Source organism: Apium graveolens, chromosome 2, assembly GCF_009905375.1.
Source record: "Apium graveolens cultivar Ventura chromosome 2, ASM990537v1, whole genome shotgun sequence".
Classification (NCBI taxonomy): Eukaryota; Viridiplantae; Streptophyta; class Magnoliopsida; order Apiales; family Apiaceae; genus Apium; species Apium graveolens.
Genome location: NC_133648.1, coordinates 237,904,346 through 237,976,434, shown reverse-complemented (window position 1 = coordinate 237,976,434; position 72,089 = coordinate 237,904,346). Strand labels below are relative to the sequence as shown.

Sequence of the window (72,089 nt, the reverse complement as noted above, 5' to 3'; positions counted from 1 at the left end):
CTCAGTGTTAGTCAAATCTGTGACAGAGGTTATCATGTGGATTTCTTTAAAGAACACTGTGAAGTTGTAAGCAAATCTACAGGAAAAGTTGTTCTGAAAGGATACAGGCATGGTAACATTTATGAAGCTAAGCTTTCAACAAGTACTGATGGTTCTGCAATCTGTCTGTTGAGTAGAGCATCAATTGAAGAAAGCTGGAATTGGCACAAGAAACTCTCTCATTTAAATTTCAACAATATAAATGAACTAGTCAAGAAAGATCTTGTGAGAGGATTGCTAAAATCAGTATTTGCTCCTGATGGCCTTTGTGATTCATGTCAGAAGGCAAAACAAAGAAAATCTTCATTCAAAAGCAAGACTGGATCATCAATTTTAAAGCCTTATCACCTACTACATGTTGATCTATTTGGTCCAGTGATTGTCATGACTATTGCAAAGAAGAAATATGTTATGGTCATAGTGGATGAGTTCACCAGATACACATGGGTGTATTTCTTGCACACAAAAAGTGAAACTGTATCTATTTTAATTGATCATGTCAAGCAACTGGATAAATTGGTCAAAGATTCTGTGAAGATCATAAGAAGTGATAATGACACTGAGTTCAAGAATTTGATCATGGAAGAGTTCTGCAAAAACCATGGAATAAAGCAGGAATTTTCTGCTCCTGGAACTCCATAACAAAATGGAGTTGTTGAAAGAAAGAATAGAACTCTTATTGAAGCTGCACGAACTATGCTTGTTGAAGCAAAGCTACCAACCTATTTTTGTGCTGAAGCTATGCAAGCTGCTTATTTTACTCAGAATGCAACACTCATTAACAAATATGGAAAAACACCATATGAGATGGTGAATAAAAAGAAGCCAAATCTGAAGTATTTTCATGTATTTGGATGCAAGTGTTTTGTTCTTAAGACTCATCCTGAACAACTATCCAAATTTGATCTAAAAGCTGATGAAGGAATTTTTGTTGGATATCCACTTTCCACAAAAGCCTTCAGAGTCTACAATTTAAGAACAATGGTAGTCATGGAATCTATCAATGTCTCTTTTGATGATAAGAAGATTACTGGACTTGAAGATTTCAATGATCATGATCAGCTGAGATTTGAAAATGAAGTTTTAAATTCTGATACTGTAAATCCTGACAGTCTAAAGCAAAGGGAGCATACTGAAGATACAACCACATCTCAAGAAGCATCAGAACCTACAACTGGCTATTCAAGTTCTGATTCATCAAGTTCTGATGAGCCAAGTTCTGATAATTCTGGAAACTCAAATTCTGAAGGATCCAACTCAGAGAGCATAATTTCAGGGGGAGCATCAGAAAATGTTGATGAAGACAGCATGGATCATAGGGGAGCATCCAGTTCTAGAGAAAATCTTCCATCTGCAAGGAAGTGGACTAAATCACATACACCTGACTTAATTATTGGAAATCATGACGCAGGTGTCAAAACTAGAACAGCTACATCAAATGAATGTCTCTATAATTCTTTTCTTTCTCAGATTGAACCAAAGAAAGTGGAAGAAGCTCTTCAAGATGTTGATTGGGTGCAAGCAATGCAGGAAGAGTTAAATGAATTTGAAAGAAATAAAGTCTGGACCCTACTGCCAAGACCAAAGAACAGATCTGTTGTTGGTACAAAGTGGGTGTTCAGAAACAAAACTGATAGTGATGGCATAATTACAAGGAATAAAGCAAGGCTGGTTGCAAAAGGATATTCTCAACAGGAGGGAATTGATTATGATGAAACATTTGCATTAGTTGCTAGATTGGAAGCCATAAGGATATTTTTGGCTTATACTGCTCACAAAAAGTTTACAGTCTTTCAAATGGATGTGAAAAGTGCTTTTCTCAATGGAGAATTGGAAGAGGAAGTATATGTTGAACAACCTCCAGGCTTTGTAGATTCCAAACTTCCATATCATGTTTACAGGCTTGATAAAGCACTTTATGGCCTTAAGCAAGCTCCAAGAGCAGGGTATGAGACCTTAGCTCAGTTTCTTCTGGAAAGTGGATTTAACAGAGGAACTATTGATAAAACACTGTTCTACCTCAACCATGGAAAGGACTTACTTTTGGTTCAAATACATGTTGATGATATCATTTTTGGTTCTACAAATGACAGACTTTGTAAGAAGTTTGCCAAACTGATGCAGTCAAGATATCAAATGAGTATGATGGGGGAACTTAGCTATTTTCTGGGCCTTCAAGTCAAGCAGAATGAAGAAGGCACTTTTATTTGTCAATCCAAGTACACCAGAAATTTGCTGAAAAAATTTGGAATGCAAGATTGTTCAAGTGCATCCACTCCCATGGCCACTGCAACAAAATTGGATAAGGATACTGGTACATCAGTAGATATTACTGATTACAGAGATGCAGATTTTGCAGGATGCAAAATTGACAGGAAAGCACAAGTGAAAGCTGCCAATTTCTTGGAGGCAGATTGATTTCTTGGTTTAGCAAGAAACAGAAGTCAATTTCCACATCAACTACAGAAGCATAATACATTGTTGCAGGAAGCTGTTGTGCACAAATTCTTTGGATGAAGAATCAGTTATTGGATTATGGGTTAGAATTTTCTAAAATTCCTATTTACTGTGATAATCAAAGTGCTATTGCTATGACAGGTAATCCAGTTCAACACTTAATGACAAAGCACATCGGCATTAGGTACCACTTCATAAGGGAACATGTGGATGAAGGTACAGTGGAATTGTATTTTGTTCCAACAGATCAACAACTAGCAGATATCTTCACAAAACCACTGTGTGAAGCTACTTTTACAAGATTGGTAAATGAACTTGGAATGGTTTCAGGTTCTTTCTCTAAATCTGCTTACTTTATGTTCTGTTACATCAGACTCTATGATCAGTATTTACATATATTACTAACTTTGTGTATTCTGTGCTTAATTTGAAATTTGCTTAAGTGCTGATGTTGTCTGATGTGAATTTCTAAACTCTGATAGTGATATGCATGTTTCTGTGACTATTCAATCCGACGAGGATAATTGTGCTAGATGCTGAACTAGTAGTCTTTAATATACTAAAGATCCCATGTTTGAAGTAATTGTTTATGTGGAAATCTTTAACACAAGCAAATTCTGATATTGAGCTTAGTTAAAGTTTACTTTGTGCATCTTGTTACTAAGTCAAAAACTAGAATAGTGCTTCTTATCTGTTAAGTTCTGATGTTAGTAAATCTGGTGAATGTACTAAGTGCTGATAAACCTCACTTATCAAAAGAAATAGAAAAAGAAAAAGAAATAAAAATCAGGTACTCCTTTGAGATCTAGAGTAAAAATGTGGAAGGGAAGATCCAATTGCATTGCTGGTATTAAGTTATTTGCATTAGAAAAGCAAAATAAAATTTTCTTGATGACTTTTCACACTCTATGATTACTAGAGAAATACTCTGATTAATAGCATAAATTCTGATAAGCAGTCGTGACTCACTTACACTGAGAAGCCACTGTAAAATAGAATTTCAAAAAATGCATAAAATGAGCACAAAACAGTTGAGGTGGACTCATGCATGAACTCATTCTATAGTAGACTTCAAAATAATGACAGATTTTGAGCAAAGTTCTTAGTTATGCTTTATTTCTAAGATGTACTGAAGTGAATCAGACTTTAATCTTTATTTGATATTTAGCTTACTGCACACACATACCCTCCATATGAATAATGAAAATTACTGTGGTGATAAATGTTATTTTAGATGAACAGATTAAGTGTCAGTTGCATAAATTCTGAGGAGTAGTTATGATGGAAATTCTGATGATTAAGTTCTGAAGAAACGAAATCAGTATTTGTGTGAAGCATTATAGAAATAAACATTCACTTTTCGAGTTAAGGAGTCATTTTCTGATGACTGTTAAGTTCTGATATAAGTCTAAGTTCTGATATTAAATCCTGATTCTTTACTTGACTTATTTGTGTTTAATTCTGAAACAGTCATATTTAAATCAGAATATGTTTGGGTGAATTATAAATAGTCAACATAATTTGGGTTAGTGGTACTCGTATATGCACAGTAATTTTTTACTTGTTTCGTGTGCTCATTAACTCCTGTTTTAAGCTTCCAATGGCTGTCATTATTGCTCATCGGTCTAGGGAGACGAGGCTTTAATTCTTTTTCACATTCCATACATCCCTTGGTCTTTCCTTGTCTCTATATAACTGACCAAACATCCTTCAGTAAAAATCAATTCTTTCTTCTCTCAAACAATGGCTCAGTTTGGTTGGTTTTACAACTATGGCACCGAAACTGTGCATATTTTTCAAAATGGAATTCCGACTGCATATCCCATCAACAACATTCCGTCTAATCTCTGGGTTCAATTTCCAGAGATTATTAAAAATGACTTGTTGACTGTCCAACAAAATCTTCATCTCCGTTCTCTCCGTCAGCAAGAACGGATCATCCGTCTTGCAGTGCTCTTCGTCAGCAGCAGAAGGAGTTAGTCGTTAGTCTTCTTAGACTAGGACTAAAGTTGTTGATGTTAGGAATCGTAGATTAAGACTGTCTTGCAACTTTTACATGTAATTGCTAAATTTCATCGAATGTATTTGTTTAATATATTAATGAAATTTTACTTTATTGCAAGATTTTATCTCTGAGTCGTTTCATATTCTGATGACCTTTTAAATCCTGATAATAATCAAGTTTTGATGCTGACGTGGCAGTATTTATTTACTCGGTTTATTTTTTATCATTACCTCACTGGTCATATTTTTTTTAGAATATTGGTAAAGCAGTAATAATCATTTATTTAGTGGGAACAGTTTTTTTTAAGATAACAAAAACTGAACGTCCTTGATTAATGGGATTACTAGGTAAGTGGAACGGTTTTTCCCCTTGAAAACTGCATGTGATAAGTAATGATTACTGAATACCCGTGCCCATTAATTATCATTTACTGCTGCATGTTTGACAGGTGTCTCAACGGCTATTTTTTACCATGTATAAGTAAAAGAGAGAAAAGATTGTAAAATCTTTTATTCACTTTTATACTCTATCTCTCTCTTTTTACTCTTATACTCTCACTATTTTCTAACGCTTTATCATACAGACATTTTATCAAACACCTTACAGGCAACCTTATTTCTCACTTATTTCTCCTGGCACCCAAGGATTTGATTGTAAATGGAGCCAAGTTCGTACCAAACAACTATGCTGCAATCTTGAACAAGGCCGAAGCTCCATCTGATTTGCACTTTGTGCAAGATTTTTTAGCAAATAGTGAGATTGGGTATGCTTTGACCCAACCTCACACTATCTCAAGCCAACAAGTTCTGACGTTTTGGAGAACTGGGATTTTTGATGATGGTGGTGCTACTGGTACTCCAAGCATCGTATTTGAAGTCAATGATGTTGAGCATGTGGTTACTCCTGGAGCAGTTCACAAAGCTCTCCAATTACCAGAAGGCTGTACTTTTTTAACAGTGGAGGACCCTGTTCTACAGCAGCTCATGGCCAGTTTGGGCTATGAGAAAAGTTTGGGAAAGCTTGGACAGTTAAAAAGGGCAAATATCAGGAAGGAATGGAGCTTTTTCTTCGATTGTATCACTAAGGCATTCGCCAATAAGTGATCCAACTTTGATGCCATTCCCATTATGAGTCAGCAAATCGGGTATGCTCTTATTCATCAAACTCACTTTGATTTTGCAAGTGTTGTGCTAGGATTCATAGGGGATATGATGACAGAGGATAGGAATGTATTATACTTTGCTAGATTCTGTCAGCTTATATATAATTTTTGTTGTGCTGATGAACCCCAACCTACCACTGATTTAATTCCACCCTTTAAGCTTGCAAAAAGGGCTTTTAATGATTTATTAAATGCTGACATTAAGAAGAAAGTGGTTAGACCCTTATAGATATCTCAGTCTGTAAAACAGATTCTTGTAAATGCTGATCCTGAAACCTACACATATGTTTACCCTGATGTTCAACCCACCAGCACATCCCAGCCACCACACCAACCATCAGAACATACCACACCTACACCTCAAACTTCTCAACCTCAATCTGCTTAACCCTCCATCGGGACATATTTTAAACCATCACAGACATCTCAACCTTCACCATCAGCACATCCTGTGAGGCCTTCATCTTCCAAACCTAAGAGGACAAAGACTGTACCTTAGACATAACAGAAGAGAAGGAGGATTGTTCTGAGGGATGAGTCAGACAGTGAGGAACATGTTCCATTATCAGAACCTGTTGTTGTAGAAGCTGAGAAGGTCTCTTCTCAGAAGGATGCTGAAATTGGGACTTCTAGGCCCCTAAAAAGGCTTAGAAAGCTAAACTCTGATGAAGCTCCCAAAGTCTCTCCATCTGCAAAGAGACATAAAAAGCAAAGAGCTAGGAGGGCTGTTAGTGTATCATCACATTCTGAAGAAACTCTGGAAGAAGCAGCTAAGGAAGGGGGTCAGGAATCTCTGATCCCAACAGCACCAATTGTTGATTTACTTCCTTCAGCACAACCAGAAACTACTCAAGACAGACTGCCTACTCCTCCTGTGTCTCCTGTAAATGAACCAGTATATGTTGAAGACCCAGGCACAAGTACTGAGATTGATATTCACAACCTGATTGTGCCTGAGATTTTGTACTTGGAAGCTCCACCAGCTCAAATCACTCCACAAACAACCCCAATTCTGGATACTGATTTTAATGAAGATATTCCTACTACACCTATTCTGAATCTGGATGATGAAAATCAGGTTTTAGGTGGGCATCAAGATTTGGCTGTTGATCAGAACTTAGTTGGAGATCAGCACTTAGAGGATGATGTTGAAGCATCAATAGCCACTCATACTATTCTTTTATCAGAGAAAGGTGATGATGTTGATTCTATAAGTTCTGATGATGCTAATGATGAAGTTACTGGTGAAGCTGCTGCCAATTTAGATGTTGATACAGCTGGTCCATCAGGACATGTACCTCAACAAACTGTTCATAAAGCTGATTTAGTCAAGAAGTTTGTTACAGGGGAAGCACCAGTATCTTGGAGTGAAACTCCTAGAGGAAAGGAGTAGACTAAAGAATGGAACTCAGTTAGTTTTGTTCCTTCTGAAAAGATTCTTGCTGAGCATCTTGCAAAAGCTGATGAAATGCTGATACATGATGATTTCAAGACACAACTGAGAGTTACTGCATTGAGTCTAAGACACCTTCAAGGTCAACACTCAATAACTCATGACAAGGTGAATAAAATTCAATAAAACTTGATCCAGCAAGATATGAATTTGAAACATGAAAAGAACAGATTTTTCAAGCCTACCTTTGACAGAATTGCCTACATTGAGAAAACCCAAGAGAAGCAACAGTCTCAGATTGATGAAATTTTGAAGAATCAAGCTTCTCATCAAAATCAACTCAATGAGATCCAATCCTCAGTGGAATTGCTTGTCTCTCTTCTTTTACATACTGATGCCAAAAAGGGGGAGAAAGTAATTAAGTCCAAATGCAAACCTATCAAGACACTCAAGGGAAAGGATGATGAAAAAGATGACCAGGGAAACTCTGGAATGGGTGGAGGTCATGGTCAAGGTAAAGGTCTTTCATCAAGTAGAACTGGAACTACAAGTCAAAGAACAAGTTCTGATACTGGGAGAAGAATAACTTCTGATACTGGTAAAAGGATAAGTTCTGATGAACATCTGGAACTTGATGAGGAGATTTCAAGACAGTTATTTCTGAAAGAAAATCCAGGAATGGACTTTGAGAGTCTAAAGGAAGAAGAAGCTAGACTTAAGTTAGAAAAAGTCAACTCCAAATCTGAAGCTTCTGTTGTTGAAAAGAAACTTCCTAAGGCTAAAGACATTGTGATAAAAGAAAGGACAAATCCTGAGGCAACTAAGGCCAAATCACAAATGAAGATAGATCCAAGGTCCAAGGGCAAAGAAAAAGTTGGTGAACCTGTAAAGGTTTATGTGCCTGCTATGGATGAAGAAATATCTGATAAAGATGCTAATCTTACTCTGATTTCAAAGAAGATTTCTCAAACAACCTCTGACATGGCTCAAGTTGTTCAGAGTCAAGATATAGTAAGTTCTGATATGACACTAAAGCAAGCAACCTCTGACATAGCTCAAGTTGGCTTGATATCAGAAAATAAGGAAAAAGAAACATCTGACATTGTTCATGTTAAACCTTCAAAGTTACTCCTACCATGATTCACCAAAGCCAAACAAACTCAACCTTTGAAGACTGCAGCAAGTGGTTTTGAAGCAAGAGTTATTACAGGAAAGGAAGCAAGAGATAAATCTGGATTGGGTAGTGCTGATGAAAGAAGAGTACAAAACACAACCAATGATCCAACTTCATTGAGTGAACCAGGTGTTGGAGCAACTCCTGAAAGATTGAATCAACTTGAATCTGTACAGATGGTTTACCATACATTCTTGAAAGAACACATCTTGTTATATTTCATGACAGATGGAAGGGTATACCACATTAGGCAGAATGCTATACCACTGAAGTATTATGAGGAACTAGAACATGTTTTATTCTTACTTCAAGTGAAGAACAGATTAACAGATGGTGCTGCAAGTTATTTGAAGACTCAAATTCAGAGACAGAAGAAGCTTTATTCTGTAAAGTCTGACATCACATACTGTCCCAAGTACAGAGATCACAAAGGTGATATTGTCGAGATGAAGCCTAACTCTGCTAAGATTATAACTACTTTTCTGGGTTATAAGGTTGTGGAATTCAATCTTGAGTCTGACAAGGCATATTTGATCAGACTAGATCAGGACATAAGAAAAGCTAGAATAAATGATCTTAGGGCTGCTATCTTTCAAATTGGTGAAGATATAGTTGAATTGAAGAATGCTAAAAGGAGGATGATTGATGAACTTAAATATGCTGAGAGATGTTTGTTAAAGAACTATCTCAGAAGAACTCCTGATATCAAAGAGATCGGTAATTGAAGCCAAGTCAAAGATCTACAACTGCTTAAATTCTGACGTGTATACAGACTGAAGCTATTATCAGAAGTTAAAGATGGTAAAGCTTTAAGGACTGTAAGTTGTAGTTATCTAGTCAAATTCTCATGCATTTGTACTTAATATTTTTGACATCATCAAATATCTGTTAAACTTGTATATTATGCTAATTTACAAGTTGGGGGAGATTGTTAGATATATTTGATAATGTCATGTCTAATATGATTTGTGTTTAGTTTTCATATCTTACTTAAACAGGACAAATCAGTACTTAACTGGAAATCAACACTTATACTGAAGTCAGAACTTAAGTTGTCAGAACTTAAGTTATCAGGAGATATTTATCAGAAGATAATATCAGGACTTAAGGATACTTTCAGATAAGGAAGACGGCTGATTGAAAGGAAAGAAGATCAAGACAAATGCTAGAAGAGATATGCATGAAGAAGGAATTCTATGAAGAATAGAATACTTGGAAGAAAAGATAACTAATTGATATATTTTAGGAAGCAGAATTATATTCCATATCAATTAGAGATTATCTTGTAACTGTGTAGTATATAAATACAGACATAGGATTTACACTATATGTGTTATCATTATCGAGAATAATATTCATTGTAACCCTAGCAGCTCTCGTGATAATTTGTTCATCACTGAGAGAGGACAGTTTCATATTGTAACAGAGTTTAATAAAGTTTGTTTTCTGTTACTTGTGTTCTTTTAATTCGATTTGATTGTGATAAACACTGTATTCAACCCCCTTCTACAGTGTGTGTGACCTAACATAGTGTAAACCCTAAGCTGTGTTTATATAATACACAGTTACAAGATATATTCTAATTGATATGGAATATAATTCTGTCTCCTAAAATGTATCAATCAGATATCTTTTAAAAGTCTTCTAGTCCTCTAACTCTTCATGCATATCTTCTTTTGTCTTAGTCCAGATCTTCTCCTTTAAATCATCCGCATTCCTTATCTGAAAATCTTCCCGCACTTAAGTACTGATATGTATCTTCTGACACCTTAAGTTCTGATATTAAGTTCTGACTTCAGTAAGTTCAGATTTCAGTAAATCCTGATATGTCCTGTTGTTAAGTTCTGAAAACTAAACACAAATCATATTAGACATGACATCTCAAATATATCTAACAGATAGAACCAGCTGGTAGAGAGTGTAACCAGCTTTTAGCCTTGTCCCTCAGAGAGAATGGAAAAAGCCTCATCTTTATAGCATCTTTAGAAACATTGTTGAACTTGAAAGTGTCACATATCTCGATGAAATCTCTAATGTGCATATTTGGGTCTTCCGTTGGAGAACCCCCAAACTGGACTGAATTTTGTACCATCTGAATTATGTCAGGCTTGATCTCAAAGGTATTAACTGCGATCGCTGGCCTAGAAATGTTAGATTGAATGTCATTGATCTTGGGTTGAGAACAATCCATCAACGCTTGTTATTCCTAGTGGACTAACAATGAGATTTACAGAAGGGGGGTTGAATGTAAATCTCAAAACTTTTTCAAGTTTTGAGCAGTTTTAAAGGCTTTGTGTTCAAGATAAACAAGTGTGTGAATTGCTTTAAGCTAATACAGACAGATATATATTCAAGCACTAATGTAAAGAACACAACAGACCTTAAAAACTTTTCTGGTGGATTGTTGTTCCACCAGAGATGGTATTTCAGAAAATCTGTGATTCAAGATGTTGATCACAGCTGCATCCTAGTACAAACTAGATAATTTTTCTCTCAAGATTTTTCTAAACAGCACTGGAAAAATTCTTATCTAATTACTAGCTGCTACTTGGTTTATATATCACCAAGTGTACAAGTGAAGACAAAGATAAAAATACAACAATAAAATAAGTTCTCCACTTGTTTCTTCTCCATATCACTCAAGTACTTTGTTGACTATTGCCTCTTTGTACTAGAGTAGAACGGCTGCTTTTTTTGATGTTCCTGAAATTAGGCTTCCACATTTCAGTTATCTCTGTCAACCCATGTGCCTCTGTCTGCTGTTACAACTACCACTTATCAACTGCTATTTAACAGAACATCCGTTGAAACCTTCATCCGTTGATGGCTTTATCCGTTGATGTGTTAGCAGTTGAAGCTCTATCCGTTGAAGCTTTAGAGACATCCGTTGAAACTTTGTTTCTCATCCGTTGAAGGTCTTTAAAATATCCGTTGATACCACTTCATTTATACAAAATTACAAGGCATGAAATATTTACAATTGGCCTTCCTATTTGCATATCTTCTAGTAGTCAACATGACTTATATTTTCTCTCAACTTCTAAGAATTATATCTTAAATACAGAGACTGAAATGTGCTACAACACTAGACTTATTTCTAAGTAAAGCTGCACCATCAACGGATAGCCAAAGTGGTCTTATCCGTTGAGGCTACAAACACTAAACTTCTACTTAAGTGTTTTGTTAAATATATCATCAAACTAATGCACATATATTCCTAACAACGCTTTCGTTAGTGCTGCTGGATCTCCCATTGTAATGAGTACCTGAAACACAACAAGTAAACCGTGAAAGTAAAAGAATCCGAGTCAGTGAACTTTAACGACCACTGATGTCAAGCACATAAACTAAAAATTAACACCAAGTCCCCGGCAGCGGCGCCAAAAACTTGTTAGGGCGAAAACACGCGCTAAAATTACACGTAAGTATACGCGTTCGCAAGTAGTATAAGATATAAATCAGATTCGTTCCCACAGAGACTCATTTTAGTTAACTTAAGATTATGCACCTAAGTAACAATGGTATGGCTATCGTTCAATGCTAAGACAAATAACATATTGATTTTTGATTAACTAAAAGATTATACTAATTAACATTAACTAAGAATAAAAGTGATTAAATTAACTATATGAGACTAATATGGGTTCTAACTTTATTACTACTTCATTCAAAGTCATTGTTCTTAACCTTAGCATATGATGGTGATGACAACTAATCAGATAACACGAAACTAGTAAACGCCAACTTTCGTTGTACGAATACCCTACTACCAGACATCCACAAAAGAGATAGAAGCTGAATAGACACCAATTATGTTGAGACCCTATATGTCTATAAAATTTGACAACATAAAGGTTTAATGCGCAAATTATCTATTGTGATTACATTAGGCAAGTAAGATGGTTAAAATTACCTATAAATCATGCATAACAATTATACATGCACCTATGCTAGCATGACAAGTTCTAAATCTCTATATCCACTTTCACTCAATAGAGATTAACATGCTATCTTATATGTTAGCTACGCGCATAAGACGAATAAGCACAATCAATACTAGGATATCAATCAATCACCACACACCAAGATATTGAAACAAAATAACTATAGAAATCCATAAGTAAATCCGTTAATCCCACGATAACGATTAGTTCATAATCGAACTCATCGTCACCAAGGGTTCCAATAAAAGCATGATAATAAACAATATAAGAGTATTAAGGTTCAAAGACAAATTGAAACAAGCATCCAAGTATCAACTATATTAAAGAAAACAAAAGTCTTCTTTTCCGTAGTCATCTTGTGCTCTTCTAGGTCTTCGTATGGCTCTCCCTGGTCTCCTCGTTGTTAAAAACGTCTTTTTATTGATATATATACGCTCCAGGATGACCAAGACTCTCAAAATCTTCAATTTCGACTAAAATCAGGATTCTGGTGCAGAAACAGGGCGTGGGCGTGCTGTTTTCGGGTGCGGCTTTGCTGGAATAGTGTGCGGCCGCGCTGGCCTTCTGGAAATTTTCTGATAATTCTTCTTTTGGTTGTATCTTGAGTTCTGCTCGTCAGAATTAGGCGATTCAACTGCTCACGCGAAGCTAACGAGATTATCTACAACTTGAGAATGGCCTAGGCTTCCAATTCTGATCTATTTTCAGCATATTTCCTTGAAAAGCTCTTTTCTTCATTTAACTGATGCCTGAAATGCAATAACACAAAAACATATCACAAATACCAACAACTTGAGTCCAAAACACCAACTTAAGCTTGTAATGAAGCATTCCAAGTAGATATAAAATCCACTTATCAGAGAGAGAAAGAGAGAGAGAGAGAGAGAGAGAGAGAGAGAGAGAGAGAGAGAGAGAATGCGGCTTCTGATTCACGAGTGCTAGTACATGCTCATCCTTCGTTCGATCATTCGTGTGGATACCTTCAAGGCGTAGATCGTTTCGCGACGGGATACATGGTGACTGTTGAAAACTTGGACCTCCTTTAGATAACCGAAATCGTAAAACTTCTTAAGGTAAATATCTTAACCACGAATTAAATATTGTCTTTTATCATGGATCCTGTGATGAGTTTCGATTTTTCTGGTTTTTACAATTTTTTTAACATTATTTCCGCTGCCTTTTATGCCTCAACCCAACACATGTATACCCCTTGCTTTAAATTTTCATACTTTCCATCCCCTTTCATTGAACAATCTTTGTAGTTGGCATCAAGGACTCTTCACACTAATATATGACCCTAGAATTACTGAGGTCTTTATAATAACTTTGTCATATTTGAAAAGAGAGGCAAATATCAACATAGGTAGAGGTCACAAGATGATGTTATCTAGAGGTCACAAGATGGTGTTATCTATTCCAATGTAAAGAACTAAAATTATGGTCATGCCTATAATTTTTTTGGCTACCCTAATAAACAAACTAACGGTCCGTGTAAAATTGTCTGGATATACATCTTTTTATTGCGATAATCATAAATGAAACTGCATATCTATCACCAATGAAAAGCATAAACATTGTTTCCTACATCCCAGAATTGGACCTGTGCAATAAGTGTGGTTGACCAACCTCACAAAGAATATCAGATAAAACCAATTATTTGTTTACCTTATAACTACTACAAAGCATTTCATAGGATAAGTTTATATTGCTAGCACAATTTAGAGACATTCATTTACATAATAGCATCAAAGATAAAGTAGCTCGTGCCGATTTAACTCATTAAATCATCCCCGAACATGGCACCTCAGTTGAGCAAAAGTGCACAAAACAAAAGTTAAGAAATTCACATTTATCAAACAGCAGCAACAAACAAAAATCATCCAATTCGATCAATATCGACCCCAACATGGAATAAAAAATTATGTGACACCCGAAAGCCCTCTCCTTAGATTCTCCTCCCAAAATGAAGAATTTAATGGGTGGTGAGGAACCCCACTACTGGTCCCTAACTCACTATACCGGGAAAAACGTTTGGGTTACTTTAAAGTGACCAACAGATTGTCCCACAAACAGTGGTTGTAATAAAAAATGGTAATTTTGTAATTCTATGTTAACTAAGGATAAAATGGTATTTTTTCAAGCATTTTTTGGGCTAAATTTTGCTTTTGGTTCACGTGTAACACATAGACAGAATAAGTAAAAGAGGTAAGGAATTGGTTTAAATCCTGGTGAGCCTAATAAATTATATGTTATTTCTACAATTTCTACATTCCATGTTTCATTAGGTTGGCTGCATATATGGCTACGTATGTTTTGACTCCCACTTTCACATGAAGTTGGAATAATTAATTAATTATTACAGGCAATTGACATATAATGTAAGTATTTATATTGGAATTAAGCTAAACATGATACATATTTAGTTTCACTACATCTCATAATATTGGGTTATTGATCGGGTCCGATTGCAAATAATACTAAGTTTGAAATTGTATGGGCACCTAACCACATCGAAATACATACTCTTTTTACACATTAACCAAGAAAATGAAGAACACAAAGAATAATCACATTTTAATCAAGAAAATGAAGAACACATATTAGTTTGTGCCGAAATATTTCTCCTAAAATCCTTGGTAATCTATCACCTAATTTGACTCAAAGAAAGAAATGGATTGTGATTGTTATGTCATTACAAAAGGTCTTCTAAAACTGCTAACTCTTTTTTCAGATAACATCATACAATTCACACAGATTTGTCAAGCATCAATTTTTGTACATAATTGTAGTTTGCAAGCAGTGTCGATCAATATAAACCCAGTTTTAATCATAGTTTAAAAAGCAGTCACTAATTAAACTAACTAATTATTAAAACATGTGTTTCTAATCTCTCCAACTAACTCATGACTAATATAAATCCCCTTTTAGACCAAAGAGACTACTTAGAAAAATAATACATATTTAACGGAAAACACAAAAGTGAAAGCAGAAGCGGGCAAAACAAATTTTTAGAACTGAAAAAGTAGAAGAAAACAAATTAAAATTCGGTAAACATATATACACAATGACAATTACCTAGAATAGATGATTATAAACTCTCTCCACCAGCTCTCCTCCCCCGGTGAAGAATTTAAGTCGCAAACGAAATCCACATGTAACACCTAACTCGCAAGGTGGGAAAAGTAGCTGGGACAAGACCTTCAGTTCACCTTCAGATTGATTTAAAATGGTACTTATAAAATTTTGTGTCTTTCAAGGAATAAATAATATTTTTCTAAGTATTTTTGAGCTCATTTTATCTTTGTTTTCCTTTTAATTTTAATATATAAAAGGAGATAAGTATCCTTTTAAATAAATATTAATTTTATAATTTTTGGCTAAAACCATGAAGAATAAGTGCTCGAAGTTCTAAAAATTGAATACATGGTTTATGTTAAATAGATTTAAAATGAAGGGAGACATTCTTTTGGATAGTATTTTTTATTTTTATTTATCTCTTGAACCAACAATATATTTATATTTAATTATTTTATTCTTAATCAACCTTTTCCTTAATTTTTTCTTGAATACTAGCTCATAGTGAAGATATAATGTTTGTGTTTAGAAGTTAAATATTTGAGACAAAACTTAGTAATTTGATTCAAATAAGCGTTTAGCATTTTGTATCCAATTTGATGATTTTAAAAATCTTATCTAGATAAAAAAATCAATTAGAGTATTGTCGTATGTTTCATTACATACAAATATTTATTTATGTAATAAATTAAAATCATAATTACTAAATTCAATTGGATTGTCAAAATAATTTTACAATATCCGCTAGTTGGAAATATTTTAATCCATTCTAGTAATATTAATAAGTAATCGCTAATTGTTAAATAGAATTTACCCGAAATCATGATACAGTTAAGCCTCTTTAAATTAATAGGTCTGGAACCGTGAAAAAAAATTACTTTTGCTAATTTATTACTTTATCGACAGTGAAATACACTCTCTATATTATGTTGATACCGGATAAAATTATTATTTTAGCGAAATTATTATTTTATCGATTATGATTTATTCATTTGCTAACGAAAATTATGCATTTCAATTAAAAGACTAAATACAACTGAAATGAATTGAAAATACAACCTGATTTAGAAATAATTAAACGAAGTAAACAAATGGCCACTTTGTCTCGGATCACTTGACATCAAGAATAAATAAATTCTTTGAACAAAATAACGTTAAAATTTCTGGCAAAAAAATAAAATAAAAAAATAACGTTAAATTGTTTCCTAAGAAATAATCAACAATATTACAATTGATCTCACACAATAATTCCAGTTATAATCTAATATTCATAATTTTCGGTTGCACCAAATGAAATTAGAAGAATTAATGTTCTTATAATATGAACAATCTTATTTTGTGAAATGTGAATTTTATAATTTTCACCAGAGTCACAAAATCGATGCGTTTTTTTATCCCTAAAGCATTAATTGAATCATTTTCAAATAGACAAAAATAATGTATCATAAAATATCAAAATAGATTGATCACTTCAAATACCTAGGCATATTTCCTACAATAATTATTCTCATGAAAAAGGATAATTATTGATGGAAAAATGTTAAAATAGATTGATCACTTCAAATTCCTAAGAATATTGAGTACAATAATTATTCTCATGAAAAAGAATGATTATTGATGGAAAAATAGGTATTACACTGAGTAATATGAGAAAGGAAGATGAAAATCACTTTAATAGGGAACTATATGATGTCGTAAGTTAATATTTATAATATTTAATTGAAAAAATTGATCGAATAGTATCCTAATAATATCTTAAATCATCAGGATTATTTTTTCAATCCCTATATAATAAATTTTTTAACAACACCCTTTTTCTTTGTCTACCTTATACTGTATTTTTATGATTTAAAAAACCAATAATATTAAATATGTCCCGAAGAAAAGGCACTTCGGCAAAGATGAAGTTATATAAGGTACTTGTTCTCAAGCTATCCGTAATATTTTATCAACCTTTTATTAAAAAAATCCCGCCAATTAGTGCTAAACACATGCCACCGCGCACCCCCTCAAGATTGATTGATATCTTAACAAAAAGAACAAACAAACCCCCTTTTGTACTCAATTAATTAAATCATTCAAGCTTACGAAAAATCAAAATTATTTGGTTGATTTATTAATTTATAATTTATCAAATAATATTTAAAAAACAAGTAATTTATAAATAATTTATTAAAAATTAATCAAATTAAACTAATATTTTTAAGATTTTTGAACAAATTTACCAATAATTTTTAACAAATCGGTTGATTTCTATATCAACATGACTCAAGCCTCGCAATTTCCATGTTCCCCAATATCCCCAAAGTAGCCCCACTTTTTGTGTCAACTTTAGTCACTATCATTCTAAATATTTTATAATAACTTATAAATTTATCCAAAACTAAAATCAATCTACTCGAACAAGAAGGTAAATAAAAATAAAAATGAAGAACAGTATCTTTCTTTGCATCTCAGGTTAGTCTTCCCCAGTTCTTTCAAATTTCAGTTACACAATTATATATTTAATTATATTTATATAAATCTTGGAATTTTAGAAGTGGGTTTTTGATTTAAATAATAAAGTTCAAATCTTTTGTTAATTTCATTGACATTGTATTGAATTCACCATAAAGTCAGGGTCTTTTTGATTTAATTGTTGTGTGTATCTATAGATTTCGTGTGTAATTTACTTGTTCTTGTTTAATTAGGAGTCTTTTGGTTAAATTAGCTAGAAATTGGTTACAGAAATTGCTTAGTTGGTGCAGTGTTTACGTTTTACTAGTCTTCATATTGTAGGCGCCGTATTTTTAGATATAGTTGCTTCTATTCTGTGTGTATATTTATCTATTTTCATTGAATTTTCTGGGGTTGACATAAATTTATTATTTACGCGTTAATTTCATGTTTTCAACTTGAATCTTGGTATAAAGTTTGAATCTTTGTTGTGGGGGTTGGAAGTTATTGTGTTTCTTGATTTGGGTTTTTTTGATAAGTTGATTTGGGTAATTTAAATTTTTTATTTCGGGTTTTTTGAAATTTGTGAATTTCTTCTTGGGGTGGAAGTTTTTGTGTTTCTTGATTCGGGTTTGTCTAGACAAGTTGATTTGGGTAATTTGAGGTTATTGATTTCGGGTTTTTTGGAATTTGTGAAGGAGATTTGTTGGGGTTGGTTTTGAGTTTTTGAGGATCTTTTGTATTGATGGGAGGAAGAAGTTCGAAAGAGCAGAGTTATAGGCAGTCTTCAAGTGCAAGGTCTACTTCTTCGACGTCATGGAATCAGCAGGATTATGTTCAATCTCCGAGTTATGGTGCTCCTCGAGACGCTTATGCTTATCCGGCATACAATCAGCAGCCGTATAATCCACCACCAACTCAGAATTATGGAGGTCGGGGATATGAACCGCAGAGAAAGCAGCTTGATAGGAAGTACTCGAGGATTGCTGATAATTACAATTCGCTAGATGAGGTATTTTTTCGTGTGAGGATTTGGTAATTGTATAGTTTGTGAAAGTTTAGGGTTATTGTAGTTTGTTGTGTACAAGATTCTTAGAGGTGAGACTTGGGTGTCCATGTGTAATTGTGTATTTATTTGGTGGGCACTCCTTCATGAATTGATATAATATATATTGGCGGCATTTGGAGTTTTAAGTATCTCAAATGCTGTCGGATCAGTTCGTCGTGGTTGACTTTTTTGTAGAGGAAGAGAAATCTTTATGTGGTTTTAATTTTCTAAGACCTTATCAATATGTCTGCTAAAAGAAAAAAAGAGAAAGAGACGAGATATTGAACTCTTTCATCTATTATATTATAGTATTTGTATGGTTAATGCTCCCTCTGGTTAGAGGGATTGAAATTGGGTGGGTATGGAATAACTCTGATGCTTTACTGTTAGGGTGTGTTTCCTTTTTAACCCATGTTCATCAGAAAGCAAGGGGATAGGAGGACAGGAATCTTCACTTTCAAACTACTTGCACCCATTTAGAAAACCTTTACTTTTCGTTTTTGTTTCTTCTACTTACCCATTCCATTTTTCTGTAAAAAGTCTTTAACAGACTAATCAGGACCACTTCCTTAATGATGTTACGTGGAAACATTTTATCGCCTACCTATGAATCTAATACTTATGCTCAGTACCTTGCTCTCCCTACGAGGTATCTGTACAATAAAACAGTGGTGTAATCTTATCTTTATTAACTAGGGGTGCTTAATTTCACTGTGTATATTTAGTGGCTGGATAATTATACAATTTTTTTTTAAATGTCTAACTTATATCTACATTATTAATTGTTGAAAGTCTTACATGTAGAACTGTTTGGTTTAAGAATCATAATTAATACAAGCCATTTTTTGTTTAAAGGTGACTGCAGCACTTGCAAATGCTGGCCTGGAGTCCTCTAATCTCATTGTTGGTATTGACTTCACTAAAAGCAATGAGTGGACAGGTTAAGTCTATATTATTTAAAGTTTTTACTATGCTTGTTATGGTAAAATGAATTTGTTGACATATACTGACTTTTGTTAAATCAGGTGCTAAGTCCTTTAACAGGCGAAGTTTACATCACATCGGGGATGACTTGAATCCCTACGAACAAGCAATAAGTATTATTGGAAAAACTTTAGCATCTTTTGATGAGGACAACCTGATTCCCTGTTTTGGATTTGGCGACGGTACTTTCTTTTAGGACAGATTTTAGTATAAGTGCATATGACTACTGTAATTTGACAATATATTTAACAATCCCATTTTTTTCTCTGAAATTGACAGCTTTAACGCATGACCAAGATGTCTTCAGTTTTTATCAAGATAGATTTTGCAACGGTTTTGAGGAAGTATTGAGTCGGTACAAGGAAATTGTCCCCAGTCTTCGGCTTGCAGGTTAAGAGCCTATTTAGCTAATCTGTCTTTGCTGTTTTACTGCTTAAGTTGAGGCATTCTCACTAAAGTTGTATGCTATCATTGTAACTGCAGGACCAACTTCATTTGCTCCTATTATTGAAATGGCAATGACTATTGTTGAGCAAAGTAATGGCCAATACCATGTGTTAGTAATTATTGCAGATGGACAGGTATAATCAGTGCATCTCAGATATATTTTCACTATATTATGATGGTTGACTCAACCAAATTTCGAACCCCTGGAATAAATCTAAAATAGGCCTTCTAATTAAATATATTTTTAAATGATCCTTTCAACTTCTGGTATCACTTCAATATAGTGTTTGGGCCACTTAATATAGATATAGAATGCACTCTCTGACAACCCTTGCAGCTTTAAGTTACAATTAACTTAAAAAAATGTAACCCTTGTTCCTGTTATTATACCCATATTGGTGGGTGGATGGTAAGCTAGGAAGTGTACTGGTGGTTTACGACATTGTATAACATTGGTCAATTATATGACTGCAGGTAACAAGAAGTGTTGATACAGACCGTGGCCAGTTGAGTCCACAAGAACAGAGAACTGTTGAAGCTATCGTCAAAGCAAGGTAAATGGTGCAGCTTCTCCAAAAACAGGATTTGTGGTAGCTTTAATCAAAGCTCATGTCATATGATACTTATATTTACATTATACATTTTACTTCTCAGCGAGCTTCCCCTATCAATTATATTAGTTGGTGTGGGAGATGGACCTTGGGACATGATGAAGGAATTTGATGATAATATTCCTGCTCGAGCTTTTGATAATTTTCAAGTAAGTGATACCAAAATTTAAATTTATTTATTTTTGATGTCAATTGTCTCTCTCTGTGTTACATATCGGTGTTTCAAATGCTCGAGTTGAATGCCATTGCAATCTTCTGTTGTAGTTTGTCAATTTCACGGAAATCATGGCAAAGAAACTTTCCACATCTCGAAAAGAAACTGAATTTGCTCTATCAGCTCTAATGGAAATTCCTTCTCAATATAAAGCTACCATGGAGCTCCATTTATTAGGGTAATTTATTGGTACTTTATTTTTGCTAAATGGATAATTTATCATTACTTACATGTGTTTGATGCATGATTATCGCTAAGCACCAAACTTCACCAGTTCTGATTGTTTTTCTATCCTTTACTGATGCAGTCGTGCAAGAGGAAATGTTCCCGAAAGATTTCCCCTCCCTCCTCCTTCATATCGTGCATCTTCTTTCAGCAGCTCTAAGCCTTCACATTCAACTAGTTTCAAGACGAGTTCACCTTCTTATAATGCGTACAGTAGTCCTTCTAGCACAGCACCACCTGTTGCAAACTCTACCTATGATAACATGGTAAAAGTTTAACTCGCAAATGCTCAGTACAGTCTAAAGTGCTTTCTGAACATGATATCTTCTTTTGCATAAATCTTTGTAGTACATATTATTTTATATAATTCATAGGTGCTGATACTTTCCTCTAATTTGGACAGGTCTGTCCTATTTGCCTAACCAATTCGAAAAACATGGCTTTTGGTTGCGGACATCAGGTAATAATTTCTTGATGGTTTTTACATAAAATTTTTGGAGTAGTTTCATGTGCTTACATATTTAAGTTCCAACATTTCTTTTGGCAGACATGTTGCGAATGCGGAGAAGATCTCCAGTTATGTCCTATTTGCCGTAGTCAAATTCAAACTAGAATTAAGCTTTACTAGGCTGTCTCTTCTTGCCTCCAGGATAGGTGTTTGGTTTCCTTCTGAAATTCTTAAAATTCTTTGTCTTTGTAATTTGTTTGTTATATGCATTTGAGAAATAAAATATGGAGATTGATATTGCTGCTGAAATCGCTGTAAATTCCTTTCATTCACATGTTCACATATGTGTATTTCTTTTCATTTTGTACATTAAACTGCTCCCTGTCAAAGGGCTCCGCTTAGGATTATAATAATAGTTATCCCCTATTGTTTTGTTCAGATACCTGGGATCAATTTCGGTATGTTGTAGATTCCAGATAATGTAATTCATTGTAAACTTAAAAGTCTGTGTATTATTGATACGAAAAAATGTGTCTGGCGTGCTTTATTGTACGCCACAAAACAAAACGAACGAATACATTTTTCTCTTTTAGAGCAGGGTACGCGGAAATGGTTAGATGTACGGAGATCTTACGTGCCGATATATGCATGTGGTCATGTTGTAGCAAGAGGCCACAATTAGCCACCAACTATCCAACTCTATTTGTGACATTAAATGAGCTCAACTGTTTCTGTAAGCTAGACCTTGTCATCTCCATTCACTTCTCATGTCTAGACTTGGATATATATCCAACTCAGTTATGCTCAATTATATCATTGACAAGGACAGCCCATCTTCTTCTCCTTCCAAAAATCCTTTATAAATTCTCCTCATTCCCATTTGCAAGTTCACTCACTCACCAAACCAATGGCCTCAAATGCCAGGATTTCGTACCAAAGACTAAGAAATGAAGGAGGTTTCGACAATTATGGCGGGGCAGGAATAGGAAGAGCAAGTAGCTGGACGAGAAGGTCCAGGAGAGTTCATATCAGGAGGAAACTGAAGATCAAGATTCCAGGATTGAAAAGGTTTATGAGAAGAAAGGCTAGAGTGGTAGTCAGTTCTTGGTCTAAAATTGTGAAAAGATTTAAAGATGGTCAATCACACTTTGGTGATTTGTTTGCAGGCAACTATATGTTCATGCAAGTTACTCCTGCTTCTTTGAAGTGTTTCGAAAAATCATCAAAGTCTCAACTTTATAGTGATTTTGGATCTCGCTATTATCTTCCCAAGGTTTCTTGATGTTGTTGGTCGAGATTTTTGTTAAGTAACCAGTTAATTTAAAAATATCAAAAATATCAAGGTCGTAAAAAATTGTTCCAACACAATTTGAATTTTATGAGCTTGTAGCAACTTGACGAAACTTGATTGCTTAGTTCATCGGTTATGAATATGTTGTAATCTGTATGATGTTTGGAACAACTATGAAATAAATAAGGTATTTATAAATGGGAGTTGATTGGTATTGAAACCAAAATAAAGCTGTGTATTTGATTAAAGAAAAGGGATGAGATGTACGTTGATCTTCCCGGAAGATTCGGTGTGGACACAAGAATTACCAACCCAAGCTGCTTATCATTGAGAGTGACTCTATTCTCAGTACATAAACATCTGGTGTTGGGTGATCTCATTTCGCAGTGTCGTTTTATTCTTCAGAATAGACATGATATCTCAGTTGGTTTTGTTAGAAAGCAATCATACAAGATAGCTCATAGCCTGGCTACATTTTCTTGTGAGCTTCATACATTAGCTTTATTAGTTCTTCTCCATTAAGAGATGAACAAAAGGACCGGCCTGATAAGCCTTGGACCGGCCTTCTTTTGAAAACTTTGGACCGAGTTTTTTCTATTACCGGGCCGGATTTTTAGTAAAAAAAAAGGATATTGTTAGTTTGTTACAGCCTGCTAGACCATGCCAGGCTTACAAATTATAGTATAAATATTTCAAAAAAAAAAAATTATAGTATAAATAAAGTGATATGTAGTGTTCTAACATTTTATAAATGAAAAATTATGATTATAATTTTTTGAATATATGTAAATATATAATATAAATTATAGTATTTATGATTTGGTCTATTCAATTTATTCGGTCCGGACCGAAATATTTTTTAAAAGAACCGGACCGAGTTGAATTTTATTTCGATCTATTTGGTCCGAACCGAATAGAACGAATTTTTGAAAAATCAGAAATGAACCGAATCGAATTAGTACGGTTCTATTCGGTTTTGGTTCAGTTTTACCCAGCCCTATTTGTAACCGATTCATGTATTTATTTGTTGGTTTGGACTAAGAAATATAAGTATTCGGCGATTTGTTCTTAGAGATCCTAAATTTCCGATTTTACTTCTCATATAAAAGTTAAAAACGGTCAAGTGGGTGCAAAATCAAGCGAAATTCAAAGTTAAAGGTGCAACTTGCAGGGAACCATAATATAGACCCGAATTGAAAAAATTGCTCAAATAAATGAGTTACAAAGTGTCAATTACTCTTATTTTATTCTGTTTTAATTAGTAATTTACTAAAATGTCACCGCTTCCGTTAAAGTTAACAGTCATCTTGGATGAAAAAACGAAATTAATATTATGGGTGCATGTTGACAAAGAAAATAATTTAAACCCAAATCACACAAATGAAAATAAAAGTGGGTTACAAATAACTAATTACTCTTAAAAAAAATCTATTATTTTTCAAAAAAAAAGAAGCAATAAATCTCATATGTCGACAAATTTAATAATAATAACAAAAGAAATTATTAAAAAAACTATGTTCCATATTTTTTTTTCTTCTGAAAATATTTGTAAATATATGATTTTTAATTAATAATGACCAGATATAACTTTTTCTTAAGTTTTTCCCGATAAATAATTGAAATTGTTTTTGGTTGCATTTAAATGCAAAAATCCTATTTTCGTAATTACAATAATCATATTTTTCCAAATAAATATATTTGAATACAAAAAACTTATAAAAAATTTATTTTCGAAAATAATAATAATAATAATAATAACAATAACAATAATAATAATAATAATAATAATTTTTTGTTTATCCCTCGCATCAGATCTCAGTAGAATAAACTGGGGATTCTCGATTGCTTCTTCTCCTTCATCCTCAGATCTTTCAAACACCAGGTAATCACCCCCCCTTCCTTCTCTTTATACCATTGTTGTATCTATACATTTTTTTTGTAACAATAGTTGTATCTATATTACTTTCTTGAATTCTTTATTTATGTGACCCTTTTATCGTTTCTTGAATTAGGACATTGTTCGTAATGTATCAAGTTGCTTTCTTTTTGAGTTGAATGAGCTAAAAATATGATTTTGTAACTGAAAGTATGAAACTTTAATCAAATTCAACAGATGATTTTCTCAATACCTTCAGTTTAAGGTTATCTAATAAGTAGGTAAGTTTCAGCAGCACCAAATTCAGTTAGCAATTGCAATTTTAAGTTTCGGTTATCGTGTTTTGTAAATACGTAGTAAAGAAGAAATCAGGACAGACCCGGGGCCAGTTTGCGTGGAAAACTGATGACTTTTTAAATAATGTGTGATTAGAGTTTCCTTGCTCCCGAGTTTTTTTTAGGGATGGAAGCAAGTGATAGAGAGGTAAAGTACTTTCATCCCAAAAATCGAGATGAAAGTTTTGGAGGTAAAGTATGTAAAATTTACATTCATGACCACTTGCTTTCGTTCCTTTTAAAAAATCGGGAGCATGATTAGGAATGAAAGTGAAACTATTTTACTTACCTTCCACTTGCTTTCCACCCTTTTTAAAACTCGGGAGCAAGGGTTAAGTTGAATGTGGAAAAAAGTCAAATTAATGTATTATTGGGGATTTTTCAGGGTCTAAGAATTGAATGGCAGTGGGAGTACAATACAATGTTTTTTTTTCCGAAATCATGAAAAGTTTAGTACTTCAAACTTCGTAATGTTAGATTGCAGGAACCATTTGTGCGGTGTTTTAAGACCAGTGATCAGTTAAAGACACGAATAGATCATTAATTCTACAGCTTGGAAATAAGTACATTTGTAACTGTTGTCGTCAGTAGGACTGACGATGATACGGTGGCCCAAATGCTGTATGTGTTTAACCATGCTATAATCCAACCAATTTAGAGCTGTGACGAAAGAAGCTTTATGGTAATTTCTGTACTTTTCTTTATATTGCAATCTCTTACGCTCTTCATATATTCTTTTCACTTTTTTATTATTAACTTTTTCTGTGTTGTTGATTTTCAGCATTCTTGAAATATAAGAATTGATTTGATACAGTTTGACAGGGGTTTTAGATGTTGCGAAGTTTAAACCTTTGAATATGGATAAAGATATTTTAAATTCTGTATCTTTTCGAGCGAGCCGTAGACCTGACCGTAATTACCCAAGCCATGAAACAAAAGGTCTTCCTACTTTTTCTTCTTCTAGAGTGAATATTCCTACACATTGTTTAAACAAATAAGTAGATTTATAATACTGATTTCCTAAACTGTGTTTCATATGCAGGGAGGTTATCTCCAGATTATCCATTAAAGATTTTATGGAAAAGGGGATTCATTCGGTTGGTTCTTGTCGGGGGAATAATCTGGATGTTTCTCATCCTTGTTGTATTATTGTTCCATATCTGGTCTTGCCAGTCTTCTTTTGCATTTTTTTCAGGTAACTCTATTAACAAAACATGAATACCATGTCCAGTTTAAATAATGTGTTTTATGCTACAAATATCATCCCACCGACTAGGTCCCACCTGGTTGGCACTATATTAAAGCTTGCAGTCTGTACTAGTTGGAAATCTTATTCAGTAATTTGATGGGGTTTCTGTTACTTCTGAATTAATATCATATTCTTGAGAAGGTGATTTAAACACGAATACAATGTCCAGTTTACATTATGTGGGTTATGTTACCAATATCATCCCATCACTAGGTCACCTGGTCAGGACTTTCTTAAAAGGTTGCAGTACCCCAGGATATTTTTTTAGTCAAGTAAAGAATGGTTTTACATGCACACTTCTATAGATATGTGTTATTTCATGTCATTTACATGTAAACTAAGGTTGATATATTAACATATTTCTTTGGGCATTTTCCAGCTTTTGGCATGCTGTAACACTGTTGGTACTATATATTTACTATTTATATCTTTTAATGTGTATCTAAAATTTTGTTTAGAGTCTGGACACTTGATAGTTGATAAGACATTAAAGTCGATTGAATTACATCTATTAGATACTGCTACTAATTGCAATATAATTCCTTAGTAATTAGAAGATTGTTATGATTTTATGAAGATGGGGAGGGGTAGTTGAGAAATACATTTTTGAGTGGCCATATTGTGGAATTCTGATACATCAATCTGTTAACGAAGTTGCCAAAACTTTTGGATTAATATCATATTTAAGCCCGAGGAGGTGGTTTTTTAATTAGGGCAAATGAGATGAGAAGATTTTGATTTTATGTAGTTGTTATTTTGCTGGTAGTTATTATTAATATGCAGATTGCAGGGACTGTACGATATTGTTTGGCAGTTGAAAGTTCACATACTTCGTACTTTCTCTTACGTTATTATATTTCACGCCCCTATCATCATGCTTCTATTCCAGCAGAAATTTGGCGTGTTATGCCATGCCCCTATATTTTATGCTTTTTCTATTAAAATTTTAATAGCTAAATCAAATGTTTCTCCGCCTTATAGTTGCAATTTTCATTCTGATGATTCACAGCTCTTTGTAACAAGGATAGCAAAGTATTTGGCATGTTGAACACAATGGGACTTGTACAACCACCACATCGTAAGATTGCTGGGAATTTCATGATTGTTGTTCTGTCTTTATATTTAGTTTACGAACTGATTTGTTTTGGCTTATCTGCCATTAGGTTGTCCTATTCCAGTTTCCAACGACCCCAATAAAGTGGTCATTCCAGAGAGGAGAACTCCTCAGAAATTTGTTCAAAGACTGTCATATTTTGAGGATGATGATGGAGCTAAAAATGGATCTCAGTCACGTCCGCTCTTTGGAGGGCATCAAAGCTGGTCGCAAAGAGAGGAGAGTTTTAAACTGAAGTCCACAATGAAGGCGAGTAGAATTATACCTGGGTCATATTCTCTTCAAGTTTAATTATGTATGCTGCCTGATATTTGCTATGCTGTCGATCTGTACTTTTTTCATATTGCACACATATGTTTAAATTATTGAATATTTTTGGGGGTATAAGCTCCATTAGAATGGCATCTCAAACTGTTTAAGATTTATTATTCTTACTAATGCCACATGTTGCTGCCTATTCAAATCTATATTCGATGAATTATGTGCAATTATATTGTCAGGCAAGACATATAAAACGACAACTACTTTAAATTAAAACAAGTAATGAATTAAGAAATGCACTTTAAATTTATCGCATTAGATAAGAAGAAGCGAACTTTATGAGAATGCATGTAAAAAAAGATGAAATCTAGAGCTTTCCATTCAGAATTTTATTTGAGAACCACAAAGGGATTGTAACTTGAACTATCTAAACTTCAATATGATAATAACCGTCTGTATGCAATCCGTGTCCAGGTACATTGTGGTTTTATTCGAAATGGTGGTGCAGAAATGTTGCCTAAGGATATAGATTATGTCAAGAACTGTAAATTTGTGGTTGCATCTGGCATTTTTGATGGATATGATTCACCTCATCAGCCATCCAATATAAGCCAACGTTCTCAGAAGCTGTTCTGTTTTCTTATGGTGGTTGATGAAGTGTCCCTTAACTTCATTAAGAAAAATACTACTGTCAGGCTCGATAATGAGGATGGAGAATGGGTTGGCATCTGGCGTCTTGTCTTGGTAAAAAATCCCCCCTATGATGAACCAAGAAGGAACGGAAAGGTACCAAAGATACTTACTCATAGGTTATTTCCTCTAGCTCGGTACAGCATCTGGATTGATGGTAAAATGGAGCTAATAGTGGATCCATTGCTCATTTTGGAAAGGTATTGTCTTTATCCCAGAAGTTTTGAACAATTTTAGGAATTTGTATAAACACCTGCAGTGTGATTCTTATGACAAGTTAAGTGTTCAGTTTGCTATATGATTGGTCTCAGTCCGTGTTACACATTCTCACACCTTCTGTTTGTGCCCTGCATCCTTCTTATACAGAAAACTGCCTTTTTTCCCTTACACTCTTGGTTTTAAAGGAGTCCCAGCTTCCATTTTTTTTATTTAGTGAGAAAGAATTCCCGTTTCTATTAATTGCGGCACTAAATAGCACATTTTTAATATTATTTTTTGTATTGTTCCTGTGCCACTATGTGAACTAACCACTAAATAGATATTTTAAGATCCTTGCGGTCATAGTTATTACCTTCTTGAAGCAGTATAATGCATGTTTATCTTGATTAAATTTAAAATATCAAGGAGTTCTTGAAATTTCCAGATATTTGTGGCGTGGGAAGTACACATTTGCAATTGCCCAGCATAAACATCATCGAGATATATATGAGGAGGCTGATGCCAACAAACGTAGAAAGCGATATGCGCGGCCTCTTATTGATCTCCATATGAAAATATATCGTTACGAGGGGATGGAACCATGGAGTCCGAGCAAAAATACAGTTAGCGGTAAGGCTGTGTATAATTAGTCTCTCCTCTTTTTGTGTTTTTCTTAGACAGGTCCAATTTTAAGCTGCTAAAGATGTACAGTCACTGATGCTAAATGGTCTAGAGGGTGGGAAAGGTGAACTTATATAGCAGAGTGAAGGCATTTAACAAATGACTTTTTTCTTTTCAATTGCAGATGTTCCAGAAGGAGCTATCATCATACGAGAACATACTGCATTGACCAACTTGTTTAGTTGCTTGTGGTTCAACGAGGTGGACCTTTTCACACCAAGAGATCAACTAAGTTTTGGATATGTCGTTTATAGGTTGAAAGGTCTATTTAAGTTTTTTATGTTTCCAAACTGCGAGTATAACTCAATATTCATTTTGCACCCGCACAATCGTGAACATTCATCGCCAATAGAGTGGGTGAAATCTCTGAAGGAGCTCAAAGGTAGTAATAATACACTGAATGAGAGTAGGGGTGGATTAGGGTTGTGGACTCCATATCCTGGTAATCTTGATTTGGTTGTACTACCACCTGTGGCAAGGACATCAAAAGCAGGATAAGTTTATCATATACTTTCAAGTGCATTATAAATTTCCACTGGTATATCATAGAGCTTTTTTTTGAACTTAATTAGAGTTTCTACAGTACTTTTCGAGTTTTATTTGATTGTTGACAGAGGTTAGTAGTAGATAATCCAATCTGTTTTAAACAGAGCATGCAGTTCCCTTCTCTTTTAGCGGAGCTTAATCCGAGCAAATTCGGTTTCTGTAGCTTATAAACCATTCGCTAAAGATAAACTAAACTGGCAATAGTTCTAGTCGCATCACTAAAGAACAGAAGAGATACAAATATCATTGCCATATGTTATTATTAGTTGCTATATTTTGTTTCATTAAGGTTCAACTGGTTAAGGGCTTATCTCTGGTTAAGGGCTTATTTCTGGTTCCGGAGATAAGCCCTTAACCACTTGGGATAAACTGTGCCCGTTTGGGAAATTTTAAAATAAGTAACTTATGACTTAAATCGAATAAGTGACTGATAAGTGATAAGTTAATAAATGCTTATAAGTTATATAAGTGTTTGGATAATTAACTTATAAGTCAGATTTTTTTTTATTTAAATGAATTAAAATAAATAATTTTTAAATATAATTATCTTAATTTATATAATTTAAGTTTGATTAACATTTTAAAAGTATATTTTAAAACTAAAATTGATAAAAAAAAATGAAAAATAAAAAATAAGTTGAGAAAAAGTACGTCGTTACTAACATTCAACTTATCAGCTTATAAGTTGAAAATTCAACTTATAAGTTGGGTCGACAAACACTCGTCAATAAGCTGTTACGGGTAACTTATCAGCTTATAAGTTGAAAATTCAACTTATAAGTTGGGTCTACAAACACTCGTCAATAAGCTGTTACGGGCTTATAAGCCAATAAGTTGGCTTATCGGAACTGCCAAACAGGCCCTAAATTATACCAAAGTTATTTAAGTTATAAAAACCAAATTAAAAAATTTTCCAAATTTAATTTTTTTTACATGTAATTTAACTTTTTATAATTTAAGTTTCAACTTAAAATTGAAAAAGGGGAAATTTTTTGGAGATAGAATAGAAGCACAATTTTTAAGATACAAATGAAAACAAAATTACAGTTAAATCTCAATAAATGAATATTTTTGAAATTAAAATATTTTCTTAATTAATTGAAATTATTTATTTATCAAAATTAAAAATATACTATCTTTATTATACTTAGACCGAAAAAATATATTAATTTTACAAAATTATTTGTTTAATCGAAGCCTCATTTATAGAGGTTATAACGTACTTTAATTTTCATTTGGTTAAAAAAAGCCAACCAAACGCGCCCCCTACAACTTATACATTTCACGTGTGCTGAGGTTGAGGTAAGGTTTAAGGTTTGTGTTGTACCCTAGTGTGTTTTCGTGTCTAAAATTGAGGAAGAGCAACAACAAGAAGAAGATACAACCTTAAAGCCATGAAACTTCTACAAACAATCCTCCGTGGTAATAAAACTCTACTTACAAAATGTTGTGTTTATAATTTATTAATTTGTCTCCTCTAATTTCTATAATTATTACAGAACATAGAAGATCTGTGTTGCTCCAAGCTGTCGGGCGTCGCTACTTTGCTGCTGTACCTGTCGATGAAAAGCTACTCAAGAGAAATTACGCTAGTCATGATGGCGAATACAACACTGTCATTACTAATCTTATTGCTCAACGAAGGTCTTTTCTTTTTTATTCTTTATTTTGTTTTTGGTTAGGGTTTTTGATTTTATTATGTGGTTTTGTTTTGTTTTTGTGGTTGATAATTGTAGGAATTATTTGGTTAGAGATGTGTATGATGATATGATGCTTGACCCTGTTAAACCCGAACGCCGTACATTTCATTCTCTCATTGCTTGTGCTATGAAGGGTGTTCGCTTGCAGGATGCTTTTTACTTTCGTGATCAAATGCTAGCCATGGGTTTGATTCCTGATGTACTTTCTTACTCCTTTATTTTTTTTTATTTATTATTGTTGTTGTTATTAGTTTTGGTAATGTTACTTTTTTTAGTGTGTATGAAATCCTTTAATAGTCTAAGTTTATTATGATAATACTGTTTTCATGGATTCAGTTTAGAATGTGAGCTCCTATTTTGTTACATGGAGTTGTTAAGAAGAGTTTATTACAAGTGATTTAAATGTTATCAAGAGGTGCTGTAACAATCAGCAAGGGCCTAACCCGGGACCGAGCCTGGAAAAATTAGTGAACTTTTCTTTTATCTCAAGTTTCATTTTGTTCTTATGGGTCACTATAAGTATTATTTTGAGCCCCGGATAATCCTAATAAATCACAAAAATTTTATTTAGTCCCAAGTCATTTTAAATTCCTTAACTACCTCGGATAAGAATTAGGCTTATATGATAGCAAAGGTCATTTTGCCAAATTTTCCATGCTTTTGTTTAGAGTAACTGTTATATACACCTATATAACAGTCTACAATGCAATGGATAACCTGTGCATTTTAGCTACCGAGTGAATCTCATATTATTATTTTTAAAAAGGAAAACCATAACTAACCGGCTGTCCCTCATCGATCAGCTAGTGTTCTTTGCTACCGTGAGAGAAAAAACAGTGTGTTACTGGAGCATGTGCATTCTATAGATTTACATACCAGTGAATTAGATTCAGTCCCAAACATAGAGTAAAATTTCGACATGGTATAAGAAACAAAAATGAATGAATTCTGTTGCCTGCTTCTAATTTTTCCAATAATATAACTAAATTAGTTTTTTATGTAGACTTCTGCTAAGAAACTACTCTGTATAGGCCCCCTTCACGTTATCCAGTTTTTTAGCATCTGAAAATGGAAGGGAAGGCCGAAGGCAATAGTTTATGTCTTGGTCAGTGTTACTAAAAGCGTGCTTTGCGTAAAGCTTTAATTTAAAAATCCCAGCACATTTCAGTTAGTGTTGCTTAAGCACCTTTAGTGGTGATCATAAAAAATGCGTCCTTTGGATGATCATACATTAGGGGGTTGATCGAGGAGGATGAGAATGAGGAAGTTTAGCATAAGAATGAGGAGGAAGAGGGGATCATAATTTTGGAGAATTAGCTTCTGGACTTTCGATGACAATTATGGTGATGATTCAGATAATCTTGATGAAATACAAAGATTTAAATTAATTAGTTTCTTTATATAGTTACTTTAAAACTTGAACCAGTTTTTTTGTTAGAACAAAATAACTTGAACCAGTGTTATTGAACAGGAAAAGTGCAGGGAAGCGCAAAGGGTCTCTTTGAGCTAAAGCGGGTTTCTCGAACAAACCTTTATCTCAAAGAGGCCCTTTGCGCTTCCCTGCACTTTTCGTGTTTAATAACCCCGGTCTTTGTAGTTTTCAATCTCCCTCTTTCTTCTATGATAACAAACAATATACTTGCATGAAAAATGAAAAATTGTGATACTAGAATATTACTATATCATTATCCTCAAGAAGGATTAAGAAAAAAATAGATAAATTGAAATTGTCCTTCATTAAGATGACTACTTATGTTTACCTTTTTTTCCTTGCTAATGTTTTTTACTCTTTAATAATTTTGACACAGGTATCATATTGTTCACCTTTTTTTTACGTGATAAGGTGTATATTCACTTTTTCTCACTGTTGTTTCACCAATCATTGTTATAGGTAGCTTTATACAACCTTTTGATTTCAACCTGTGCAAAGTGCAACAAGTCCGACCAGGCAACCCTTGTATGATTCTTCCTGATTTTCCTATACTGAATTGACATCAAAACAGGAATCTGAGCTATTTGTTTTACCTCTTTAACAAGATTTTGGAAGAAATGAAGCAGTTTGGAGTCAAGCCTACTGGAGAAACCTTTATCTGTCTACTTGGCGCGTATGCAATAGCTGGTCGACTAGATAGAGTGTATGCCACTTATCATGTAGTCTAAGTTTGGCCATGATTAAAAAAAAAGAGTTTGGCAGTTTTTTTTTGTAAATATTTATTTTTACTTTTATCTAATATCTATAGTGGAAGAGTGCCGATGTGATTTTAAATATCAGATAAATGTTGCATTAGACAAATGGTTCTGAAACATATTTATCAAATTTTGTTAATTTTTTTGTTAGGTTATTCTTGTACTAAATAATATATATCAGTTTGTTATTTGCTAATGCAATAAGTATTGGTCATTATAGTGTACCAGAAAACTAGATGACAACCCTTTTCTCATGCCAGGTATGCAGTTGTTCGCGATATGACAGCTGTTGGCCTTGGTTTGAACAAATTCTGCTATGCAGCCCTTATATCTGCACATAGGAATAAGATACCTGTTGCACATGACACAGCTGAAAAAGTAATTTTTTTTAATCTCCGGGTGTATAATTATCCTATCCTTTAAGTTCTTAGCTTCTGATTGTTTTTCACTATTATTTCCTTTTCTTGTGTGTATGAGAAGATCATCGAGCTTGTTTATCAGTCTAAGGGGTGGTCAGACATAGAACACACAAAAGATAATGCTGAAAATGTGTTGGTTGGTGTATCGGAAGAAGAGTTATACAGTCTCCCAACTGCTGAATATGTTAGCCGTCGCCGATTTAATTTCCTTAATAGGGCCTTAACTGTATATCATGCTGCATTTCAGGCTGTTGCCGATCTTCAGGATGTAAAGGTACCATTTCAAAATTCTGTATAGAAATATTTATGCCATTTTATATGGATACATAATTTATAATCTGAAAATGAATATAAAAGTCGTAATATTTATGCGGTCCACACATATGGATTCAAAATTTCCAGTTTTACTAATTTTGTTTTCATTAATGTGCTGCGCACGGTAAAAATTGTTAAAGAAATTTTATGTGCCTGGATTGTTCTGTTAAATTTTGGTTTGTAGTTAGGTCATCTATCATCCATTCTTTACTAGCTTCTCGATTAACCTCTTAATTGGTCTGTTTTTGCGCCTCATTAGTGTAGAATTGGCTGTTTTCTGTAACTTGAAATTTTGGCTGTTCGCGTAAAAAGTAAAGGTGGCTTATATGTAACATATAAGTTGAATCTTGAGTAGAAAATATGTACTTATATCTTTTGCCTACTTTTCTGATATTTTCTTGTTTATTATTTACTAGCTTAAAATTCGTTCGATGCACATATTTCTTAAATATATATTTTTTCAATATTAAAACATTTTTATGTGAAAATTTTAGATAGTAAATTTGATCATGTTTAATCATGTTGATTAATTATTTTAATAATTGAATTAGTAATCTATATCGGTTAAAATGTATCTTTAAGAGATTGTAATCTTATTAATTTAAATAATAACAATTATAATCTCTATTTAATTGATTGCATGTATTATTTAGAACTAAGAATACAAATTCTAAATTTTAATATTGTTATTGTAAGGATTCTTGAACTTTTGGTATATAGCCTAAATAGAACGTATTTTTAATATTGTTGTTGAGAGGATTCGAACCTTGGGTTGTTAATAGAACATGCTAAATAGAGAACATTCTTTACTATGAATCTAACGGCTCTTATTCATGTAACAAGATCTAATAGATGATATTCTTTTGATGGTTAAACCAAACGGCGAACAATTATACCCTGTTTTGCTTATTATAGTATAGCATAGATTAGAGCATCTCCAACACTCCATTTCCCTTAGCTAAAAAGCTGACTTGGCATCTCATTTTACATGATGGCCGTGTTTGGAAGTTAGAGGTTTGAGCAAAAATAGTGGTTTGACCAAATGAATCCTCTAATATTAATGTTTGGTTAGCGAATTGAAATAGCGGCTTGGACCCATTTCGCTAATTTTGAAAAAGTTACTTCGAGGAGCTTTTTCAGTTAGGAATGTGTCTATTTAAAATACAAACAGTTAATTTAAACAGCTATTTACGAAAAAAAGGCTAAATTTGATCCGCTTGTCAAAACAACTTGCTCAATTAGCCAGTAGAAACAGTTAATTCAATCCACTACAGTTAACAGCTAACCGCTAATTGTAAATATTTGACATATAGCTATGCATTTTAGCTAATACTATTGGAGTATATTCTTTTACACATTCAACAAATTTTAATATTATCATTATTTCATATTAATTTACATTTATAAGTTAGATAAGCCGTAGGAGATGCTCTTTCAAGTTATATTCCTTTTGTCCCACCCAATTCTTTCCTTTTTCCTTTTTGGAATATCCTTTCTAATTTTCTAAATTTCTAAAATGTAGTAGATTTCACCACAAAAAACAAAATCGTCACCGTATTTTCTCCTACTCTTCCAATCTAGTGTCTTTTATATTTTAGATATTAATTGGATTTGCCAATTGCACACTTTCTCTCATTTTTCCCGTACCCAACCCAAATATCAAATGGTGAGATATCTTACTAATAGACTTATCTAAATTCCTGAAAAATTGTAACTTTTAAGTGAAAAATTACTTTTTTTTAAAGGTAACAAGTAACCGTTTTCAAGGTAAAGCTAAACAGACATTCACCTCATGATCTTAAAGATGAGTTTCCTTCAATTTGAATTTTAGCAAGCTCAAATTACAGGACAGGAGGAAGCATACATTTAGGATTAGCTGGTGAAAACAAATTACGTTAATAGATCTCTGGAGAAGAGTTGATGAATTTTTTTTTTGCCCTCCTTTCTCAACTATAGGGTTACCATTAGGGCTGCTGTACCAAGTGTATTAATGTATTCATGTCTTGCATAATTTTTTGTAAAAAACAATCCTTAGCTGTCAATCTGCAATTTTCTTGACATTACATATGTTTTCAGTTTTTCAGTGGGAAATTGTGAATATTAATTGCTAAATATATAATATTCTGTTGAAGGCAATTGATACTCTTTACGAGATGCTTACGAATGATAGGCGCAAACCTGATGTCTTTATTGCTCTGCAAATCATGAGGTAACTGACTTTAATTCTTAAATATTGATAGAAAGAAGGATATGAAAGATAATATTTACATAGTTGTATTAAAATATTCTGATTAGTTTATTTAATTGAATCTAAGTTTGTTTCTATATGTTGCCCTTTAATGCATTTTCTAGATTACAAAGGAATTTGATTACTGTTGTCATTTTTGTTGCAAGAGTGTTGAACTAGCAGAGTATTAGAAATATGGAGATTCAAACTGTTTTTAATAATTTAGGAACAACAAAAATTCACATACCTATCGTCCATCACTTGTTATTATGCGCTAATATATTCCGTAGACCCCAAATATTGTTCATTCTATGACAAATGATTGCAGTCTTTTTATATAATAGACTACAGCTCATATCGTTGAGTAAATGCCGAATACTTGACCAACAAGCAAAATCCTATAACGAGTGAACAAATCCTTCTATTATTCTACTACTATAAATCATAATCGGTTACAGTCATCTTGTATACAAGATTACATCTTGTTTTGTAAAGTAAACCCATATACTTGACCAACAAGCGAAATTTTATAACGAGGTAACTAGTAAATAAAGGAAACAAATCTTTTTTATATACTTGACAATAATCTAGAATGTTTCTGATAGTCTATTCATTTAATATTATCAACCTACAATTAAAACTTCTTACAAAGTAATAATATAAAAAAAATACACTTTAGAATTTTAATCCCTTGCTCTGCGTAGTGGGGGTGGTTTGTTTGCAAGATTGAAAAAATTTGGGGTGTAGTTAATATTAATATTACTCCCAAGTAGCTTGATAGCATGAGCATAAGCTTACTAGCAGGGTAGTGGAGTCGAATGAAAAAGAAATTGCAGGTTACGGGGAGGGATACATCTTGTTCTCTTATTTGAATTGTGTATATAATCTGTTCTAAAAAGCTAAATATGTTATGTATATAATCTGTTCTAACGAGCCAAATATGTGAATTATATCGGTCAAAATATATTAACATATAACTTGTAACTAAAATCACTATTATTTATTGGAAAAATATGGTCTTCTATGTTTTAATGTAAGGCAGTAACAAATTATAATTTATTTAAGGATTCCTTCGCTAATCAATTTATGCTAGAATACAACCTGAATCATTGCATGCCTTCTGTCTTCTATTTATTTTAATAATGTGTACTAATTAACTTAATGTAAGGTGTAAGTTTGTTTAAATTCATGCATCCAACCATCTATTCGTCCGTCCTAGCGGGAGGAATAGAGATAAAGTCTTACATTTTACTTATACAATAGCCGAGCATTATTTATCTCTAAAGAAATAAAATATATTTTATAGAATATAGATCATGAACTAAAATTACATTTTAGGGTTAATAGTATTTCTCTTATGTGTTCCATATTAACATTAAGATGTAGGTATGATAATTAATTTTCTATATTCTGCATAAATTTCATCAAAAATTAAATTTTGTATCTACTTGATTTTTTGGTTGAAGTACTCACCCACAGGTGCCTCCACTAGGCCTGAACCCTTGACCTCTTTTTATCTAGATAACAGGGTATCCACTAGGCCATGATGTTCTAGATTTCTTTCATTTTATTAGGATTATATCAGTAAGTTGTAGAAATAAATGTTTGCAACTTTTAAGGAATTGTACGAGGATTTTTAAATAGAACAATTTCTGTGTGTGTGTATATATAAGAAATGGTTATGACTATATGGTATATCTATATCTTAATGTTGTACACTCGCACCTAATTAGTTTTACCTTGCTTATATGCTTATACACTTCAAAATTAATATTTTTAAATTGAGATTATGTAAAAGTTGCTGTATTATGTATCACTGCAGATTTAAGTCATCCTATTATAATTTGTTGGACAATTCGTCAAGGATTGCCATACTAAACTGTTTAACCATATTTCATACAAGCACAATCCATAAAAGCCATTTCCCTTAATCAAATCACAAAATGAATCTGAATCTGTTCAGGGCTCAGAGCAATTAACTCGGTTCAGTAGGATGAATTAATCGAATCAGATGTTGCATAAATTCTCCTTTCCAAGTTACTAAAAAATCCAGTTAAATGCGTCTTTGCAAACTCGCAAATTAGAACTCAACTAATTGGAATGATTAAGATCTCAGGATAGGCTGGGTAATGGTTGAAGTAGTTTTGGAAAGTAAATTGATCAGAATAAGTTATTCATAATCATGCCCATAAATTTTAAAATTATGTATGTTGGATAGTATGAATCATTTATAGGTTTCTCTCTCAAGCTGGTTTATTGCTTGATATAAAGCACAATATGAATAATATATAAACTAGATAGAATGCAACACATTTAGTCCTTTCTTCAAAAATAAACACATTTAGTCCTTAGAATCCTCTTATAAATTATAAATGTAGCCCTCTACAGTTACACGGAGTTCACTATAATTGTCTCCCTTATTTAGATCCTCCCCTATAAAATACCTTTGCATTTCAGCTTTTCAAGAGTATTATGTCAGGTAGTAATGGTAAACATTGGTATACAATGATAACCTTGTCAGTCCCGTTGCATTATTAAGCACATAGGACTCTAGCTTTTCCACAAATTAAAGGGCACTCCTTTCTAAAGTGGCTGCTTCCAAATTATTTTATCTCATCAAAACATTTCACTTACAAATTTTATCAAGGGAAGAAAACTGACTGAGAAATAGCCTCTTTCAAAGAATATTAACGTCTGAACAAAACAATACAATTTTCTTGCTGTACCCTATCTTTAAAATTGCAGAATTTTGCTTTAACTGTTATATCAAAATTCAGTAAATCTTGTGCATCTCTCTAGCGACCCATCTGACAATGTTTGTGGTTACTCTGTATATGGGCATGCAGGTGCTATCTGCATTCTGGTGACCTTGATCGTGGTATTAACGCTTTTGTGGCATGTATGGGTTTCGGCCCAGTGATTGAAGCATATGTGGTTAGTTTTGGTCAAGATTTATTTTTGCGTACTCCATTTGTGTACCTGTTTGTTGCATAAAATTAATTTTACCCACCCTTTCAATAAATTACTGCTTATAATAGTCAACTCGTGCAAGTTAGCAATAATGAAAAATAATTACAGATCCACAATAACTTCTTAATTATAGCCTTGTAGAAAATAATCTTATGGGTGCTATGCAAAGAAATCATAATGAAGTACGAAGGGAAAAAATATTTACAAAAGAAAGAATCAAATTCAAAACCTGGAATTATTAAATTTTGTGGGAAGACTTGGTTTCACCCTACCCCCACCCAAGCAAGAAGCCTGGTTTCATCTTCACCCACCCCTGCCTCAGTGCTCCCGAATTGCAAACAATAGGTCCGAAATAATGCAGGTTATGATAAATCTCATACTACATTGTCCTCGAGTTTTGATTTTTTTTTTTTTTTTGTAAAGCTGAGGGAGCAACTAAGAAGTACCATGCTTTGAACTTTATATCTTGAGTTCTCTACCAATCCTACCTTCTCCGAGACACTACCTTGTCATCTTCTTCATCAGATTTAAGGATTTTTATGCACCTGAAGTTATATGTATATTGCTGATAAACTTGTCTATAAACACAAACAAGTGCTAAAATAAAGTTTTCCTGGTATGGGAACACGAATAGATGATGTTATTCTTAATTGCAAGATGTTATGCTAATTACTTTTTTAAACCCTAAATTCCTTATATATTTTGAAAATAGAGATTAGCTCGGAGAAAGTTCCATTTGAAAATAATTTTAAAATATTTGGATTTTGGAGGAAAGTATTTTAAAATGCTTAAATTGAGGACCACTATGTTTAAATGATTTCAAAGTTCAAACAGAATCTCAAAAGCTGAATATTATCTAATCATAAATGTTTTATTGCACGATCAAGGCTCTAAGAAAGAAAGTACATCAATAGGAATTTATACCGTAAAGTATTGAGTAATAATAAAAAATAGCACTGTTTTTGTTTTTTACTTGTGAAGGTAACAAGATTGATTGTTTCTTTTGCTGCATGAGTAAATCTTAAAGCATGATTGTAATATTTAAAACAATTGGCTGTTTCTTTAATGTTTACTTCTCCTGGTCTATCGGAGAACTTTGCTTCATTTGATTTTTAATGCACAAAGTTGTAAGAGTAAACCTTCATTCACTGAATCACTTTTTCTGTAGACATTCATCGAAGCAGCCATGGTTGGCTATACTCCAAGAGGAATGCATGAGGCTGAAGAGAAACTGGTATATCTAGTTGTCTGGTGCTTAATGATAGGTTGTGTACATGATACTAATTGCTTGCTCCTTTAGCGTTCGTGTAATATTATCTCTCTTTCTTTTTCTCAGAAACAAATGGCGTCTGTGAATTTGTTCCTAAGCGCAAAAATGGGAAGTGATCTTCTTATTATTGCCTCGGGTGAAAAGGTTATATACTTTACTCCTGGCATGACTATATTTTCGCTAGACTAGTGAAACCCTTATGATTATTGTTTTGCAGACTGGTGGTTTTACTGTTGCAAATCTGATATGGGACATGATGCAAGACCGTAAGACTCCCCTTTCGCTTCCAGCTGTTGAAGCATATCACCAGGGATTAAAGGTAAGACGTAAATCCAAAAAAAAATCAGTATTGTGCTCATGATAAACTACAATCTACACCGTGTTAATGGGTGGTGCATCCGGTGTTTGTTTATGAGAGAAGTGTAGCGAGGCACAGTAACCGGTTTAACCTTGCTTGAGGCAAGGCAAGGCGAGCTTATTTAAATTTTAACATTAATATAGATATATAAGATAAATAGACTTACAAGTCAACTTATGGTTTTAATTTATTGCAAACATGCATTTTATACATGTGAAAAGTAAACCTACAAAAGTTTTGCTAACAATTAATGTAAAACTTAAGTTACCCGGACTCTGGTATGGATGTCGGACAAGGGTGCAGATCCAAGTGTCAGACCCTTCATTTATTAAAAATTAGGATTCGTGGATATGTATCCGAAATTGGACACGAGTGCGGGGATTCGTCTTATAGCCTTTACATATGTGATATTATACCTACATTTTATATATTTGAATATGTGAACTAGTGTCTTCCACCAATATAAGGACATAAATTAATTGTTTACTTCAAACTAATAGCATAGATCAAATGAATATCATGAAAATGGTAATTTATAGACATCCCTTGCCAAAAACAAGTTGTTGTGAAGCTTTGTAAATCATTTTGAACTATATTTCTGGAAATAGAAGTGTCCAGAGTTCAATTGAAGGATCCGACTCAGATCCCATAGCCACACCCATGTCATGTCCGATCGACACTGGGGCAAAATTGAAGAGTTCAGGTAACATAGTGTAAAACCGTACCAGTATGACAAAGTGGTGCATGCTATATACTAACTTTAATACATTGAGCAATAAAATGATAATAATAATAATAATTATAATACAATAATAATTATAATAGTTATAATATATATAATGATAATATAATAATAATAAACAATAGTAGTATTAGTAGTAGTAGTAGTAATAATAATAATATTTAGCAAAACAAATTAAAAATTATAATAAATGTTATTATTAATTATTTAACTTGTTTTGTTCTCTTTTTGTTTGGGAATACTAATACGATTATTAGAATCATTATAATGATTAAAGGTAGTTGCAGAGTCGTGCACGAGGGTAGGCGATGTGTTTGAACAGAGCCATCAAATTTTTAGGGACACATTTTTAGAGCTATACCTACCTACATTATTTGTTTAAAATAAAGTACAATTTTCTTTTCCAAGAAAAAGAATGTGAAAATGTAATAAAGGAAATCATAAATATTAAATACTTATAAATTATTATCTTTGAGCAAAATAAATAAAAGTTATATGAATTTTTAAAATTTAAATAAGTCACAAAAATTTTATAAACATACAAATAAGCAAAGTATATGATAACAATGTTAATTTTTTTGGTCAATAGTTTAGGCTACTTGTCTTAATGATTTCACTAAAATTATGAGATACTAACAATATTTTTTGTAGACACTGTATTGTTTTATAATAAATTAAGTTTTAGGGGATTAATTTATTTTAAATGATATCTATATTTAAAATTTACATATTAATTAAAAAGGTTACTTAAAAATTAAATTAATTATATAGTTGAAGGCTCAAATTAGAACACTTTTTACCATAGAACTGGGAATTCTCACGCTATCCGTTAGATTAAGTTGCATTATGTGCGGCTGTTAGAAGTTAGTGTACACCTACTTACGCATAATAAAAATTATACGACATATAACAAGAATTACATAACACATAAAATAAAATTAAAGAGTATAAGGAACGGAAAAAATTTAAATAAAACATAAAAGTTACTATCACATGCAATAAAAAATAAAGAACATAAAATTTAAAATCCAAAAAACAGTATGGAACACATCAAAATTTAAAGAACAGAGGAGATAGTATGTAAATAGTTAAGAATACAAGATTAAAACATAAAAAAGAAGATAAAATTCACAAAAAATATTGTACACATTGGAGTATAAAGAACACGAAAAAAGATAACAAAACGTAAAATTATATAGAACACGTTAAACATAAATTAAAGAACATAAAATTCCAAACAACATATAATTTTTTTTAAAAGAATAAGAAACACGAAAAGTATTTAACAAAAAAACACGAAAAGTAATAAAACAAAACATAATATATGCAGAACATATAATTTAAATTAAATCTTAAATATTACAAAACACAAAAAAAAGTTTACGGAACATATATCACAAAAGACAAAAATGTTGAAATTTACATTTCATATTGTAAATTACGAAAAAAACATAAAAAATTACAAATTACAAATTACATAATATAATAACTTATAAAACACTTATAAAAAATTAAGTAAAAAACATAAAAATATGCAAATTACAAATTACATAATATAAAACATAGAAACTACTTATAAAAAAATAAGTAAAAAAATGCACACAGGAATACATACCTGGAACATGAGAAAACGAATTTTTTTATTTCATGGAGCACTTTTAATTTTTTTTAGTGTAAGATATAAACATGATGTAGAGGATTATGAAGTAAACTGTATTCACTATGGATCATTTCAATCCTGACCGTTTATTTATTTTAAATCTAATGATCATTGTAAGGGTTCTTTTGTTCTCTATATAATTTGTTCTCCGGTGAGACATATTATATAAATACGGAAATGATCAGATAGAAATTTTTTTTAAAAGAAAAACTAGAAACTAATTTAAGCCACTAGATCAATCTAATCTAATGCCCCCCTATGAATACCACACAGAATTAATCTACACCCTCCCAGAATCTTAGCTTTTTTCCTATATTTTTAATTTGATTTTTCCGTCAAACGGTAAGTGTTTTTTAAAATCCGACTTCACTGTATTTTTTCCATCTCCCAACGATCAATTTGCATACCACATGTGTTATATTTTGACATGATTTAGAAATATTTTTATTTTAGTTTCCAGTTTTCATTACAAGGGAGCCTCTATTGGAGTATAATGCTAATGTTGCTCCAGCTCCAGCTAATATCATCTCCACCTAACCTTCTCACACAACCAATAACCCCACCAATATCGCTACACCACTGTTGCAAACAACATCGTCATCTTCAACCTCTGCAAGTCAAGTCACTACTACAGCCTACCTATTGTACCGCCAAGTTAATCTCTATCAACATCAAAATACTTGATTTCCAATACATTCACCAATGATGTACATATTTTGAACAAATCGATATCACAAATTAAAGCAAGTCACCAAACTCAAAATCCAATATTATTAACTCAAATCATCGAAAAAATTGAGATTTGCAAGCGTGGTTGCATGCCAACCAACAAGTGATAAACGTAGATCGATGATCTTTCAAATTGATACATGTATATTAAAAAAAGTTGTGTGTACATCTAAGAAAATAAAAGTGAAAATAAAAGTGAGAAGGAAGTAATAATGATAAGAAAGAAAAACAATGGTGGGGAGTTGAAGCTTATCATCGAAATACACATTACCAAGCAACGCATCACGTTACACGCTTGACTAAGTCACATATCCTACTTTGTATTGTTTTTCAATTTCCCGTAAAAGTTGATACGCAAGTCCCACTCACATATCATTTGATACGCGTAACAGAAAGGCGTTTAAAGACATGTATCTTGTCAATAATTATGACACATAACACATGTAAGTATTGCAGATGAACGTGGCGGACATCACGGTAGAAACTAGAAAAACTTGCTTATCATCTTCGTGTAGCACTCACAACACCACTGAAAGACACATGCCTTATATCCATATATACACATTACACACAAGACTACATCACCAAACTCCAAATTAAATTTATCCATATTTCAAAGAAAACATAAGAATTAGGTACTTGTTTTGTAGGATTTTTTGTGGATAATGGTTTGTATGATCGTAGGAGATCCCGAAGAACGAAAATACTGGGAATATTAAAATAATAAAGCTTTGGGGTTTAGAGAATATCAAAAAAGTAGAGATTTTAAGTTTTTTGTCAAGGCTAATGTTTAATTGAGTAATTCATGAGTGTCAGGTGGGCATAGTCTGTATTTGGGGCCAAATATTTGAAGATTAGTAAATCGGGCCACACAGTCTCAAATATCAACAATTTGGTCATTTTCTCGTATATAATAATTTTTTTAGTTGTTTTTAATTATTATATATACTTTGTTATTGTTCTTTTGTCGTTATGGCACCTTTTTTGATTTTGCACCGGGCACATAAAATCTCAGGCACGACTATGGGTGGGAAGTTGCTTTCCGAATTTTATGATTTCAACCATGTTTATGATATGTTTTTCTCATGAGTTGTATTAGGTTCATTAAAAGCTAGTTAATATGTTTCTTTTGATACTTGTTATTGAGTTAATATTATTATTTTTAAGCACATGAATATCATCTACATATTGCAACTCTTAAGACTCTCATATGAAGGGTAAACATGAAATTGACATAAGTGAGATGCTTTCTCATATTTTTTTTTGTCTATCTTGTAGGATAGAGAGATTCCTGATGATGATCAGCGACTATTTTTAGTGTCGAAGACTTTGAATGATTTGCGTCAGAAAATGGGGCCATTATCAAACTGGACAAATGTAACTCAAAAGGCTAGTTCTCTGCAATAAAGGTTGTTTCATCTCTCACACAGTGCACTCTGGGAGCACAAGATCAATAATTTAGGTTTGCACCTTGAGCAAACTTCTTTTTGCAGGAATTTAGTGGTATTATTGGCCCCTTTTGCCTTGTAATTCTTGGAGTTCTCTTTTGATTTTTATTGAACTTGTGTACTACCCTGACATTGTGCTTTTCCTATAAGGCTATAACCCACAAGAAATTTTTTGTTGAACAAATATTGTTGAATAGGAGATTCGTGATGACAAATGTAGGAATATTATGACTTTTAATCTACATTTAGAGTTCTCTTTAAAACAACTGTGATAGATTATATGATTCCTGAGCTTCATACTTCTGTAAACTATTGTTTACCTGAAAGGGTTTCTGTTTTGGTTTCTACAGCCTTGTGAAAATTTTGATGGTCAATTCCATTTTTTTCCTGAAAAACGGAAGATAAGTATTGGCTAAATTTCATTCATCTCATTCCAAATGTGTCTTTTTACTTCAGTTACTTGTGGTAAATATATATCAACAGAATATAACAAAATGGTATCCCTGTATGATTGTATATTGTGTGACTGCATGCATATGCCTTGTAGCTGTAATGTATAATTATGTGATAATCTAGATGCATGCTTACTTAGCTGATGTCCTCTGTTGGTTGTATTTCAAGTTTTAAACCTTTACTGAATTCCAATTATGGGTAAGAAAGCGAGAAATCATTGTCTTCCTTTAGCTTCCACCTGCACACAGGCAGTACAATTATTACTTATTACATACACAAGTACTTGTAAATATTAAGTTTGTTAGATGTGTATACAATGTTTTATTCGCTAGCCATGTTTTATGTACTTTAGAGTTTAAATGAAGTTGTAAACAAATGAATGCAAAAACTGGAAGTGTACCTATAGTTGAGGATAAGATGATGAAGGAGGATGGTAGCCTCCAATTTCTGTAGTTATGCTGCTATGAAATATTGCGTTTTGCTTGCAACTCAGATGAGATTTATCAACTGCATGTAGATTTTTAGAGTCAATTTGGAGTGCAGAACTTTCCTTGAAATCTTTGTTTTCTGTACCACTTGTGTACAAGTCCGTGGATACGCACACACACCCATGTGTTACTTTAAGGGTTTCTTGAAATTGTGTCAAGATGATCATCCTATATTATAATTTATTTATGTGATACGAATCATTATCCTATATTTTGTAAAGAATTACTAACTAGTATGTGCAAGTACTAAGTTGAGACACTTACAGCATCTCCAAGGATTAAAATCAGATGGAGAATCATGAAGTGATGGATCCAGGTGCACTGCTGTAAAAACCAGAAGAACTTGCCATCCTCCGGGAATGTGATAACCTCTAAAATTCACGTCTTCTAAAGCTCTTCTGTGCACAAATTTCACGAGATTTCCACACCTCAAAGTTTCGTTTACTACCTGCATTAAACAATTTCATGACATCAAACAGTGCCTATCGAATTTGTGCTCGAACTTGTTCACAAATAGTTCTAACTTCGAACTTCTACGTGTTTCGGGACACTTATAAAAAATATCTTGCCAACTCAAGGGATCTCCATGCTTCTTTGATTGGCGAGAGACTGATGTTCTTGCTTTTGCTGTTCAAGTGCTTCTGGTGCTTGGGCAAGATAATACAGAAGTAGGGACATAAGCCCTGCAGTTGTTTCATAACCTGCAAACAGAAGGTCCAGCACTATGCTCACTCTTTCTTCATCATTTAACGCTTCTGATCTTTTATTCATCATCTCATCCAAAAAATATTAGTCTACAGGCTGAATCCAGTTAAATCATACTAGCTGCTACTCAACTAATTTGTGGATGCGTACACCAACTTCTTTCTACATGAAAACAATTATAGTTGTTTTTATCAATGTACCTTCAGGGCTTTGGCATAAGGTGTGCCTGGAAAACAAAGTGGCAATGACACAAGCCCCTTCATATAGCTAAGATTGTCTTCTAGCATTTGTGAAGCTAGTGGTTCCTCTGGCTCAATATTTAACAATTTCTTCAACATCACAGACAATGTGAACTGCAATCAAAACTAAACGTATGCTGAATCGCATAAATTATAGTTCTGATTTTTTATGTGAAGATCTTAACCTTTTTCGCCTCTTTGGCATAGTGAATCTCTTGGCATCCTTTCCAGGAGTCAATAACAGCGATTGTCAAATTATCTACGTAAAGAAGGAAGTCGGGACTTGACTTAGATGTCGCAATGAAGCTAAGTGCAACTGTTCTTAGTTTTTTGTGAAGTTCACCAGACACGAGCATCAATGACAACTTCCCCAGAATATCTTCAACAAAGTTGGGGTAGTAGCTCTGGAAAAGTTTATCTTTGTTTAGAAGAATGAAGTTATAAAGTTCAAGATCACCCGATACAATTGTTGGACATCAAAAAACAAGGGATTTGAAAACTTTGCCATACCTGCAGTTGTTAAACTTTACTCATTTCAATACATAAACACAACCTGCACTGTAAGATTAATATTGCAACATATATTACCTCTAGAAATGTTGTTGCAGGAAGCTGCCTATAGAATTTGACTTGTGTGGCTTGATGTAGCTAAAGGTTTCACCGAAAAAAGGCCATCCCATGCTCCTATTAGGCAACCCTTCTGGTTTCCCATTCTTTACAAACAGGTAGTAGAGAAGTAGTAGTAAAACACAAGCTAGACCAAATATTAGTAGTTTTAGTGAAACTCGTTGGAGGAGTGCTACAATATGGCCATAGTCTAAGTAGATTATGGCTGCTATGTCTTGTGTTGTGTAGTGTGTGCATTTTGTGTGTTGTGAACTTGTGTGCATCTGGTGGTTATTGTCCACGTGGCTGCTCATTGTTACTGCCCCAGTGCCCCTCGACCCAAAATTCTAGTTTGCAATATGATGATCTCCCTCGTACTCATCATCCATAACTTGTTCATTGGATTAACCAAATAGGATAATCCAACAATATATATTTCCTCTTTTACTAGTTTTAATTTGCTAGGTGTTCCGATTTCATATATTTGTGTTGTCACGTGATTATTGTTAGAACACGTCTTTGAATCTGTTTTTAGAGCGTTATCATTTTGAGTCTAGTTTTCTAAACTTTTCTGTGACCGCCTGGAGAGTATTATATAAAATCTTTAGGGCTTAACCTAAACATCTCTGTATCGGAATAATCTAAACGTATGCTGTAATATGTATTTTAAGATCAATATAATTTTTCTCTTCTCCCTATTTTTGTTCTTTTCTTTATATTTATTATAATATTTCTTACTTCCGTAACAAACTGGTATCAAGAGTTTGGTTTTAATTTTATACTTTGAATTTCGGTTCGGGAAGAGAGATATTTGATGTATTAACGTGAAGGTCGGCAAATTTACTGGGAGAAATAGTTTCAGGTTTTTTCAGGTTTTGGCAAATCAAGATGCGTGCCTTGTTAAAGCAACAGAGCCTTGAGCGTTGTTGAACACGAAATCGGCTGCTTCTAGAAGCGCTAAGATGGCCAGTCTCGAAGAAAAGCCACACTCAACAATTTGTTGTGCCTTTCAGATGATATTATTACTTAAATCACGGATTAGGATACTGCGTCTGGTTTATCATTAAAGCTTAAAAGTCTCTACATTACGAAGTTTTTAACAAATAAGTTGCTTCTGAAGCAACATCTGTTTAGTCTGCAAATGCAGGAATGTATGCCCCTTCGAGATCACTTAGATCAGTTCAACACTATTTTATTAGAATTGTTCAGTATTAATGTTAAAGTTGAAAATGAAAATGCTACTTTAATTCTATTAGTTTCTTTACTATTATCATATTTAAATTTTGTGCAATCATCTATTGTTGGCAAAGTTACTATTCCTCTAAAGAAGGTTAAATCTTCTCTTCATTCTACAGAGTTGTGCCATAAGGCGGCTGGTACAAGTGCAGGTAATCAGATTGTTGGGCTGGTAGCCAACGGGAATACCGGACAGGGAAAGTCGGGGAAGTATAAACCCAAGAAAATAAGTCTTAAGGGTTCGAAATCTAATGATGTCTGCAATTATTGTAAAGAGAAGGGGCATTGAAAATCTGACGGTTCCAAGAAAAAGAAGCAACAGGATAAATTATCAGGTACTTCTGCAGGTACTGCTGCTGTAGCTGGTGATAATTCTGAAGAAGATATTTCTCTAATTGTTGTTGATCACACGCATCACTCTGATGTGTGGATTTTTGACTCCGGAGCAAGTGGACGGTGGAAAAATTTCTATGGCTAACAGTTTTGTTTGTGGAACGGTTAAAATAGGCTCGGTTAAACTTCAAATACATGATGGTAATTTCTGTACATTGAATGATGTTAGACATGTCCCACTGATGACGAAAAATCTGATATCTCTGAGTATGTTAGACAACAAGGATTTCAGTTTTAAGGTAAAAGGGGGTTCCTACATGTCTGCAAGACATCTGATGTGATTCTGAAAGGTGTTAAATATGGTACCTTGTATCTTCTTCAAGGTTCTATGTTAACAGGTTCTATTGATATTGCGTGCTCTGAGATTGAAATAAAAAACATGACCATGTTGTGGCACACGAGGCTCGGTCACATAAGTGAAAGAGGGCTGTAAATTCTGTCAAAAACTGATCTTCTTTGTGGTCATAAGGTCACAGGTCTTGAGTTTTGTGAACATTGTATTTTTGGAAAGTTACATTGCAGTAAGTTTCCTAAAGCAGCACACAGAACAAAAGGCACACTTGATTACATCCATTCTGATTGTTGGGGTCCTTCTCGGGTGGACTCTTTAGGGGGTCACAGATATTCTCGTGTCAATGATTGATAATTTCTCAAGAATGACTTGGGTGTTCATCATAAAGCATAAAAGTGAAGCCTTTAAGATTTTCAAGCAGTGGAAGGCGTTAATGGAGAATCAAACAGGGAAGAAGATTAAGAGGCTGCAAACTTATAATGGCCAGAAATTTTGCTCGTCTAAGTTTGATGAATTCTGCAAGAATGAAGGGATTTCTAGGTATCATACAGTCAGAGATACATCATAACAGAATGGTGTATCGGAACGTATGAATCAGACACTTCTAGAGAGAGCTAGGTGCATGCTCTCTAATGCTGGACTAACTAGAAGATTTTGGGCAGAAGAAGTTAGTACACCTTGTTATCTGATTAATCGTGGACCTTACACATGTATTAATCTCAAAACTCATATTGATAAATGATCTGGTAAGCCTGTTGATTACTCCAATTTAAGAGTTTTTGGTTGTATTATTTATTATCATGTAAGTGAGGGTAAATTGGAGCCACGAGTTAAAAAGAGATTATATGTAGGCTATGGGGATGAGGTTAAAGGTTATAGAATTTGGTCTCCATCTGAAAATAAGGTTAATCCTGAGTAAAAATGTAGTCTTTGATGAAAATTCTATATTTAACTTAACTGTGAAGTCTACTGTTATTTCAAAAAGTGGTGGTGTTGAGAAATAAGTGGAGCAGTGAGTCACTCAAGATGAGAGTGAACCATAACAGGAAGTTCAACAACCACATCCAGAATCAGAATTTATCAGTTTCATCATTAACAGTAGTGAATCAACACAGTTTGACTCTTGATCGATTGAGGAAAGTTAATTATGGGGTGCCTCCAAAGAAATATGATTTTGAAGTTATGGTAGCATATGCACTAAAGGTTGCTGAAGAGGTGGATCTTAACTCTGATGAGCAATCCACTTACAAAGAAGCATTTACATGTACCGAGTCTACAAAATGGTTTGCTGCAATGAGAGATGAAATTAAATCACTTTAGAAGAATAAGACTTGAGAATAGTCAAGCGGCCTTGAGACAGAAAGATTGTCACTTGTAAATGGGTCTACAAGAAGAATGAAGGAGAAACATCTGTTAAGGCTATCAAGTATAAAGCTCGGTTAATAGCTCGAGGGTTCACTCAAAAAGAGGGAGTAGACTACACTTTCATCAGGGTGCTACTAGCAATAGTTGCACATCAGAATCTGGAGTTTGAACAACTCGATGTGAAGACGGTTTTTCTACATGAAGAGCTGGAAGAAGAGATATACATGACTCAACAAGATGGTTTTCTGCTTCCTATTAAAGAAGACTATATTTGCAAGTTGTTGAAGTCCTTGTATAGACTAAAACAGTATCCGATGCAGTGGTACAAGAAATTCGACAGCTATATGATAGCTGCAGAGAACAAGTCTGATGTTTAGAAGTTGAAGGGTCTTCTTAGTGTTGAGTTTGAGATGAAAAATTTGGGTGCGGCTCAGAAAATTTTGGGAATGGAGATTTATAGGAATAGAAGCAAAAAAAAACTCTTTTTGTCACATATTGGATACATTTAGAAGATTTTGTCAAGATTTGGCATGTCTACAACAAAGCCCATTGATTCTCCTAGTGCTGCAAATGCACATATGTATGTTGCTTATGCACCTAAGTCTGTTGAGGAGAAGGAATACATGTCTCGAGTTCCCTATTCTAGCGCAATAGAAAGCTTGATGTATGCAATGGTCTGCATTAGACCCGATCTTGCATAATCTGTCAGTATTTTTAGTAGGTTTATGGGTGATCTAGGCAAAGAGCATTGGCAAGGTGTGAAGAGGGTGTTTCGGTACTTCAAAGGCACGTCTGATGTTGGTCTCATTAAGGGAGGTGATACAGAGTGTTTGGTGACAGAGTTTTTAAACTCTGATTATGCTGGATATGTTGACAATAGAAGATCTATGACTGATTATGCTTTCATTGTGGGTGGTTCAATTGTCAGTTGAAAAGTTACTCTGCAACCTACGGTGACTTTGTCTACTACCAAAGCAGAGTACATGGCATTGACGGAAGCCGCCAAAAAAGGAATCTGATTGAAATGTTTGGTCAATGATTTAGGTCTACATAATTAATTAGGCCACAGTGTATTGTGACAATCTCAGTACAATCTATTTAGTTAAGGATCAGGTCCATCATGAGCGGACTAAACACATAGATGTGAGATATCATTTTCTAAGAAGTGAGAAGAGAATTAAGGTGAGCAAAGTGGGTACTGCTGATAACCCAACTGATATGCTCACCAAGCCGGTTTCGCATAACAAGTTTTAACATTGTTTGAACTTGCTAAATGTTCGGAGATGTTGATTGCCATTTTAGGGAAAAATCTGAGGCATCAGAGTTTTTCTGGTACAATGCATCTGGTATATCTGTTTTTGTGAGAGGAATCTCATGGTGGAGATTTGTTAGAATATGCCTTGAATCTGTTTTTTCAGAGGATTATCTGTTTTGGACCTATTTTTATGGATTTTTCTGTAACCTATAAACTCTCTAATGCTTTTCTCTAATCTATAAACTCTGTAGGGTATAATCTAAATATAATCTATATCTGCATAACTTAAACGTATGTTGTAATCTGTATCCCAAAATTAATAAAAAAATTCCCTTCTACTTTATTACGTTATTTTTTTTATATTTATTATAAATTTTCTTGATTCCGTTATAACAATTCATTTATGAATGTTCATATATCGTGATTATAATATATGGTGGGCAGAGGACAAAAGATGAATCCGAAAAATGGTCGGGATAGGTAATCTTGTGGACTTTGATCATTTGCATGTTTAGAGCGGGATTACGGTAACAATTTAATGAATAGTGTTTGTCGACCTAACTTATAAGTTAAATATATATTATATAAATTGATAAATTGAATATTAATAATGGCATATTTTTTCTAAACTTATTTTAGTTTTTCGTTTTTTTATTAACTTTAATTTTAAAAATTATGTTTCATATGTTAATCTAATTTAAAATTCACGAATTAAGATAATTATATTTAAAAATTATTTATTTTAGTACATTAAATTAAAAATTGATAAATTGAATATTAATAATGGCATATTTTCATTTCATATACCTTAAAATACAAACTCAAATTTATATGTTTTTTTGTTTGAAGTGATATAATATTTGAATAAAACATTATTCATATTATATTATGATACAATTCATTTACGAGAACGTATATTTACGAAAATATCGGGGAGGCCTTTTTTGACCCTTAAACCAAAAACAAAAAAGTAAAAAAATGTAAAACAAGGGTGAAAAGAAACCGTTGGCTAGAGTTAGTTGGGACAAGCTTAGCCTTCCTATGTGACACAACACAAACTCTTCTTGCTCTCTTCTTGAGCTACTTCTTCTCCTTATCCTCACTCTATCTCTACATTTGTATGCATACCATGTCTTCTTCTACAACTCCTCTGCTTCAAACTTCTCGTTTTTCAGTACCTAAATGTTCTTGCATATCTACACTTAAGTCTTCACCTTTTCTTTCTTTACCAGCTAAGCCCATTTCACTTCTTCACTTGTCTTCTTCTTTATGGGTTTCTCATAAGCCTGCTAAGATTTTACGTCCAGTTCTTGCTGCAGAAGCTTCTGAGTATGGCAGTGAAGAAGGCGGGGATGAGGGTGGTGTTTCAGTTAGTACTATTGAGCTTGAAGCTTCTGTTGAGGAGGTTAGTCAAGATGTTGTAGAAGATGTTGTTGAAACACAAGAAGAAGTTGTGGTTGAAGATGGAGTTGTTGAGGAAGTCGAAGAAGAAGAATCGTATGCTGAGCCACCTGAGGATGCTAAGCTTTTTGTTGGTAACTTGCCTTATGATTTTGACAGTGCTAAATTGGCTGAACTTTTTAATCAGGCTGGTGTTGTTGAGATTGCTGAGGTAGACTTTCTCTTTATCCTCTTTGTTTCTTAACATGTTTCAGTACGTGTCAATTTCTATATGCTCTAAAGTTTAGTGAAATTTTGTTCTAATGAATATATACTTTTAAAGAAATAAAGATTGATAAGAGAGTCATATTTGAGTTATCAAGTTCTGTTAGTGTTATATGTTGTTGAGTTTTGTCTCAATCGATAACGAGTAGGAGGAACAGTTCAAACATTGCTACATGTAATGTATTCCTCAATGCTGCGATAAATCTATAAGATTAGTTGATTAGGCAAAGCACATTGTTATGTTTGTGGAATGAGGAAACATGATTCTAGAGTTTGGCTGAATTTTGTAGTTATGATGCATACGATGTAACTTATTCGTTTCTCTTTAATTTGTGACTGCATCTGCTAATTGGGTTTTTTGTTCTTTAGGTTATTTACAATAGACAAACTGATCAAAGTCGAGGATTTGGGTTCGTTACAATGAGTACAGTGGAAGAAGCAGAGAAGGGCGTGGAAATGTTCAGCCGTTATGTAAGATTTTTATTTGCCCTCCCTTTCCAATTTCTATGAAAATAATAGGTATAAAATGAAAATTTGTTATGAAACACATAGTATACTTTTGATTAGTCAATAGTGTACATTGTACAATGCAAATTCTATTGATGCTCAATTCCTCATACTTCGAGACACAGATTTGGAATTGCAGAGAGCTATTGTATGTTCTGTTAGGACTTGAACCATGTTGGCACTTTTTCTTCCTTTGGTAATAGATTGCGAGGTAATAGATTGCGAGAGATTAAGGGCTTAAACTCCGTCAAAGACAATAATTTGGGTGTGGGAGTGAGTTTAATTATTAAAAAAACGGAAGAAGAATGTTGGCATAGAGAAGTTCTTTTGAATTTCTAACTTGTTGATGACCTGATTAAACTATGATGCTTATACTTAAATTCAATAATAATTGAAAATTCTTTAGAAAGTTCTTTCCTGATGAATTGTATCCTGTTAAGGTTACTTTTGTAGTAGTGTATTAATATTGGGATCACTGAATGTGTAACAGGATGTAGGCGGTCGACTTCTGACTGTGAATAAAGCTGCTCCTAGAGGCTCACCACCCGCAGAGAGAGTTTTTGCACCTTCTTTCAGAGTATATGTCGGTAACCTGCCATGGGAAGTGGATAGTAGTCGCCTAGAGCAAGTGTTTAGTGAACACGGTAAGGTAATTGATGCTAAAGTTGTGTATGACCGCGAGTCTGGGCGTTCTCGTGGTTTTGGATTCGTAACAATGGCTAGTGAGACAGAAGTTAATGATGCCATTGCTGCTCTTGATGGGCAGGTAAGAGCCCTGGGCTACATATTCTACTGTTTGTAATTTGCTAATTCATTAAACTCAATATCGAACAACTTCATCTTGAAAGAAAACAATTTCATCCTAAAACAACTGCTTGTAAACCATTTGTGTGCCAATAAACTAGATTCTTCTTAACACTGAGAACTTGTGGTGCAGAGTTTGGAAGGAAGAGCTATCAGGGTTAATGTGGCAGAAGAGCGTCCAAGGCGCAACTTCTTCTAATTCCGAAGAATTTCTTATAGTGGATGAGATGTGCATCAATGCTTATAGATTAAGTGTAACTTTTCATCATCTTCTTGTTATTATGAGTTTTGATCAACGCTTCTTTTACCCTTGGTCTGTATTCTTGTAAAAGCGGTTTCATTAATTCAATTTTTCCTCTAAATTTTCACTTAACAGCAGAGAAAAGGGTTCATGTAATCATGTGCACAACCAGTTAAACTGGATTCAATTGAAATTAAAAGAGCATAACTGCAGATATTGTATACAAAAGAAATTCAATTGATCTAATAATTACATGAGATGATAATGTATAGGTTACATAGAATCTGTTCTTCAACCTCAAAGCAAAAAGCGAACACAAAAACAGATTACTCGAGTATCGACGAACAACAGCTAATCAGGAATACTTGGGCATCTCGTATTTGCAGATAGGGCAGAGATGACACATGACAAGCCACCTGGTAATGCAATCTGAATGAAACATATGAAAGCAAGGCATGCAAGTGACTTTTTCACCATGACAATAATCTTCTTGACAGACCATGCACTGTTGAACAGTCTTGAGATCTTTCGCTTCAACTCTGGTTGCCCTAAGTGATCTTATTGCTGGTAGAGCCGCAGGTACCATTCTTCCGTCTTGATCCTCCGATAAAATCTTTCGTAAGAAAAGAATGTTAGTGTAGCGTTGATGTTAAGGTAGCCTTGATATTTATATAGCGGTTATGTTGTTTTAAATCCTAAAAGGATTCGTAAAGTGCAGAATGTGTATTTATAAATTTATAATGTCTTTTTAGTTTCTGTTAAGAACTAGCATCTATAGTTTTTTATGTATAATGTAATTATAAAAATGTTTTCTTATTTGTAAATATTGTACTATATTTAACGTATATCAAATACAAATTTAATGTTTATCAATATGTATTATTTTTACATAAGACATTATCAAATTACATAATATTTCTAATATAGCTCATTAACCAAATTATATGTATGGAAAAATGTTAGTTTTGAATTTACACTCCTATTAACAAAGTAAGATTAAGTTATATATGCGTGTGTCAGCATGTAAAATAAATTACAATCATGATTGTAACATAAAAATAAATTACATATTGTAAAGACTTATTATTGACATTCATGATTGTTTTTCAAGAATTCGAAAGAAATGTTGTAATTATAATATTGTTAGTCCCTTAACAATATAGCAAGAATTACAGAAGGGGGGTTGAATGGAATTCTTGAACCTTTTTCCCGAAATAAAAATGTTCAACTCGAATATAGATATAAATGTTTTGATTAGTACAATGCGGAATAGAAACTTAATTGAATCAAAACATAAGTAATTAAAAACAAGAGTTTTTAAAAACTTTCTGGTGGATTTAAACAATTCCACCAGAGATATATATTATATATCGAGAATACTCTGTGTGCAAGAATACTCACAGCTGCTTACAAATTGAACTACTGAGAATACAGGGAAATGCTAAGAATAGTTCTTACAAAGATTTCTCTGTTTTTCTTTTGTATCTCAGCTCACTTTATTTATTTGCTACGTTCTTGGTTTATATCTTACCAAGATTACAAAGTCAAAAAGACCGAATAAATATAAAAACTATCAGTCTTAAGCTTTGCTACTTTTCGTCCTCTTTTACCCAGTCAATGGGCTTCCACAGTAGATTTGTATACATCTCGACGGCTGTGCTCAGTTTTCACTGTTCAACTACTGTTTGAATTCTTTATATGATCATCCGTTGGACTTTATGAGTATCCGTTAGATACATGATCATCCGTCGACTTTCTGAACATCCGTTGATGGCTTCATTGATTATCCGTCGACTGCTATATTAAACATCCGTTGATAGTCATTTGATCATCCGTCGATGGCTTTGTTAATCATCCGTCGGTAGCTATTTTGGCACTTGACTTCATTTCACTTATGCAGAATTACAAGACATCATTTATATACAATTAATCAACCTATTCTTCATATATAGTTAAAGTCAACATGACTTATAGACTACTACAGAATCTATACAAAGATGTATACAGAACTGTGTTACAGACTCATTATTACATAAGCTACTCACTCGATGGATAATAAGTTAACATCCGTCGGGACTATAATGAGTTATCCGTCGGGACTATAATTCTTAACCGTCGAGTGCTACATTATTTCACTAAGTAAAATCTACTTAGATGTTTTGTTTATGAATCATCAAGTACACAACATATGCACAACAATCTCCCCCAATTTATGTCTATTGAAATTGTAACCATAAATTAAGAGATACTTGATGATAACATAAAATCCTAAACATACAGCTTTAAAGATAAGTAGATAATACTGAAAGTGCTTCAAATAATCAAAATGTACAAAGTTTGGCTCACAGTCATTTCAAGATGCTCCTCTAGCCTGAGCAGATTTTTCTAGTTTCTTGAAGATCTGGATCTTCTTCCAAGCTTCCTGTTGTTTTCATCAATCTGATTTTGGAGCTTCCTGTGGAATTCCAGTTCATCAGATTCTGAGAGATCTAGCTTTTCTTGCATTTCCAAGAGAGTCTCATTGCTAGAGATACTCAACTGGTCTTCTAACCTGAAGAATCTTCTCACACCTTTGTCATCTATGAACTCCATCAGCCAGTAGGGCCTTAGATGCACTCTTCTCCCTGTGTGTGGGATGATTAGAGTCTTTGGGAGTACATCTTTAGCTCTAATACTCCTTAGTTCTTCAATCTTCTTCAATACTAGTCTTCTTGCAGTTACATTGAACTCAAAGTTCTTCTTGAAGGATGAATAAACTTTAATCAGTACAGCTTGGCTTTCTTGAAGAATTCTGTGAAGTGGCCACACAATCTCCTTTCCTCCTTTGTACTTGAACACTAACCTTTCAGGTAGGTTTCTGTATGCATCAATTCCCCTCACTTCATCTAGTTCATCCAGATAGAGGTTTATATCAGAAAATTCCTTGATGTCACACAAGTACAAGTAGTCTCCCCTGTTGACTTTGGGTTGAGCTTTAACTACTAATTTGGATTTGAGAGGTGACAGCTTCACTTTCTTGACTGCCCTTGACTTTGTCCTTTTTAGCTTGCTAAGGATTGGTAAACTGAAGTCAGGAATTAGTATTTTATCCCACTCTATTGGCTCATCCTTGGGCACAATAGGTTCACCATGAATATTCCTGTAGGGATCCACCAGCCTTATATCTTCAAATACCACAGAGGGCTTTGATGCTTGAGTTGTAGCTGGTGTGGGTACCTTAGGAAATTGATCTTCTAATTCTTTGTCAACAATATCCAGTTTCCTTTTTGTTCTTCTAGCCAATTCTTTCTTTCTTGGAGATTTCTTCTGTTCTTCAATTTTCTTCTTTGATTCAGCAGCTTCAGATGGCTGAGAGGGAATTTGTTGAGATGAATTCACAGCCTGTAGCTTGGCCAAGATAGCAATCTGCTCTTTCTTTTGTTTAGTCTTCTTTGCATCTAGAGCAACTTGCTTCTTTTCCTGCTTTAATCTGGCTTTTTCTTCTCTCTTTGCTTGAGCAAATTGTGGATGTCCAGCTACCACACAAATTTCCTTTCCATTTCTGAATATCTTAGCAATTCTTCTTTTTGAAGCTGAATCAGTTGGATCTTTATAGAAGACAATTGATCTTGACAGAAGCTTCTTCTCATCAGGCTTGGGTGTCTCATACACAGTGTCCAAGGGGTTCTTCAAAGATGATTTTGGATAGTTTTCCCTTAGTTTAAGAATTATTTCAGCCTTAGTAGACTTGATGCAGGAAGATTGTGCTCTTTCCAGATAATTCATGCTCATCTCATTCACACTGATTTGCTTGCCTTGAGAGTGATGGATGGCTGACTTAACTGGCTCCTTGATAAGTTCAAACTTTTTCTGTATCTCCTCATCAATCTTATCCCAGTTGATCAAACTCAACTTTCCTTTCTCAGCAACTTTCAAATTTGTTGCTGCTGCTGCTTTAATTAGATCTATACCATCTGCAACTGGTGGCTTGGAGACAGTAATTGAAGGTACAATTACTTTGCTGATTTGAACTTGAAGTTTCTCCCCCTCACTTGGTCCTTTCTCCCCCATACTTGGTTCTCTCTCCCCCTTTTTGTTATCATCAAGTTAAGAAGTTAGGCCTTGTGCTTTAGCCAGTTGCATGAGAAGATTTGTCTGAGACTGTTGATTTTGAAGAAGGGTGGCCACTGAATTCTCAATAACTTGAACTCTATCTTTCAGCTTGGCCAGCTTCTTTTCAGAATCTGATTCTCTCCTCAGTCTCAGTAATAGATCCTGCATGGTACCATATGGCATGACTGAATCCAGCTTCTCAGAATTGTAGGTCTTCAAGTCAGCTATATCCTTTTTGAGTTCATCCACACTCAGATTCTGTCTTAATTGCTGTATCTTCATGAGATGTAGAGAGTCTAGGTGAGCTTGAAGAATAGCCTTGGTACCGGCATCTGAAGTTTCTTGAAGGGCCTTTTGAATAGCCATAACCTGCTTAACCAAAGATACACCAAATTGTCCTGGTGTAGATTCCTTTGTCCATGCCCATTCAGGTAAATTTGGAACATAACTTGGGCCTTCATCTCCCCCTAAGTTCATGCTTCCATCCAAAGAAACGGAGTCATCATCATTAAAATTTACTTCAAATTCTTCAGATGGCTCACCAGCTTGAGAAGGCATCCTATTGTCAGCAGCTTTATTTCTCTGAAGAGATTCTGACGTGTGTACTAAGTTCAAAGTCTGTTCTGCCTCCACATTGACCTGAGCAGCCAACAGTTGATAGGCTGACACAGGGTGATTAAAAGTGTCAGCATCCAAGGAAATGTTATCAATTACAGCTTTGTAATGTTACTGAAATTGTCTTTCCTTTTCAACATCATCCACAATCATTGACTCACTAGCAATGGCTGGATCCACCCTTAAAGCTTATGTACTTGCTTTTCTCTCATAATCTCTCTTTTGTTGTATCAGGGTCTCACCCTGGCTCCCCACCCTCACACCCTCACCTCCACCTACTAAGGTGGGACTCTTCTCACTCACTTTTGCCAATCCTGAATAAATGGATTGCTGATTTTCACTCTTTTCCTCTCCTTTTACCTGGGAGCAACCCAGCCTCTCACTCAATACACTCTCCTCTCTCAGTCCTAAGAGTGACTGTACAACCACTAAATCTTCTGCACTTGAAATAATTGAAGTTTGAAGTTGTGCAGAGATACTCGACGGATAAGTGATATCTGTCGAGTGAGTGGTAATGCTATCCGACGGATAACTGCTGTTAGGCTTATCCGTCGGGATACAATCACTGCTCGGCGGATGAGCAATATCCATCGAGAGAGTAGAAATGAATGAGGTGGGAAGAAAAACTATTATTGACTCTGTGCTGATTGAAGATATTTGAGGCACATATGTCACAATAGTATCTGAAAGAATTGGCAAGTGAGCCAACAAATCATCTAAAAGATGATGCTCACTTGCACTAGATTTTGGCTTCCCCAACAGAGTTAAAGAAGGGGAATCAGGAATTGAAGTGTTTATCATATCCACTTCCAGAGAGTTTGTTGGTGAGTATGGTGTTTCAGATGCTTCTATTATTAAAGATTTTGGCTGTGACTCCACATTTATTGGAGCCACATCAAACTGAATTTGAGAGAGTGCAGGGACTGTGTCTTTAGCACCAGTTTGCACTGTGTGTGTGCCCTGTGCATCCCCAGAGGTTTTAGATTTCTTCTTTCTTGTGTAAGTTTGGGGTGAGCTTGTGTCCCTAACCCTTTTGTCCTGTGCTCTTGGCTGAGAGCTTTGTTCAATAACTGCATCCTTTTGAGAGGATGCAGCTAGAAGTGAGTTTTTATCCTTTTTGAGCACTGTAGTTTGTTGGAAAACTGCAGTGTGGCTAGGCTGGGATTCACTCAACTCTCCATCCTTATTCTTGGGGTTTCTTTGATGTTCACCCCTTCCCTGACCTGACTTTCCCTCCTTCACACTCCCCTCTTTTGCTTTTGTGGATTTTTCAACTGGTATCTTTTGAGAGATACCAGAGGGGGTTTTCTTTGATTTAGATTTGGAAATTGTAGAGGGTTTGGAGGCTTTGATAGGCAACTGTTTGGTCATTGGCACAGTTGCCATATCTACTCCTGAAGTCAAAGAAATAGTGGAGGTTGGAATAGTTGTAGGGATGGATGAACTTACCTCACTTACCTGAGGTGCCTGCATTATAGGAAAATAGAATATTGGCACATCCCTGTGATGGTTGGCTCTTTTAAATCTGCAACGAGTCTTCTCTCTTGAACCCAACAAGCCAGTTTGTTGTTTGGGTTCTCAAGCACAATCTCTTGACATAGATGGTTAGCCAATAACATGAAAAATCTAGCATAATACACATTATTTCCTCTTTTAGCTAACTCACCTAGTTTAAAACCTAATTCAAACAAGACAAGGTCACTGAAATTATAAAATTTATCTGTAACTAGCATGTATAGCATATTAAGCATGAAAATATTCACTGAATCAAAATTACTGACTTTTCCAGAGAAAACTTTAGTAACCACATCACACAAGAAACTCCACTCCTTCCTAAGACCCAATCTCCTAATATCACTTAGTTTAGTAGTAGGAAGTGCATAGTGCATGGAATTAAGCATATTGATAATATCAGTGTCATTGTGTGGTGAAGTCACATTATTATCAGGAATTTTGAAACATGCTTTTATTACATCACTATTGACACAGAACTCATTACTTTTGATGGTTAGAGTGATGGTCTTGTCAGCAGAGTTGTAAATAGCAGTGGTCCACATCTCTTCAACAACCTCACAGAAGATTGTGGGTGACTCCAGCATGGCATAATTTAGCTTGCAATTCTTCACAAAGTCCATCATCTTGTGATAGTCTTCTGATTGCTGAATACCCATATTGACCAAAGCAGTGAAGTTGTTCTTCTCATATATGAACCCAGTTTGAGACATAATCTTTACTACAGGTGCCATTGTTAGAGAATGAAAGCTTGAAGAGAAGGAGAATATTTGCTTGAGAGAGAATGAAATAAAAGCAGTTGAATTTGAGAATGATAAAAGAAAACAATTGCTATAAAATAAGCTTTTATACTATCTCAAAAATAACTGATAAAAATAATAAAGTAAAGTAAATTAACCAATAGAAATTGCCTAAAATAGCCATTTTAAAATAAAACTGTAAAAATTCCACCCATTATCCGTGGTGTAATGCTTACAAACTGTAAGTATACTCGATGGATAATGTTCAGGGAATTAACGGCTGAGATTTAGACAATTCGACGGATGAGGATAAACTGATATCCGTCGAGTCATAAAGTATTCCAGAAAAATAATTGAATTTTATTAACAAGTAGTATATCGACGGATGACTAAACTCGATGGATAAGGGTCATCCGTCGAGATGCAATTTTGACTTAGCCAAAATTTCATCCAAGATTTAAAGATCAACTAAATTTCTGGCTGCATTACAACTTGCAAAACAACTCAGATTAATTTAAGAGTAATTAAGCATACCTAATTCACTTACCAACCTTGAAAAGATGGATTCATCCAGTGGCTTGGTAAAGATATCTGCAAGTTGCTTCTCACTTGGAACAAAATGTAATTCCACATTACCATTCATCACATGTTCCCTTATGAAATGGTACTTGATGTCTATGTGCTTTGTCCTTGAGTGTTGCACTGGATTTTCAGTGATGGTAATTGCACTTGTGTTATCACAGAAAATAGGAATCCTTTCAAATTGCAAACCATAGTCTAACAATTGATTTTTCATCCATAAAATCTGTGCACAGCAACTGCCAGCAGCAATATATTCAGCTTCAGCTGTAGAAGTAGAAACTGAATTTTGCTTTTTACTGAACCAGGACACAAGCTTGTTTCCTAGAAATTGACAAGTTCCTGTTGTGCTCTTTCTATCAATTCTACAACCTACATAATCTGCATCTGAATAACCAGTTAGATCAAAACCAGAATCTCTAGGGTACCAAATGCCAAGTTTTGGTGTTCCCTTGAGATATCTGAAAATTCTCTTAATAGCTATCAAGTGAGATTCTCTAGGATCAGCCTGAAATCTAGCACATAAATATGTAGCAAACATTATATCTGGTCTACTAGCTGTTAAGTACAAAAGTGAGCCAACCATGCCTCTATAACTTGAAAAATCCACAGACTTTTCAGTAGTGTTTAGTTCAAGCTTAGTTGCAGTGGCCATGGGAGTTTTTACAGATGTGCAATCCATTAGATCAAACTTCTTTAAAAGATCAAAAATATATTTAGTTTGACTAATGAATATTCCATCACTAACTTGCTTAACTTGCAAACCAAGAAAGTAAGTTAGTTCTCCCAGCATGCTCATTTCATACTTACTTTGCATCAATTTGGAAAACTTTTTGCAAAGTTTCTCATCTGTAGAGCCAAAGATAATATCATCTACATAAATTTGAACAAGTATACTAGAGCCATTAACATTTCTGAAAAATAAAGTTTTATCTATAGTACCTCTTGTGAAATGATTTTCCAAAAGGAACTTTGATAAAGTGTCATACCAGGCTCTAGGTGCTTGCTTCAGTCCATAAAGTGCTTTCAGAAGATAATAGACATATTCTGGAAAATTTGAATTTTCAAAACCAGGAGGTTGACTAACATACACTTCTTCCTCCAAATCTCCATTTAGAAAGGCACTTTTGACATCCATTTGATAGACCTTGAAATTGGCATGGGCTGCATAGGCTAATAAGATTCTGATGGCTTCAAGTCTTACAACAGGAGCAAAAGTTTCATCAAAATCTATTCCTTCTTGCTGACAATAACCCTTAGCAACCAATCTAGCTTTATTCCTGATTACTATGCCATTTTCATCCATCTTGTTTCTGAAAACCCACTTGGTGTCTATTGGATTCTTTCCTTTAGGCTTGGGTACCAGCTTCCATACATTATTCCTTTCAAATTGGTTTAGCTCCTCCTGCATAGCTAAAATCCAATCAGGATCCAACAAAGCTTCTTCTACCTTCTTTGGTTCTTCCTTTGACAGAAAGCTGCTGTATAGACATTCTTCCTGATTTGTTCTTCTTGTTTGAACTCTAGAAGAAACATCACCAATGATAAGCTCAAAGAGGTGATCTTTTGTCCATTTCCTTGTTGAGGTAGATTAGCTCTAGATGAAGAGACCTCATGACTGTCTTGATGTGTGATTGAGTTTTGATTGCTAAAAACTCCCCCTAAGTTTGTGGATCTTTAATTTGAGAAAGGAGAATTTTCTATAGGTGATCTGTATTGACCTCCTGCTCCTTTTGATAACCCAATGGATGGTGAATTTTGAGTACCGTCGGATGAGGCAGGTTGTCTTCCGACGGATAACACAGATTTCCTTCCGACGGATGAAGCATTATGCAACTCGACGGATGTTGAGTTTTGTGCTTCATTGGTGGTAGATTTGTCTGCATTATCCTTAGACACTGTTTCTTGATCACTCTCATCATCATTGTCATCACTAGCCATCTCCACATTGTCGAATTTGAGGCTCTCATGATAATCTCCATCTTTTAGTCCTTCAATCTCTTTATCATCAAACACAACATGTATAGATTCCACAACAATGTTGGTTCTTAGATTGTAGACTCTATATGCTTTACCAACAGCATATCCAACAAAAATTCTTTCATCTGCTTTAGTATCAAACTTCCCATTTTGATCAGTTTGATTTCTCAGGATATAACATTTGCAGCCAAAGACATGAAGAAAGTTTAGAGTTGGCTTCTTGTTCTTGAACAATTGATAGGGAGTCATGCATCTTGCTTGATTAATCAGAGAAATGTTCTGAGTGTAGCATGCAGTATTTACAGCTTCAGCCCAGAAATATGTTGGTAGTTTAGATTCTTCAAGCATTGTCCTTGCAGCTTCAATAAGTGATCTGTTCTTCCTTTCCACTACTCCATTCTGTTGTGGAGTCCTTGCTGCTCCCATTTTCTTCACAAAATGCTCTCATGACAGAATTCTTGAACTCAGTTCCATTGTCACTCCTGATTCTTCTAACTTTGAAATCAGGATGATTGTTGACTTGCCTTATGTGATTGATGATGATTTCACTAGCCTCATCTTTAGACTTTAGAAAATATGTCCAAGAGAACTTTGAGAAATCATCTACAATTACTAGGCAAAATCTTTTCCTTGAGATGGACTATACATTGACTGGTCCAAACAAATCCATGTGAAGCAGTTGTAAAGGCTCTTCAATTGCTGAATCAAGTTTCTTCCTGAATGATGCTTTGATCTGCTTCCCTTTTTGGCAGGCATCACACAGTCCATCCTTTTAAAACTCCACTAGAGGAATACCTCTTACCAATTCTTTCTTTACCAACTCATTCATGGTCTTGAAGTTTAAATGAGATAGCTTCTTGTGCCATAGCCAACTTTCATCCTGACTTGCTTTACTGAGAAGACAAGTTACAGATTCTGCTTTAGTTGAGTTGAAATCAGCTAGGTACACATTTCCTCTTCTCATACCAGTGAGAACCACTTTGTTGCTTTGATTATTAGTCACAACACAGGCTTTTTTGTTGAAGGTTACTGAATTGCCTTTGTCACAAAGCTGGCTGATACTCAACAGATTGTGTTTGAGACCATCCACTAAGGCAACCTCCTCGATGATGACATTGTCCTTTGAAATCAAGCCATATCCTACAGTATAACCCTTGCTGTCATCTCCAAAAGGAATACTTGGGCCAACTCTCTCCTTAAACTCTGTGAGCAGGGTAGAATCACCAGTCATGTGTCTTGAACAACCACTGTCCAAGTACCAAAGATTCCTTCTATTTCCCTGCACACATCAAAATCAAATCAAGTTAATTTTGGTACCCAAGTTTCCTTGGGTCCTGCCTTGTTAGCTTTCTTCTTCTGTTTCTTAGGTCTTAACTCATTTGACTTAGGAATTTCAGATTCTTCCTTAGTCATTTGGGTTGGACCTTTGAAACCATTTAATGCAACAGAATTATCATGCATATTATGGCTAACAGGAAATTGCATGCTTGGTGTAAACATGTTATTCCAGTAAGGCATGCTAAATGGCATTTGAGGCATACTGTATGCAGCATAATATGGATTAGGTGCAAATGGCATATTAGCAAACTGTGCATTCATGTTCTGTGTAGGCATACTTCTCGTTCAGCTTGATTAGTTTGGCTTGATTAGTTCTCATTCAGCTTGATTAGTTTGGCTTTGCTAATGGGCTTGCTCACAGCCGACGGATGAGGATTTTCATCTTTCGACGGATAACACTTTTTGTTATCCGACGGATAGTCCTCATCATCCGTCGAGTGTACATCTGTCAGTAAACCATCTACCAAATTAGGTTCTAGTTTCTCTTTACCCTTTTTCCAGGCTTCATCACAAAAAGACTCAATTCCTTGAACTTTGGTGATTTGAGCATGGACATCCCTGGATGTTTTCCATACTTTAATCACCTCTTGTTCACGCTCGAGCTGCTTCTTTAAAATCTCTTCCTTTTTCAAGGACTCAGTTAATTCCTCCTTGGAAATCTTACACCCAATTCTTAGTTTCTCAAAATCAACAAACTGAGATTCAAGCACATTATTCCTCTCACTTAAAAACAAGTTATTTTCTTTGATTTTAGCATTTTCTTTAGTAAGAGACTTAAGTGTAACACGCAAATGATATAATTCTGTAGACATATCATTTATGGCATCATTACACTCAGCTTTAGATAAATGTGCAAGGTTTATAGTAATTACCTGATTGCTTGAGGAACTTGTCTCTGTTTCATCAGACTTGGCCATTAGGGCTAGATTGACATAGCTGACATCTTCATCTTCATCCAAACCATCTGCTGCCCAGTCATTCTCTTGTGTAATAAAAGCCCTTTCCTTTTGTTTGAGTAGATCAAAGTATTTTTGCTTATAATCCACAGACTCAAACCTTTTCTTACTGGAATCTGACTTTCTACACTCATTTGCAAAATGCCCTGCCAAGCCACATCTGAAACATTTGAATTTTGACTTATCCGCCATGTTTCTATTTGGCTTGGTTGCTCCAAATTTCTTCTTAAACTTGAGCTTGGCAAATCTCCTGGAAAGAAATGCTAGGTGCTCATAAATGTCCTCCATGTCATCTTGGCTCAATGAATCTTCACTTTCTACTGCAAGCCCCTTGCCCTTGTTCTCACAGACCTTAGAAGTTGACTCAACAACTTCCATCTTCACTTCCTTCTCCTTTTCCAAATCAGCAACTAGTGCAATGGATCCTCCTTTCTTCTTTCCTCTCTCCATCCTTTCATCCTGCTCTATCTCAAGCTCATAGGTCTTCAGGATGCCATACAGTCTCTCCAAAGTAAACTCTTTATAATCTTGTGAGTTTCTTAATGAGACTGTCATTGGTTTCCATTCCTTTGGAAGAGATCTAAGGAATTTCATATTAGAGTCTTTAGTCTGATAGACTCTTCCATGCAACTTAAGAGCATTTAGTAGTTTTTGAAATCTACTAAAAAGGTCAGTGAGTGACTCACTTTCCTCATTGTGAAAATGCTCATATTGCTGAATCAAGAGCTGCATCTTATTTTCTCTAATTTGCTCAGTGCCATCACAGATTATCTGTATAGTATCCCAGACTTCCTTGGCAGTCTTGCAGTTGATAATGTTTTCAAACATGTCTGCATCAACTCCATTGAACAGAATGTTCATGGACTTTTTATCCTTCCTGACTTGTTCAATATCAGGATCAGACCATTCATGCCTTGGCTTGGGAACTGATGGCTCGTTTCCTGTTGCAGCTCTCATTGGAACATGAGGGCCTCTTTCTATGCAGTCCACATAGGCCTCATCTTGAGAAAGCATATGAAGATGCATCTTTACCTTCCAATGATGGTAATTATCTTTATCTAGAAAAGGAATCTTGACTCCAACGTCTTTCTTGTTCATCTTGCTGAATTGTTTTGATCTTTAAACTCTTTGTAGATTAAGAGCTTGCACTGATACCAATTGTTGGTCCTTTAACAATATAGCAAGAATTACAGAAGGGGGGTTGAATGGAATTCTTGAACCTTTTTCCCGAAATAAAAATGTTCAACTCGAATATAGATATAAATGTTTTGATTAGCACAATGCGGAATAGAAACTTAATTGAATCAAAACATAAGTAATTAAAAACAAGAGTTTTTAAAAACTTTCTGGTGGATTTAAACAATTCCACCAGAGATATATATTATATATCGAGAGGACTCTGTGTGCAAGAATGCTCACAGCTGCTTATAAATTGAACTACTGAGAATACATGAAAATGCTAAGGATAGTTCTTACAAAGATTTCTCTGTTTTTCTTTTGTATCTCATCTCACTTTATTTATTTGCTACGTTCTTGGTTTATATATTACCAAGATTACAAAGTCAAAAAGACCGAATAAATATAAAAACTATCAGTCTTAAACTTTGCTACTTTTCATCCTCTTTTACCCAGTCAATGGGCTTCCACAGTAGATTTGTATACATCTCGACGGCTGTGCTCAGTTTTCACTATTCAACTGCTGTTTGAATTCTTTATATGATCATCCGTTGGACTTTATGAGTATCCGTTAGATATATGATCATCCGTCGACTTTCTGAACATCCGTTGATGGCTTCATTGATTATCTGTCGACTGCTATATTAAACATCCGTTGATAGTCATTTGATCATCCGTTGATGGCTTTGTTAATCATCCGTCGATAGCTATTTTGGCACTTGACTTCATTTCACTTATGCAGAATTACAAGACATCATTTATATACAATTAATCAACCTATTCTGCATATATAGTTAAAGTCAACATGACTTATAGACTACTACAGAATCTATACAAAGATGTATACAGAACTGTGTTACAGACTCATTATTACATAAGCTACTCACTCGATGGATAATAAGTTAACATCCGTCGGGACTATAATGAGTTATCCGTCGGGACTATAATTCTTATCCGTCGAGTGCTACATTATTTCACTAAGTAAAATCTACTTAGATGTTTTATTTATGAAATCATCAAGTACACAACATATGCACAACAATCGTTATTTAAACCGTTTTTAAGTTTCTTTCATTACGACTTTAATATTTTTTCATATAATAATTTGATAACATTGTATACTATTCTCCTAAAATTAAATATTTTTTAATTCAATAAAGTTTTATAAATATCTGTTCAACTGACTAATTCCTTCAAATTATTGAACAATGTATATTTTTTATTTAAATAACATAAAATGTATTAAATCAAATACTACAATATATTATAGATATAACTTTTATTTGAATAAATCAAAATATTATAATAATTTTAAAATATTTGTACAATGTCTTCGAGAAAATAATTTTATCTTCATCAATGAATAGTGCTTATCTAAAAGAATTCTTTTTTAAAAGCTAGTATTTTAAAAGTAAAAATTAAAAATAAATCAATTTAATATATCATCGTTGTTTTAACAAATCTTGTGACAGCTCGTATCAAACTTTGAATATTTTTAAAATTGGGTCAAATCTCAAAAACAATAATGCATTAAGAGTCAAGTTAGTAATTTTAAAACATATTATCAACTAACTTTATTCTATAAAAACCTCAAACACATTAATTTGTATTAACTCAAGATATTAAAAATTATAACATTATTGGTAAGATATTCTCGTCGAGTTTATAACTTAAATTTTACTAAACCTAGAATGTGATGATGTATTTTCGGCCGAGTCATATAGTTAAATTTCGAATATTTTTGAACAATGAGTCAAGTTATAATTTCAAATTTTAAATAAACTAAAATACATTGACTTTTTATAATTCAAACGTATCTATATGCAGTGCACATATAAATTATTTATATATAGGCGATTCTATTTTCAATATTTTTCTTAAAAAATCTTTAAATCAATATCGTTAAATGGATTGAATAAAATGCTACAGTATATTATAGATTTAACTTTTATTTAAATAATTCAAAATACTAAAATAATTCAAGATATTTGTATGATATTTTTGAGCAAATAATATTATCTTTGTTAATGAATATTGCTTATTTGAAAGAATTGTTTTTTAAAAAGCCATTTTTCAAAAAAGTGAAAAATGAAAAATAAAAAATTAATCGTTTTAACATACCGTCATAATTTTAACAAATCTCGTGAGATCTCATATCAAATTTCGAATATTTTTAAAATCAGGACAAATCCCAAAAATAATAATGCACTACCAGTCAAATTAGTAATTTTAATACAAATAATCAATTGACTTGATCCTATAAAGACCTCAAACACATTAATTTATATTACCATAAGATATTAAAAAAATTATATTATTGGTAAGATATTCTCGCCGGGTTTGTAATTTAAATTTACTAAATGTAGAATGTGACGATATTTTTCGGTCGGGTCATGTAGTCAAATTTTGAGTATTTTTTGGAACAATGGGTCAAGTCCCGATTTCAAATTTGAAATAAAATAAAATGCAATGACCCATTATAATTCGAACTTATCTAAATATGTAATACCAATATAGATTATTTATATATAAGTGATTCTATTTCCAATATTTTCTTTAGAAATTATATATGTACATTTTTAATTACTTTTTAATAAAAAAACATGTTAAAAATATGTGAGATATATTTTCAAACTAAAAGATGATTAATAAATAAAATAATAATCCATTTATGTACTACGCCTAACTTTATATTTGGAATTCAATTATTTAAAATTAACTATACAAATATTCAAGTAACTATTTTTTTTGCGAAATTTAAGTAACTATCTTTAAAGTTAAATATAATATTTATTGAGTAGAGTTATATATTATGTGTATGATAAAAAATACATGTGACAATATGGTGTAATGGTGTGAGGTTGTATAGGTGAATGAAATATCTTGAGTTTGATTCCCACAAACCATGAGTTTGATTCCCACAA

At 33.8% G+C, this 72,089-nt stretch overlaps 5 protein-coding genes and 1 pseudogene across 9 annotated transcripts; 5 read left to right on the top strand and 1 right to left on the bottom strand.

Annotated features, from left to right (window-relative positions):
* The first annotated feature begins 17,567 nt into the window (after positions 1-17,567).
* LOC141708206 (E3 ubiquitin-protein ligase RGLG2) lies at positions 17,568-22,100 on the top strand. Of its 2 annotated transcripts, XM_074511709.1 has the most exons (12): positions 17,568-17,706; positions 18,384-18,697; positions 19,589-19,673; positions 19,759-19,899; positions 19,997-20,107; positions 20,201-20,298; positions 20,639-20,718; positions 20,819-20,924; positions 21,040-21,167; positions 21,297-21,480; positions 21,618-21,674; positions 21,762-22,100. In XM_074511709.1, exons 2-12 carry the CDS (start codon positions 18,431-18,433, stop codon positions 21,840-21,842), a joined length of 1,338 nt encoding a protein of 445 aa, XP_074367810.1. In that variant the 5' UTR covers positions 17,568-17,706; positions 18,384-18,430; the 3' UTR covers positions 21,843-22,100. The 2 variants fall into 2 exon arrangements, with proteins under 2 accessions (XP_074367810.1, XP_074367811.1); XM_074511710.1 differs by lacking the exon at positions 17,568-17,706 and having other exon boundaries at positions 17,858-18,697.
* A 469-nt stretch (positions 22,101-22,569) lies between these two features.
* LOC141698065 (uncharacterized) lies at positions 22,570-22,944 on the top strand. The gene has a single exon (XM_074502675.1). It carries the CDS (start codon positions 22,570-22,572, stop codon positions 22,942-22,944), a length of 375 nt encoding a protein of 124 aa, XP_074358776.1.
* A 1,792-nt stretch (positions 22,945-24,736) lies between these two features.
* Positions 24,737-29,925, top strand: LOC141708204 (putative hexosyltransferase MUCI70). 4 transcript variants are annotated; one of them, XM_074511706.1, is made up of 9 exons: positions 24,737-24,835; positions 25,649-25,846; positions 25,946-26,103; positions 26,207-26,359; positions 27,423-27,491; positions 27,577-27,776; positions 28,263-28,678; positions 29,122-29,306; positions 29,482-29,925. In XM_074511706.1, exons 3-9 carry the CDS (start codon positions 26,022-26,024, stop codon positions 29,853-29,855), a joined length of 1,479 nt encoding a protein of 492 aa, XP_074367807.1. In that variant the 5' UTR covers positions 24,737-24,835; positions 25,649-25,846; positions 25,946-26,021; the 3' UTR covers positions 29,856-29,925. The 4 variants fall into 4 exon arrangements, with proteins under 4 accessions (XP_074367807.1, XP_074367809.1, XP_074367808.1 ...); XM_074511708.1 differs by having other exon boundaries at positions 24,761-24,835; positions 25,642-25,846; positions 25,987-26,103; XM_074511707.1 differs by having other exon boundaries at positions 24,761-24,835; positions 25,642-25,846; positions 25,979-26,103.
* Positions 29,926-31,154: 1,229 nt separating this feature from the next.
* LOC141708203 (pentatricopeptide repeat-containing protein At4g35850, mitochondrial) lies at positions 31,155-46,214 on the top strand. Its single transcript, XM_074511704.1, has 13 exons — positions 31,155-31,325; positions 31,403-31,547; positions 31,640-31,802; positions 33,495-33,560; positions 33,641-33,738; positions 34,051-34,168; positions 34,271-34,483; positions 36,657-36,733; positions 39,598-39,685; positions 40,890-40,955; positions 41,058-41,135; positions 41,209-41,310; positions 45,759-46,214. The coding sequence occupies exons 1-13, from the start codon at positions 31,298-31,300 to the stop codon at positions 45,885-45,887; spliced, it is 1,371 nt and encodes a 456-aa protein (XP_074367805.1). The 5' UTR covers positions 31,155-31,297; the 3' UTR covers positions 45,888-46,214.
* Positions 46,179-48,593, bottom strand: LOC141698055 (cytochrome P450 724B1-like; annotated as a pseudogene).
* A 5,390-nt stretch (positions 48,594-53,983) lies between these two features.
* Positions 53,984-56,309, top strand: LOC141708202 (28 kDa ribonucleoprotein, chloroplastic-like). Its single transcript, XM_074511703.1, has 4 exons — positions 53,984-54,572; positions 54,995-55,096; positions 55,623-55,898; positions 56,070-56,309. The coding sequence occupies exons 1-4, from the start codon at positions 54,081-54,083 to the stop codon at positions 56,133-56,135; spliced, it is 936 nt and encodes a 311-aa protein (XP_074367804.1). The 5' UTR covers positions 53,984-54,080; the 3' UTR covers positions 56,136-56,309.
* The last annotated feature ends 15,780 nt before the right edge of the window (positions 56,310-72,089 follow it).

Bases quoted from the DNA above. Each gene is read 5' to 3' on its own strand.
- LOC141708206 (XM_074511709.1), top strand. From the start codon at position 18,431: ATGGGAGGAAGAAGTTCGAAAGAGCAGAGTTATAGGCAGTCTTCAAGT. The intron at 19,674-19,758 runs GTTAAGTCTATA...TTGTTAAATCAG, and splicing joins TAAAAGCAATGAGTGGACAG to GTGCTAAGTCCTTTAACAGG. The intron at 21,481-21,617 runs GTAAAAGTTTAA...TAATTTGGACAG, and splicing joins ACTCTACCTATGATAACATG to GTCTGTCCTATTTGCCTAAC.
- LOC141698065 (XM_074502675.1), top strand. From the start codon at position 22,570: ATGGCCTCAAATGCCAGGATTTCGTACCAAAGACTAAGAAATGAAGGA.
- LOC141708204 (XM_074511706.1), top strand. From the start codon at position 26,022: ATGGATAAAGATATTTTAAATTCTGTATCTTTTCGAGCGAGCCGTAGA. The intron at 27,492-27,576 runs GTAAGATTGCTG...ATCTGCCATTAG, and splicing joins ACTTGTACAACCACCACATC to GTTGTCCTATTCCAGTTTCC. The intron at 28,679-29,121 runs GTATTGTCTTTA...TGAAATTTCCAG, and splicing joins CCATTGCTCATTTTGGAAAG to ATATTTGTGGCGTGGGAAGT.
- LOC141708203 (XM_074511704.1), top strand. From the start codon at position 31,298: ATGAAACTTCTACAAACAATCCTCCGTG. The intron at 34,484-36,656 runs GTACCATTTCAA...ATTCTGTTGAAG, and splicing joins CCGATCTTCAGGATGTAAAG to GCAATTGATACTCTTTACGA. The intron at 41,136-41,208 runs GTTATATACTTT...ATTGTTTTGCAG, and splicing joins TTATTGCCTCGGGTGAAAAG to ACTGGTGGTTTTACTGTTGC.
- LOC141708202 (XM_074511703.1), top strand. From the start codon at position 54,081: ATGCATACCATGTCTTCTTCTACAACTCCTCTGCTTCAAACTTCTCGT. The intron at 54,573-54,994 runs GTAGACTTTCTC...TTTGTTCTTTAG, and splicing joins GTGTTGTTGAGATTGCTGAG to GTTATTTACAATAGACAAAC. The intron at 55,899-56,069 runs GTAAGAGCCCTG...CTTGTGGTGCAG, and splicing joins TTGCTGCTCTTGATGGGCAG to AGTTTGGAAGGAAGAGCTAT.